The sequence below is a fragment of the Quercus robur genome, chromosome 4, assembly GCF_932294415.1.
Source record: "Quercus robur chromosome 4, dhQueRobu3.1, whole genome shotgun sequence".
Taxonomy (NCBI): Eukaryota; Viridiplantae; Streptophyta; class Magnoliopsida; order Fagales; family Fagaceae; genus Quercus; species Quercus robur.
Window position 1 is genome coordinate 76785579 of NC_065537.1, and position 51468 is coordinate 76837046.

The 51468-nt window shown below is 33.8% G+C and overlaps 1 protein-coding gene and 1 long non-coding RNA gene across 4 annotated transcripts; both read left to right on the forward strand.

Annotated features, from left to right (window-relative positions):
- The first annotated feature begins 21885 nt into the window (after positions 1–21885).
- On the forward strand, positions 21886–24813 carry LOC126724558 (uncharacterized). Of its 3 annotated transcripts, none has more exons than XR_007655036.1 (7): positions 21886–22067; positions 22435–22500; positions 22686–22777; positions 22937–23002; positions 23095–23236; positions 24148–24282; positions 24439–24813. It is a non-coding gene; the product is annotated as an uncharacterized LOC126724558 (long non-coding RNA). The 3 variants fall into 3 exon arrangements; XR_007655037.1 differs by having other exon boundaries at positions 23111–23236; XR_007655035.1 differs by lacking the exon at positions 22937–23002 and having other exon boundaries at positions 22686–22751.
- A 3198-nt stretch (positions 24814–28011) lies between these two features.
- On the forward strand, positions 28012–30191 carry LOC126724559 (putative disease resistance RPP13-like protein 1). Its single transcript, XM_050429047.1, has one exon. It carries the CDS (start codon positions 28027–28029, stop codon positions 30139–30141), a length of 2115 nt encoding a protein of 704 aa, XP_050285004.1. The 5' UTR covers positions 28012–28026; the 3' UTR covers positions 30142–30191.
- Positions 30192–51468: the final 21277 nt, after the last annotated feature.

The following is a 51468-nucleotide window of genomic DNA, read 5'->3' on the forward strand; positions in this document are numbered from 1 at the left end:
TCCTCCAGGATCTCTTCCTGGGCTATCATGTAAGATGGTGGTCCGAGATCCTCTTGTAGGCTACATTCAGGTCCCGCGTGCCTTCATAAGCAATATTCTGCTTTCCCTCCAGGTTTCTTCTTCTTCTGCGATAGGAACCCCCGGGATCCCAAATATGGGAGCTCCCGGGATCCTAACAATGAGATATTCTTCAGCTAGAGCCGATTCATCATAAAGTATATTTTCCACAAAGTTTACTTTGTGCTGGATGAAATGACTAAGATTGGCAGTGACTTTTGTGGGCTTCCCATTCAATCCCTCTTTCACGTACTAGTGATACATTGAGAGGATTAGGCAATAGTTGTGATGTCATGGTTGGCCTTTAGAGCTAGTTGTAGGTGTCTTCCAGTAGTCTCTGTATCTCCTCCAAATCTTGTTATTTCCATACGTGAGCCCAATTATTGAGCTGTAAGAAATGATAGATGTATTGTATAGTTGTTGAGCTTTCAATAATGTTGATTTTGCTACTGACTTGCAATATAGTGTTTCTATTGATTTTCTTCAAAATATATTTAAGGTCCACTGCATAATAGGCTTTAGCCCCCAAGACATGAGGCGGTTATTGAATCATGCTTGATCCACCTTCTCTTGATGCTATTATGGAACTTCTATCCATTTTCCGGATGCCTCCATTTTTTTTTTCACAACCATTTTACTTTGCTGGATTCGTGGAAATACTTCGCCTTTGCTGGAACTAACGATCTTTTAGGCTTTGTTGAAATTGAGGGTGTACTTAGCCTTGCTGGAATTAAGGATCTCCTCAACTTTGTTGGGATCAAGGATCTCCCAGGCTTTACTTTCCTGGAGTTAAGGATGTACTCAGCCTTGCTGGAATAAAGGATCTCCTCAGATTTGTTGGAACCAAGGATTTCTTAGGCTTTGCTGGGATCAAGGATCTCCCAGGCTTTGCTTTCCTGGAGTCAAGGATCTCTTAGACTTTGCTGGAATTAAGAATGTACTCAGCCTTGCTGGAATAAAGGATCTCCTCAGCTTTGTTGGGATCAAGGATCTCCCAGGCTTTGCTTTCCTGGAGTCAAGGATCTCCTAGACTTTGCTAGAATTAAGAATGTACTCAGCCTTGCTGGAAAAAAGGATCTCCTCAGCTTTGTTGGGATCAAGGATCTCCTCCGCTTTGTTGGGATCAAGGATCTCCCAAGCTTTGTTGGGATCAAGGATCTCCCAAGCTTTGCTTTCCTGGAGTCAAGGATCTCCTAGACTTTGCTGGAATTAAGGATGTGCTCAGCCTTGCTGGAATAAAGGATCTCCTCAGATTTGTTGGAACCAAGGATTTCTTAGGCTTTGCTGAGATCAAGGATCTCCCAAGCTTTGCTTTCCTGGAGTCAAGGATCTCTTAGACTTTGCTGGAATTAAGAATGTACTCAACCTTGCTGGAATAAAGGATCTCCTCAGCTTTGTTGGGATCAAGGATCTCCTCAGCTTTGTTGGGATCAAGGATCTCCCAGGCTTTGCTTTCCTGGAGTCAAGGATCTCCTAGACTTTGCTGGAATTAAGGATGTACTTAGCCTTGCTGGAATAAAGGATCTCCTCAGATTTGTTGGGACCAAGGATTTCTTAGGCTTTGCTGGGATCAAGGATCTTCAAGGCTTTGCTGGGATCAAGGATCTTCAAGGCTTTGCTGGGATCATGGAACTACTCCATTTTGCTAAACTCGTGGGTGGAGCCAAGGAACTTGTCCATTTTGTTAACTTCTCTTTCTTCTTTTTCTTTTTAAACAAATGAAACAATATCATGAATTTTTTTTTTTTTAAAAGAAAGAATACATTAGCCCCCAAATGTGGGGCCATTTCTCTATTATGTAGCTCATACAATCTTCATTTCATCAATATATTTTATTTGTTCACTTCTCCATTTTTCTTTAAAGTAATGAGACAATATTATAATTGTTTAAATATTACTAAATGAACCCCTGTTTTTCTTTTAAAAAGCAGGGCAATGATCTATTATGTTCAAATTGTAAAGCAGAGAAAATAATAACGCATAAAACTTATCTTGTGTTGGGAAATTCCCCAAAATTCCATATAGAGTCTCTCGGTAGAACGTTCGTTGAAGGAACCCACACTTTTGGGATCTTGATGTTGAATGCACTAAGAGGAACTTTCCTTCCTCTAGGTGTTTCCTAGCTTTGGAGCCATGCTTGCGAAGGGACTACTTTTTCCCTCTCCTTTTTCCCAGTCCCTAGTGGAGTCGCCAAAATGTGAGAGTGCTTTTTTCTTTAGCACACAGGCCCAAGGTTCCTTGGCCAAATAGTTGTGTTTTGGTGGACTGGGCTTGGTTCACCGCAGCTAAATGGGGGCTGATTACGAACCAAGTTGTGCGCAAGTCACATAAATCTCCTCAAGGTAAAAATGCGATTCCTCCCGGGGCGTCTGTCGTGGGATCCCGGGGCGTATTAGGCCTGTAAGAACCCAGAATCTCTAGTTCTCTGCACTATACAATCTTTCTCCACGCTTGTTATGCAATGGAGTTTTGTCCTTTCCTTTTACCTCTATAGGTCCTACACAAGAACAACTATACAAGGCACATATCTTCAAATAATTGTTAGTTTCTTAGATTATGATATATATATATATATATATATATATATATCAATACATATACATATATGTAAATGAATTTTATGAGAATGATTCAGCCACGAGGATCCTGGCCCCAATTCTCACAGACTTAGTGCTTTTGCACAAGACTTGTGGGATTTGGAACTCAAGTCTGAATGGCTTTACTTGGGCAAAAGACTTTGCTTTACAAGCAATAATATATGTATTGAGCAGCAAGAAGCAGTAAAGGAAGATAATATAATAAAGAAATATGCAAAGTAAATGTTAGAAATTCTCAAATCAATATGAGATATTTCACTATTTTTCTTGATTGTGGATTACAAGTGTGCTCACTAAGACGTGATACAAGGTTCAAATAAGCTCAAAAATTACAGACTTTGATGGCTATTCAAGCCTTTAAGACTTGCAAAGTTTGAATCCTTTTGAATCCAAGTATGTGCTATAGTGGCTGTTTCTGGGATACCGGGAGACATTCCTCTGTTTTTCTTGAATTTTACAGAGTTCTAATGACTCTGTTTTGATATTCTTCCTACTGAAAAATCCTCCTCCCTTTCAACATGGGTTTTCTCTTCCTTTTATAGTGTGTTTTCTAAGGCTCCATGGTACTAGTGATTTCTCTCTTTTGCCCCTCAGAGCTCGTGCTGTGTCATTTTCTTAGGAGCTGGTCTCTTCCCTTTTTTCTCATGGTTTTCATCTTTTAATACTGTTTCTCTAAAAGTCACTTGCTGACTTTCCATTTCGGGGCGTCCTAGCCTTCAATCTCTCTTCCTTCAAGATTTCTCACTTTTCAGACTCAGCTGCGGTTGTATTTCCTTGCTGTCATTATTCCCAAATAGTTGGAATCTTTTACTGCTGGGTTGAAAGTTCTCTTCCAATTGCTTCTACGTATGATTTTCTCATTCTTTGTTCCTTGTGGTACAGCTCCTTTGTTCATGAATGTTTGCTTTATACTTTCTGATTCTTTGCTGCACCATTGGGTACTTGAGAAGGACATCTCTGTTCTTCATTTCTTGTATTTCGTGGTACCTTTCTTGAGTTGTCTCAATCCTACAATAGCTGTCCTGCATTACCTGAGGATCCCGGGCGTCTGGCAACCTCTGGGTATCCCGGCCCTCTGGCAGCCTCTGGGTATCCTGGCCCAGTTCTTTCACTGAATTTTGCTGGACTTTTTAATGACCTTTTTGCTGGAAATCTGAACATAAATAGGGCCTTAATGTTGATTCTTCTTGCTGCTTGAATTGGGCCTTCTTTACTTTTCATGGAATGTGAAATTTTAGCCTTCAACACCTAGATATCCTCACTTAATTCTGTCCAAACCTGGACTTTGCAATATTTAAAACTGAAAGATTGAAGGAAAGAGGAACTTCATTAAAATAAGGTCATCATTTAAGGAACATAGGAAAAATCATTTAATATAGTACGGACCACAGAGTGTCAATCTATCATAGGTTCCTAAACAAAATCATTTAGACAAGAATTCATGACAAAAGCTAAGAAAACGATAAAAGAAAAACACTTAGCGAGTTGTGAAGCCGGCAAAAGGATCTTGGCATGCTGAGATCCCTTCTTCCTTATGCATAGTATTGTTTCAGCCATTTCCCGTTTATAGGTTCTGTCAGGACTGTCCCATCTTCTTTTGTGAGGTGGTAATACCCACTTTCATGGGCTGTCCTGATGATGTAGGGTCCTTCCCATTTTGGGGTGAATTTGGAAGGCCCCGGTAGGTTCCTCCTTACGTGTTCCACCATCCTTAGTACCAATTGCCCTTCAGTGAAAGTTCTTGGACGTACTGCTTGTGCATATGCTCTAGTCATTCTTTGCTGGTACCTCTGGCTTCTCTTCTTGGCTAGTTCTCTTTCTTCTTCTACCCCTTCCAGATCTACCAATCTCCTTTCATTGTTTGCGTCCTCGTTTTCTTCTTGGCTTTCTTCAAGGACCACCCTTGGTGTAGGAATAACTAATTCCACAGGGTTGATAACTTCTGTTCCATAGATTAGGGAAAATGGAAAAAATCTTGTGGCTGTTTTTACAGAGCTCCTACATGCCCAGAGTACATCTGCCAAATGGTCACTCCATTTCCCTCTATATTCATGCTTCATCTTTTTAAGGATCTTCAACATCACCCTATTGGTGGCCTTAGCTTGACCGTTTCCTTGTGGGTAGTATAGGGTAGACCTCCCATGTTTGATGTGATATGCCTCAGTTAACCCTTTCATATCTTTGTTTATGAATGGGGTCCCGTTGTCACTGATTAATCTTCTGGGGATCCCGAACATTGTAATGATGTGGTCTCGAATAAAGTTTGCTATGGTTGCTCCAGTGGCTTTTTTAAAGGGATGGCCTCTACCCATTTTGTAAAGTACTCTGTGGCTGCCAAGATCCATATGTAACTGTTGGATGGAGGGTTTATAGGCCCTATGAGATCGAGCCCCCAAGTGTGAAAAGGCTATAGTGTCGTCATATCTTGCAAAACATTTGGGTGAGTGTGAATCGCATCTCCCAGGACTTGGCAGGCGTGGCAAGTTTTGACTAGCTCCTCAGAGTCCCTTTTCATCGTTGGCCAGTAATATCCCAACAGTAATAATTACTTATAGAGCCTTCTTTTTCCCAGGTGACTCCCACAATCACCGGAATGAACTTCCCTGACTACTTCTCTAGCTTCCTTTGGCCCCAGGCACCTTAGGGGATCCCCATTGTATCCCTTTTTGAATAAGATACCGTTCTGCAAAAAATACCTGTCTACAAGTTTCTTGAGCTGGTGGGCTAGTGTCCTGTCAGTTGGCAGGATCCCTTGATCCAAGTATTCTATGAAGGGAACTCGCCAATCTTCTGCAACAAACACAGCATAGCTTTCTTCCTTATCTATTGCCAGCTGACACTCCTGACATTTTTCTTGTATAGTTGCTGCCTCTTTGTTCATATTTGGCCAGTAGTATCCCATGCATTGCATTCTTCTATATAGGCTGATCTTTTCTGCAATTCAACAGGCTTGGGTATGTAATTCTTCTAACTTCAGCTTTCCTTCCTTCTCATTGATACACCTGGACAAGATTCCCCCTGGCAACCTTCTATACAATTCCCCTTCTATCTGAGTGTAATCTTTTAGTTCTTTGATGTTCCCTACGGGTCTTGTCTTTTTCATTTTTTCTTTGACTTCGCTCCTCTAATCCCACTGTTTGGACTCTCCAGGGTACATCCCTTGGAGGATCCTTACAATAGAATGTTCCTGCTTTCCTATTTTTACCAACATGTCCCTTCCTTTGAATGGTATTTGGGATCCCAGAGTGGCGAGCAGATCAGCAAACCTATTTTCACTTCTTTGAGTGTACTCTATGCTAAAGGTCTGGAATTCCAGCTCTAGCCTTTGTGCCCAAGTTCTGTAGGCTACTACACTTTGTTCCCGTAATGCAAAGTCACATTTCACTTGGGAAACTACAAGATTGGAGTCCCCCAACACTCTCATATTCTTTACTCCTATACTGAGTGCTATAGTCAGCTCGATCAAGTACGCCTCATATTCAGCTGCGTTATTAGAGCATGAGAAACCAAACTTGAAAGACAAGGGTATGGTGTCCCCATTTTCACAGCTTAGTATGATTCCTACCCCATTTGAAGTTGTTGTAGCTGACCCGTAGAATCTCATTGTCCATTTCTTTCCTGGGATCTCCGTTACTGCCACCTCACTAGGGATTTCTTCACTCAGTGGGCTTTCCTCCTTTCCTGGGAACTGAGCCAGTAGATCTGCTATGGCTTGGCTTTTGACAGCTTTGGGGGTTCTGATGCCTATGTCATATTGAGAGAGCAAGACTAGCCATTGTGCTATTCTTCCCGTGAGAAGGGGCTGGTGTAGGAATGCCTTTATGGGGTGGGACTTAGTCACCAAAAGGATTTGGTGAGCTGAGAAGTACCTTTTCAACCTCTGGGACGCGTAGATGATTACTAGACAGGCTTTCTCTATTCTAGGGTACCTGGTCTCGGTGTCCTTAAGTGTCCTGCTTATGTAATAAACAGGTTGCTCATTCCCCTGGTCATCTTCTTGTGCTAGCAAAGCTCTTATTGCCTGGGAGTTTGATGCTAAGTACAATAACAGAGGTCGCCCACGTACTGGTGCCTAGAGGGTGGGCAAATGATTCATGATGTACTGAATTCTTTGAAAAGCCTCCTGTTGTTCCGTTCCCCAAGTAAACTTAGTTCCCTTTTTCAACAGTTTGGATAAACCTGTCGTAACTGAAGCTAACCCAGGCACAAATCTCCTAATATAGGAGACCCTTCCTAGGAAGCTTTTGAGCTCTCTCACAGTAGTCAGTCTTTTCATTGTGGCGATGGCTGTAGCCTTGGCTGGATCTACACTTATGCCTTTGTGATGTACTAGAAACCCAAGGAACTTTCCAGCAGACACCCCGAAGGCGCATTTCATGGGGTTCATGCGTAGTTTGTATTTCCTACATCTTTCAAAAACTTGCTCAAGTACTCGGAGGTGTCTTGTTCTAGTCTTTGATTTGACCACAATGTCATCTACATAATCTTCCATCTCCTCATGTATTATGTCATGAAAGATAGCTGTCATGGTTCGCTGGTATGTAGCCCCCGCATTTTTTAGGCCAAAGGACATTACAGTGTAATAAAAGTTCCCGATTGGAGTTCTAAATGCCGTTTTCTCTGCATCTTTGGCAACCATGCGAATTTGGTTGTACCCACTGTACCCATCCATAAACGAGAACATAGAGTTTTCTGCAGCTAAATCTATAAGGAGGTCGATATTGGGCAGGGGGAACTCATCTTTTGGGCACGCTTTGTTCAGGTTGCGAAAGTCTACACAGCAATGGATCTGGCCATTTTTCTTCTTCACAGGTACAATGTTGGAAAGTCATCTGGGGTGTTGGATGGGTTTAATAAAGCCAGCTGTTAGCAGCTTTTTGACTTCTTGAATTATCTGAGCTTCTACCTCGGTGTGAAAGACCCTAGCCGGTTGAACTACTGGCCTTATTCCTGGGTCCACATTAAGAGAATGAACTACCAATCCCGGGTCTAAACTAGGCATTTCATCATAGGTCCATGCGAACACATCTCTGTATTTTTGGAGTAGGGCTACCAATTGTTCCCTTTCTTGTGCCATCAGCTGACTGCTAATAAAGACAGGCTTCTGGGATCCCGGCTCGGTTCCCAAATTTATTTCCTTTAATTCTTCCTTAGGCTGAACTTGGGCTTCCTTGACTAGTTCTTCTGGGATTTCTTCTTGGGCCATCATGCAACTTGGTGGTCCGGGACCTTTCTACGTGATGCATTCAGGTCCCGCGCACCTTCAAAAACAATAAATCAACCTTCCTCCAGGTTCTCGCACCACCACACATTCTTGGGATCCTGAAGAGCTGAGCTCCCTTTTTTGCCTTTTTCTTTCCAAAAGGTTTCTCAAGTCACGGGTGCCCCTTCCTCCTTCTTCTTCTTCTTCTAGGATAGGTGCCCCTGGAGTACCTGGGGCGGGGCTTTCATCATCTGGCTCTAACTCTTCATAAAACATCGTTTCTGCAAAGTTCACTTCTCCCTGGCTGAAAGGGTTACGGTTGGCAAGGATTCTCACAGGCCTCCCATTCAGTCTCCCTTTAATGCACTGATGGTACGTAGATGGAATGAGGCGGTGTTTATGTAGCCATGGGCGTCCCAACAATACATGGTAAGATACTTCTGCATTAATCACATGAAACCTTGTCAGGGCCACTATCGGCCTTACCCTTAAGGCTAGCTGTACATACCCTTCTGTCGATTCTACCGACCCCCCAAATCCTGTTATCTCCATGGGAGCCCCCAAGATCCTTCTGTCAACTAGGCCCACAGCTTTCAGGGTACTCAAGGCTATGAGATTGAGTGATGCCCCCGTGTCCCCCAGTGCTCTTTTGATTTGGACACCATTTATGGTGGCCATTAGATATAGGGGCCTACGGTGGTCCGAATGCTCAACCTCCATGTCCTCGTCGGTGAAGGTTATTGCATTGGTTGTCTCTAGGAAAGCTCGACTAGCATGTTAAGCATTCCATTCCCGAATTTGCTGCTATACTCATGAGAGACTCTGTGGCCACCCTTCTTGCTTCTGGTCCAAATCCCAGTTGGTTGAATAGTGACCTGAACTTGGGATTCTTCTGGAGGGTCCTGACTATGCTTGGGTGGAAGGATCCTTCGGATTCTCCTGCTTCTGCTGGATTCCCATGGATTACTACTGCTACCATCCATTTCCCTTTGTGGTTAGGCAAGGGGTTTCTCTGCACTTCTAGCTCCTTCTGAGTGAGTTCCAGGGTTCCTTCTCTTAGCTTTTTGTGGAAGAGTCTACGAAGGGTCCAGCAATCCTTAGTGGAATGCTTGACATAATTATGGATCCTGCAAAACAAAGGGTTCTTCCTTTCTTCTTTAGTTGGTGGCCTGGACACAGTAAATGGCCTAACAACTCCATCTCCAATCCATTTGTCCAAGACATGGTTTAACTCCTCAGCTGTACATGGGATCACCGGTGATTCCTCGAACACCTTCCCGTTAGGCCTCTTCCTTTTCTCTCCCACTGATGCTATCATGGCTTGGGATACTGGCATCCTTTTTGTCCTCATAGTCTATGCTGTCCTTCTAGTTCTCTGTATCAAGTCAGCAAACTGCGTGATACATAGATTTTCGAGGTTGAGCCTGTAATCAAAAAGCATGTTGGATATACAAGTTTCTACGAGCTCCTTTTCTTCGTGATCCCCATAGCAATCTAGGGACACATCTTCAAATCTTTTAATGAACTGGACGGGATCCTCTCCAGGTCTCTGCCTTACCATCTGAAGGTTCTGGAAAGTGATCTTGTCCTCACCGAGGTAATACTTGGCACAAAACCTTTCCATCATTTCATCCCGGGTTTTGATGGACCCGAGTCTCAGCGTGGTGTACCAAGTGTATGTTCTATCCACTAAGGATTTAGCAAATTCCCTTAGACATAGTTCTCTGTCTCCTGCATAGGGGCCCATAGTGTGAATGAACCTACTCACATGTTCCACAACACTTCCATTTCTTCCATCGAAAGGATGGAACTTTGGGGGTTCATACCCCTTGGGGTATGGCTTACCAAGAAGTTCTGGAGGGAACAGGGGATCCCGAGAGAATTGCTTAGGGATCCCCGAGAGTTTTTCCCTTTCTTGCTCTAGGAGGGCACTAACATCTGCCAATGTTAAGTATTGGGGGTTGGTTCTCCCTCCCACTGCTGACCCTCCTTCTAGTTGCGTTCTATCTTGGTTACCAGCAGAGGGGACATTAACCTTGATTTCCTGTGTCCTGCCTTCTTTGAGAAGGCGAACTTCTTGCTCCAGATCCTTCAACATTGCTGTCATCCGAGCCATGGGGTCTGGTTCCTGCCTTGTGTGCCTTTGTCCTGACACAACCTCCTGCTCTACCAGGGGTACCTCGCCTCTCTGTCTGGAAGCTACCTCATTTTCTCCCACAGGCTCGGAGGCCGTAGGTGGCACATTAGTTCCTTTGCTGTTCCTTTGTCTTGGAGGCATGCTCTGCGAAGGGATTGCTTCTTCCCTCTTCTTTACCCAGTCCCCAGTGGAGTCACCAAAATGTGAGAGTGCTTCTTCCGTAACACTCAGGCCCAAGGATCCCGGGCCGAATAGTTGTAGTTTGGTGGACCGGGCTTTGATTCACCGCAGCTAACGGGCAATTTAAGAATCAAGTGGTGCACATGGCATGCTTCCTACAATACATATAAACTGACAAACAAGGATATTTGTATTGAACAACAAATCAAAATAGCAAAGTAAATGCAGAGAACAAAATAATGAAAGCACAAAGTAACGTTTAGGGATCCTTAAATCAGTGGAAAGTATTTCATTGAATTTTCTTTATTATGATTACAGTACGCTCACTAAGACGTGATACAAGGTTCAAGCAAGCTCAAAAATTACAGTCTTAAATGGTTATTCTAACCTTTAAGACTTGCAAAGTTTGATTCCTTTTGAATCCGAGTATGTGCTATAATGGCTCTTTCTAGGATACCGGGAAGTAATTTTACTAGTTTTCTCTGAGTTTTCTCCTCTTTACAGAATTTTATCAATGGTTCTCCCCTTTTCAAATTCTTTGCCCTTCTTCGCAATCCCTCCCCCCTTTTTATAGTGATATTCTAGAGTCCTAAGGGAACTATTGGTTCCCCTGTTTTGCCCTCTGGTCACCAGAGCATGTATTGTGCCCATCGCTCAGCAGGTTCCGTTTCCTTGTTCTTCATCCTTTCCTTCTTTTTAGTTTTGTTTCTTTGAAAGTCTATGGCTGACTACCTATTTCGGAACATGTTGAGGTCACGCCTTTCTCGATCCAACTTTTGGCAGTTCTTCTTTTTATCTTTTTTCTCAAATGGGCGGAATCCCATTCTGCCGGTTTGAAAGTCTTCCGCTGCTATTCCTTTTTTTATACTTCTTCATTCTGGTTCCCCGAGGCGCTTCCCACTTGCGCCATGAGAGGTCGCTGATTCTTTCCTCTTTTCTTGCTGGGTCGTTTGGCGCTTGAGAAGGACGTGGCTTCTCCTCTGTTTCTTGTGTTTCTTTTTGCCTTTTTCTTTCGAACTGTCCTAATCTTTTGTTGACTGTGCTTACACGCCTAGGGGGATCCGAGCTTTTTGGTGGTCTCTGAGGATCCCGGCTCAGCTTTCTTCTTCAATCCTCTAACATGGGCTTCTTTTCTTTTTCTTTCTTCTTTTCTCATAAGTTTCTGGGCTTCCCTTTTTCCTTCTTGATGCTTTTTTGGGCTTCAAGCCTCTTGGGCTTACCATTTCTTCTCTTTTTCGTGGCCCCCTTACGCTTATTTCTTTGGGCTTGGGTACTGTGATTTTTAGACCTCAACAATGGGTAAACTAGCTCAAAATCCATTCTGGTGGTAGAGTTCTTGGTCCTTTACTGAGTCTAGAACCCTTATGGCTTGAGAGAGAGAGAGAGAGAGAGAGAGAGAGAGAGAGAGAGAGAGAGCTTTTGGTGTGAAAATTGAAGGGAAAGAGTGAAAAAAAGAAAAACTAAAAAATAAATAATACATTTTAATAGACCGTGAACAAATGGAGTTAGTGTTTAAGGACCAAATTGGTCATTTTAAAAAACCTTTGGATGTACTTGATATTACCCCAAATCTTAGGCTAGGTTATTATAATTTATCCTACAAATAAAGTTTTGAATAAGATTTTGGTGTCTATTGTAATTTGTTGATTAAAATAGAATATTTATATCAATTTATTAGTGAAAATATCTTTTTAGTTCTTATATTTTGGGGTTATAATGAATTTGATCTCTATATTTTAGTAGCATTCATTCCGTCTTATTTTTAATTTATGGTCAATTTGTTCCCTATTGAAAAATGTGAAACATACTCTAGGTGCGGTGGTCGCTCTACAAGTATAAATGTTTGTGGGCTGTGGGCTGTGGGGGATAAGGGTCGGGGTTCAAGTTTTCTCGAGGAAGTTTTACACATATATACACTTAAATTAGACTAGAGTAGAAATTCTATTTTGTATCAAAAAATTGTAAAACATGCATTGTCCAATAAAAAAAAAAAATAAAAAAATTAAATAGGCAATTAAAAAAGTATTCAAATAACAAAAATAAATAAAAACTATTAAAATCTTTTTTTCTTTTTTCTTTTAATGTTTACCTCTTAATCTTTCCAGTACACATTCATAAGTTGCTACGGTGTCAGAGTCACCAATAATTGAGAAAGAGGTTTTGCTTTAATTCATGTGAAATATCACCAGTGATCCGTACAATAGCTTGTGGATTTTGATTTTTGAGCGCTGACCTTTGCCAAGATTACAGTGGTGTATTCTGTAACTCGACTGGATTTGTACAAAGGATTATTTTGTACCCAAAGACCCATAAAATCGCTCGCACTAAACAGAGCTTCACTTACTATTTAGCCCTCCCTTTTTGGGCTTCACTCTAGGCACTGCACAGACGAATCTAAAGAAGAACAACAAAACGACATAGAATAAGATCCAGAAGAAGAAGAAGAATAAGAAGAAGACTCCGACCTGAAGAAGACTGCGATGGTGAGGGTACGACGGCTTGGTGGTTGTGGCTATGTCCGGTCATGGAGGTGGAGTTGGGGTTGTGGGCCTTGTAGCCAGTTGTTCAGATTTCAGATATGGGAAAAAAAAATTTCTAGGTTAGTTGTGGACTTGTGGTGCTGAATTGGGATCGGTAGTGGTGATTTTGGGTTTAGTGTTGGTGCACCTAATTGCGATATACTGTTTGGTTACCAAGAAAATTCAATAAAGTTAAAAAGAAAATTAAATAAATGTTTGGTTGCCAAGAATGATAAGAAAATTAATAAAAAATTAAATAAAAATATAAAATGGGTATAGAAATATAGATATATATATATATATATATATATATTTTAAATGTTAACGTGGCTTACATTTACTATCTAAGTACTTATGCAGTCATTAAAATTTAAACACGTTGACATTGGTAATGCTAACAATGCACACAATTTGGGTGAAAATAGTCAAGTACCACTCTTTTATAAAATTTGTAGCAAAAAATTACTGTTTCGGAACTAAATGGGAATCTAACACTTTTTCTAATACTTGAGTTCACTAAACTCGAGTTCCCTATTTTCTATTCCACCATGGCTAGCTGACATGGCATTTGGGGATTAAAATTTTTTTACTTCGTACTCGAGTTTCTTGGGCTCGAGTATTGTATAGTGTGGTACCCAAGTCCACTAAACTCGAGTATCTATCTGTATTGGCCCCAATTTGTTGAGTGCAAAAACCATGCCCATTGATACTCGAGTCCATGAAACTCGAGTACTGTGTTAGCAATACCCGAGTCCATTAAACTTGGGTATCAATCTGTATTGGTCCCAAGAGTGCAAAATCATGCCCATTAATACTCGACTTTCATGGACTCGAGTACTATGTTAGCAGTACTCGAGTTCATTAAACTCGAGTATCAATCTGTATGTGGCCCTAATTCCTGGAATGTAAAAATCATGCACTTTAAATCTTTACGTCCATTTGATTTTTTACATCCATTTGCATGAAGTTCTTGCTTATTGTTGTACTCTTAAAAATCTTTACGTCCATTTGATTTTTTAGTGAACATTTTTTTTTTTTTTGATAAGTTGATTTCGGTGAATGAAGCCAGAACTTCAAGCAAATGGGTTGAATCTGCTCGATGGACAAGAGTCACAAGACTCTGCCAAAACCCATGAAATAATGCACAAGGTTTCCTCTATAACTAAAGATGGCTTATATTGAAACAATCAAAGTGACCACCATTTTAACAATTGTAGATTTGCAACAAACAATTTCAAAGTTGGTACAACTAACTTCAAATTAATACTAAAAGATATTAAAGTCATTTGTAGCAAAATTCTTTAATCCATTGATTGAACTTGCCATGATACAATTATTTGTGAACAACATTATCAATTTGCAGTCAATTTTAGGGCCTTCTTAGCACCTGTGCTAGACTCTTAATTCTCAGTTACTACTCACTAGTGTTGTGTCTTGAAATATTTAGTAGCCACGGTCCTGAATCCAGCATTCATTTTTCCTTATTTTACAAAACTCAGCTAGTATTTGATAAGTATACACAAAAAACATTTTAAAATACTTTATAAAATTTTAATAAGTAAAATGCCAAATTAATATTCACCAATCACATTCGTTATATAATTATCTATTATGCTATAACTGATGCCTTAAATAGATAAGTTTCAAGCTTAATCAAGAATAAATCACCAAAAGATGCATTGGTGCACAAAAATCTAAAAATGAATAAAAAATTATTTGATTGGAAGCATGAAACTCCAAATGAAGTGCAAGAAGACAAAATGATCCTACTATATTTTCTTTTCTCAAGTAATTAATCCCTCAAAACTAGCAAAGCCAGTGTAAGCAGAGCTAACCTCCCCTGATCAATCCCAATTCGCAATATATATAAGAGATATTCAAAGCAATCAAGTTCAACAAGTCTACCACACAACTACCAATTTAACAAATAAAGAAACATAATTGAACACCCCCTTCACAACCCCACCACCACCATTAAAACGAGCCCTACCAGTTTGGTTCAATAAGGATCCCATCAACCACAAGAACCACTAAACTCACTTCAGCATCAATAAAGTTTAGAATTTTTAATGTTAGTGGATGTATCAATCATGTATTCTATGCAATTTATTTTCAAAAGAAAATAATAGGAGAGAGAGTTTCACTGATGAATTTCAAAACAATGTATAATTCTTACCTGATATAAAAGAAAAAAAATGGGGAGTTGTAATTTTTTTTTTTTTTGAGAAACAGTTGTAATTGCTTTTAAGAAACAAACAAAGTTTCTATGATAGCCTCAGATTAGCATTTTGGGACATTTTTCATTGCAATAAACAACACTTATTATAGTAATTTTTACATGGTGAGCAAATAATATGTTGTTGTTGTGCATACCATAATGTTTGTTATCATCAGCAATAACGTACACAAACTTATCAACATGATTCAGCAATAGACCAATTACATTTTCCACCCAAAAATAAAATAAAAGGAAAAATAAAAATCAAATTCAACTATCCCAAAAAATAAAAAATAAAAACAGATAATTTAAACTCCAAGCAACCATATCAATTCTAGCTCTATTTGTAGGAAAAGGAAAAGGGAAAAGTACTTTTGAGTCTTACATTTACCTTTCTTCCAAATTTGAAATAACCCAAATATATTAAGCTAAGATATATAAGAATCTTGTTTCTCAGGCCCCAAAATAATTAAAAATAAGAAAAAAGGAAAAGTACTTTTGAGTCTTACTTTTTTGCACTACTATTGATAGAAACACAATATTAGCTCTGGTTTTTTTTTTTTTTTTTTTTTTTTTTTTTTCAATATTTCTAATTTTGAATCCATTAAAGTTCCAAATGAAAGGTGTAACCCTAAAACTAAAAAACTAACCTTAGTACGAGACAGTGAGAGAGCTAAGTGAGAGGTTGTCGACGAGAGTCTTATGTTGCCGATGGGTTTTCTGCCGCCGATGGAGTGAGGGTTTGGGGTTTGTATGTTTGGGTGTGAAGGAGAGTGAGAGTGTGTTCACAATAAGAGAGTTGAGTGAGAGGTTGCTGACGAGTCTTTTGTCGCTGACAGGTTTTCTGCCGCCGATGCTGTGAGGGTTTGGGGTTTGTATGTTTAGGTGTGAAGGAGAGTGAGAGTGTGTTCTAGTAAGTGAGAGTGAGAAGTGGGAGTTAGAAGTGAAAGTGAGAAATAAATTTGAATCTTGTGTGTTTTTATTGCTGTGTAACCCGAGCCATACTGAAGTTTAGTGGACTCAGGTACCACACTATACAGTACCCAAGCCCAGGAAACTCGAGTATAAAGAAAATTTTTTTTAATCCCCAAATGCCATGTCAGCCAGCCATGGTGGAATAGAAAATAGGGAACTCGAGTTTAGTGAACTCGAGTATTAGAAAAAGTGGTAGATCCCCATTTAGTTCCGAAACAGTGATTTTTTGCTACAAATTTTATAAAAGGGTGGTATTTAGCTATTTTCACCCACAATTTGTCACGTAGTTATTTTTAGGAAGACGTGTATAGAATTATGCTTCCTTTTGTAAAATTAGCCCAATTCAATGCTTTTTAGGTAATGGACTATTTGAGGTCCATTTTGAGAGCACAACAAGAAAATGAGGAAGATGAAATGTTGGAAAAAATGTAACAGAAAACTTTAAGAGGTCATGAATGAGAGAATTGAAAAAGGTATCTAGGGAATAAATTTGAAATGTTGGACGTTGATGAAAGAAAAAAAAAAAAAGAAGGAAAACTGACTACTTTTATTTTTTGAGAAAGTTTCAACTCATGTCATCTACTTTTGATTATAGTTATTTATCATATTTATCATCAAATTAAGACACCGATTAGTTTTGGTATAACCAAAACATCAATCGATTTTTGGTGTAGGTAGAGAATAAATCTCATATCTCTTATTCAACCATTAAAGACTTTACCAATTGAGTTAACCGAAACACACAAGAAAGATTAAGAAGTTTTGGGAGCACAAATTGAAAAATTACACTAAACTCAAAAAAAAAAAAAAAAAGAGCCACATCACACATGCGAAGTGCATGTGACGAGGCTAATACTAATATATTCTTTTAAAATAGATTTAGTTTAAAATTTTCTTTTTTGACCACCTAAAATTGAAAACCAATCTCCTAAAAACCCAAACGTTAAACAATAATGCTAAGGACACACTTTTTTCATAATAAGTCACAATTGCTAAAATGGTTGATGTGAGTGGTGAAGAAAAGTGATAGATATATAAGTATCGATTATGTTTACCACTTACAGTTAATTACTTATAAATTCTGAAATTTATTGTGGAAAACCTTAAGAATGGCTTCATTTTTTTTTTTTTTCCCATCATCTGTGAGATGACTTCATAATTGCGTGCCATCATTGACTTGATATTTTTTATATTACAATAAATTCTCAAATCATATTATATATAATAAAAGTTGGGCTTAGACGCCGTGGTTGCGCCAAGTGGCGGCACCAAATTGCAGAAATTTTGTTAAATTTTTAGATTTTAAGAATAGATATATACATATTTTTTGGATAAATATGACAAATCAAGTAATAAAAGAAAGTAGTATTTGATTTACGACTATAATAGTTATGTCCATTTAAAATGTTATCAACAAACCCTAAAATCAAAAAATAGATTTTTTTTTTTTTTTTTTTGTCCTTATCTTTTTCTCCTATAATTTCTAAGATGATAAAAATTTTAACTTTTATGAATTATCAATAATTTTTACTCTCCTTTGCGTCTCCAAGTTTATCAACAACTTTAGATTAGATAATAAAGAATTATTGATGGAGGCTTATCAATTTGAAATGCTAAAATCATATTTATCTCCAAGAACAATTCAATGAAGGCTAATCAATCTGAAATGTTAAAATCATAAATATCTCCAAATATATCTAGAACTCTTCTATTGCTAGAATAATTCTGAAACTAGAAAACCAAGTTATTTGTTTCTATTTAGAAAACGAACAGAGGCTTTTGCACTAGAAGTAGAAATCTATTTCGCCCAAGAGGAGCAAGGAGCACATTGCTTTTTCAAGCGGTCAAACCAACGAATCAATTGGGCCTCTTGGACACATGATACAGAATATCTTTCATGGCTTGCCATGGTTTCAATCTTAGAAAACAATCAGGTGGCACATGAACTTGTTTAGCTTCAGTCATCTATTATATGTATTGTTGCAGTTTTTTCAAAGCCTTTTGTACTCTGCCTAATCTTTTGAAGTTTCTGCATATATTGTTGATTTTTTTTCCCTTGGTCACTTCTTTTATACTCTTTATATGGATCCCATGCAAGCATGCATAAAATTAAAGTTTAATTTTGTGGTTAAAAGCTTTAGATTTATTTTCTTTATGTGGTGCTCATTACAAGGAATTTTTTTTTTTTTTTAATTCCAGCTATTAAATCAATTCTAAAAGTTTACCCTAATGCTTTGACAATGTTTTAGATAGACACAAATTTTAATTGTTATTATCAACTTTTTTATATATGCACTGTGAGGTCCTAGAAAACATATCATAGATGGGGCACATCAATGAAGATGCAAAGATGGTTGTAACAAGTTTGATAGATTGGAGTTTTCAGCACACATTCTTACATAGTATTCACAACACTTGGATTGTTTTAGAGCTTAATTAAAAGATATAATAGATTGTATTGCCCATATTGTTAACTAGGAAGCTACTGCATTTGTTTTAATGGTCTACTCTTTGTAGTTTAAGTTTTATTCTCTATTGTTTAGCATATTGTATCTCTTTGTAGTTAAAGCTTTATCATCCCTTTGAAAAAACTTATTTAGGTGAACTAGATAGCAAATATCATACTAAGCAGGTTTTTTTTTTTTTTGGTTGGTGCTACTTATTTTGTTTTGTTAATAATTACACAAAGAGGTTGAGATCAAATAATAGAGATTATTGTTCACAGGCCAAAAATGTGCTACTATTGAAAGGTATAACTTCTCAATTCTCATCATATCTCAATGCTATATTTTCAATTGTGGATGAAAACTTATTACCAATGTCTTAACTCTTAGTTTCTCTCAACCAAAAAAAAAAAAACTTGAAGTTTATATCTATATATATATATATATATATATATATATACACATCCTCTTTGTTTATTATAATTTTTTGGTAGGGGGAAAATCACTCAAGTTTTGGTGTCTTCTCCATGCTTTCAAGGACAAAAATTAAATTTTCATGTAAGTCTCTCTACTTCAAATTCTTAAATGTTTATTAATTTAAATTGTTCTTAATTATTGAATTAATGTTTCCAATTAAATATGCTTTCAATCATTTTTTGGATAGTTTTTAATTACTAAATTTAAGGTTTTTCCATTTAAATATTACTTGAGCCTTAAATTTTAGGTATCTCCTTTCATATTAGTTGCAAGCTATCTACCATCTTCCATTCAATTATTATATATGTATATATATATATATATATGCCTTTTATAATACATTAGTCTTACACAATATTCATTCATTATATAACTTAAAAGTAAAATAATCATTTATTTTTATTATCTATTTTATAGTTTACATATGAATTTTGATTAAACCGTTTAGATTTTAAGAATAGATATATACATAGTTTTTGGATAAATATGACAAATCAAGTAATGAAAGAAAGTAATATTTCATTTACAACTATGACAGTTGTGTCTATCTAAAAGAATTACCTAAGGATAGAATTTAAACCAAAAAAAGAGAGGAAAATAAAAAAGTACTAATATAATAATCTCATGTAATGAATCGCGATTATGCTAATGGCTAAGTGCTTATCTTTGATTTGCTACAATCTTCTTCATCACTCTAATTTATTCTTATGATTAAATAAAATTAGATTAACATTATTCTTTATTTGTTAGGATATATTTCTTAAATTAAGGAATAATATTTAACATACAAAAATTTAATTTAGATAATATTTATCATCTAATTAACATTATTTTATTTAATTATCAGAATATCAAGCTACAAAACTTGATTATAAGCACAATCCAAATTATTCAAGAGGTGATTAATATAAATCTATCTCAAAAAACAATATATATCTCTAACAATTTGATAATCTCTATCTATCCAAAAAAAATTGTATATATCTCTATTAATTTGATAATTTCTACGTTGGTGACATTAAAAAAAAAAAATATATATATATATATATATATATATTTTTAAATTCCTTATAGTTATCAACCACGTTCTCTTTCTCTCTCTTTTTAATTTTTTTTTTAAATTTTTTATATGTTATTTTATGTTGAATCAACTTTTTTTTTTTTCATTCTATTCATATGACCTTTTTTTAATTCCAATTTTTATGGGATAAAAACAAAAACATTGATTAGATACAAAAATTTAATTAGATGATAATATTTATCATCTAATTAACATTATTTTATTTAATTATCAGAATATCAAGCTACAAAACTTGATTATAAGCACAATCCAAATTATTCAAGAGGTGATTAATATAAATCTATCTCAAAAAACAATATATATCTCTAACAATTTGATAATCTCTATCTATCCAAAAAAAACTGTATATATCTCTATTAATTTGATAATTTCTACGTTGGTGACATTAAAAAAAAAAAATATATATATATATATATATATTTAAATTCCTTATAGTTATCAACCACATTCTCTTTCTCTCTCTTTTTAATTTTTTTTTAATTTTTTATATGTTATTTTATGTTGAATCAACTTTTTTTTTTTTTTTTTTCATTCTATTCATATGACCTTTTTTTAATTCCAATTTTTATGGGATAAAAACAAAAACATTGATTAGATATCTTTAATTTCAATAAGATTTAAATGAATTATATTTCAAATGGAACTCTACCAATATATATAACCCTATATATCTTTTTTGGAGTGAAGCTTATTTCAATATGTGAATGTCTAAATCTCATGACAATGCAAGTATGCATTTTTTCTTCTTTTATTATTATTATTTTCATTTTGTTTATTTTCTTTAGTGTTATTATTGGTTTTTTTTTTCTTCATGTGATTTTAATTAATGAATTCAAAACATTGTCAAGTTTCTAAAGGCTCCTTCTTTGTTTTTGTAATTTGTTTTTATTAAATTGACTAGGTTTTGTGTATCGATTTCCTTTTTTTAAAACTAATTTTCTTAGCTTTGATCTAATTTATATGCTTAGGGTTAGGGTCTAAGAATTAATGATTAAATATGGTTAGAATTAATAGATTAATTTTAACAATTTTCTTATTTGATTTTTATGTTACATCAAATTATCAAGATGTTCTACACGTATATTCTTGAATTATCAACTTTAATTTTAATTTATAATATTATCGAGATTATATTAATTTTAGATTTATCAATTGTTTATTAAGTTTTTTTTAAATAATTATCAATTTAAAATTCAATTTGGAATTATCAATTTAATTTAGTTTTAGGAAGAAATCTTACCCCTTATTTTAGTGAGATAATTACTTACATTTGATAATTTTTTCTTTTATCTTTATTGAATCTATTAAAATATGTAATTATTTATACATTTATTTTATAAGCTTTTTCATAAAACCGTGCAACGCACGGGCCTATAACTAGTACAAGAATAAAATTATCAGTTTAGTGAACATATAATAGAATTTTCTAATCTTAACTTAGCTCTAGATCTTTGAGAGACACGTGGATTTTTTTGGAATTAAGGATATTTATTTGGTAGTAGGTAAGTTTTATTTGCGAAAATTCACAAATCATGAGAAAAATTATGTTGAAAATGAAACTTTACCACATTTGAACTTCAAAAATTATTAAAATTTTATTAATTTTGTCAATGTCTTGTGAAGATTAGAAGATTAATAGCCTACCTATTTATTTTATAGTAATTGTATTTCTACTTATTATTTTAATTTTTATTGTAACTATAGAAGGAACATTTCTAATCTATATATATATATATATATATATATATATATATATAAACGAAACCTTTAAAGTTCCTACAATTTTCCACATCATCATTATTTTCTTTTTCTTTTTTTATTTAAGTTCAATTTTTTTAAGAGAATAACCCAACTATTCTTTTTCTCTCCCGACTCCCCTCCTAATGCAGAAGAACTCCTCTCTCTTTAAATCTCTAACCTTCCCCAAAATCCTCAACCTCACGCACGCAGTCTCTTTCATTTAAAAAAAAAAAAAAAAAAAAATCCTAATGCTAATGCAGAAGCACTCCCTCTCTCACTCTAAATCTCTAACCTCTATGGGCTATGGCGTTCCTGCTACAACATTTTCAAAGATATTGATTGGACTGGCTCAATATATTCAGATAATGGTCAGGATCGATAGCCCTCATGGACTGGCTGGAATCCCCTAATGCCCACATCTTCAAGATCAATGTCCCAGGTAACACCTGACTCTCTAATTTCATTTGGGTATTAAGCAAAATTGAATAATTTTTGCTTTCTGATTTATAGATAGTTTGACTAAATTACACCCTTACGTTTTGTAATTTTTAATAGAGAATAGTTGATTGGCTTGCTGAAAACTTTAAGATAGATGAAGGAGCGAGACGATAATGCAATTATGTAAGCCTCAATTGAAAAAATTAGTGGTAATTTTTTTTTTTCATTTTCATTTATATGCTTATTTTTGTATGTTCTCAAACTTATATAATTTCATTTGGGTATTAAGCAAAATTGAATAATTTTTGCTTTCTGATTTATAGATAGTTTGACTAAATTACACCCTTACGTTTTGTAATTTTTAATAGAGAATAGTTGATTGGCTTGCTGAAAACTTTAAGATAGATGAAGGAGCGAGTCGATAATGCAATTATGTAAGCCTCAATTGAAAAAATTAGTGGTAATTTTTTTTTTTCATTTTCATTTATATGCTTATTTTTGTATGTTCTCAAACTTATATAATTTCATTTGGGTATTAAGCAAAATTGAATAATTTTTGCTTTCTGATTTATAGATAGTTTGACTAAATTACACCCTTACGTTTTGTAATTTTTAATAGAGAATAGTTGATTGGCTTGCTGAAAACTTTAAGATAGATGAAGGAGCGAGTCGATAATGCAATTATGTAAGCCTCTATTGAAAAAATTAGTGGTAAATTTTTTTTTTCATTTTCATTTATATGCTTATTTTTGTATGTTCTCAAACTTATATAATTTCATTTGGGTATTAAGCAAAATTGAATAATTTTTGCTTTCTGATTTATAGATAGTTTGACTAAATTACACCCTTACGTTTTGTAATTTTTAATAGAGAATAGTTGATTGGCTTGCTGAGAACTTTAAGATAGATGAAGGAGCGAGTCGATAATGCAATTATGTAAGCCTCTATTGAAAAAATTAGTGGTAAATTTTTTTTTCCCTTTCATTTATATGCTTATTTTTGTATGTTCTCAAACTTATATCTGATAGTTTGGCATGGATAAAGATCACAACAAGGCGTTAGCAGAAGAGTTGCTCCTTTTCAAGAATGGCTTCATTATGGGCACAGTTGATTCCTTTGATATTTGACGATTTTTTAGTGAAGTTATTGAAAATTTTCAAACCTAAACCGGTAATTATTTTAATTCACTATATTTATTTCTTTATTAAAATAGGTTGGCCATGATTCTCAGTTTGTGGCTTTAGTTTCTGTAACCATATGAATCGTAAAATGAGTAATAAAAATCATGTTGTTCTAACTTTGGTTAAATAAAGAATAAAATTCAACTGCATTAGCTTTCCATCCTACTTAATATAGTATATTTATGTATAGAATGTGAACTGTGATACTAGCAAGTAACATGATTTAAAGGCATTAAAACCAAAGATTATAGCGACATGACCAAGCATCCTTTTTCCTGTCTATTCTTTTTAGTTGAATCTTGGGAAACATCATAGAAGATCAAATTCTACATGGGCTTTAAAGAATAGTTAGAGATTTTTTACTTTAATTTTAGGATTTTCCCCTTACTAGATATCTTTATTTGTTAGTGGGAGTGAAATTGTGGTTTTTAGGTCAAATTTGGCACTTTGGTTTACTAATATTTTTAAATTGTATTCTTTTAATTCAAAACTTTTGAATAAGGTTCTAGATACATAATAGATTTTTGGGTGTCAATGTCAGTTAGTTACTGTTTTGTTATATTAGATGTTACCCATAAGATAATTATACACAAGCTATGAGTTTTCCATCTTTGAAAGACTGAATCTTCATCAAAACATATAGAGGCTTAACAAGTAAAATTTTATTTTAAATTTGGGGGTTTAATAGGATTTAGTTTTTGGTATTTTGATCAGTTGGATTTGTTTTAGGTGATTGGGTTAGATTTTGTTTTAATTAAGGTTTTGATTTAGAACTATTCCTCTTCATCTGCTATGATTTTAAAAGGTTGTTTATTCATTTGAATGAAATTGTTGCCTCTTTTTGGTTGTTTAATTGTTTTGATAATGATTGAGTTTGTTTCTTTGTTTGGTGTTTTCAAGTTCACAAAGCAGTTTTTTTAGGCTATTATTAGATTGACCTCAACCTTGGACTCATGATTTGAGCTTTTTCACAAAGATAATGCTCGGTGAAGGTGTTACACGCTAAGTCGAAACATAATGATTTGATGGCCCCTGGTGAGTGCAAAAGTTTGAGTTTTTTAAATGTTTGATTTTTTTATCACAAAGTCATTATCTTTTTCAATAATTTTTTTATTATTTTAATGATTTAATTTAAAAGATATTTCATTAAACAACTTCATTTTAATAAGTTGGGTATTTTTGGTGTTTTAGAAGGTTCAGAAGTGGTGGAGAAAGTAGAGCAGCCTTAAGTTGCACATTGTTATGGTGGATATTAGACTATTGTCCTTATTAGTTTATGTAGTTCGATATTTGGTTCCTTATGATTTGAAGAGTGAAGGAGGTTGTGTATGGCCTTGCAAAAGATGGGTATGTGCAGAGTGATTTCTTAGCTTAAGGTTTCTGTCGATAACTTGATATGAGAATAATTTGTGCTTGACATATTGTTCTTTGTAACTTTTGTTACTTTTACTGTAAGTGAATGGACAGGTACCTAGGGTCGTATTTTAAAGTTTTATTTGAAGTCTTCTGTATATGTGTTGTTGTAGTTTAAACTTGGTATTTGAATTGTTAAATTGTTAATTCACAGTTTCATTGTTCATCTCTTAATCATGAATAATAATATTGTTATTTGCAACCATCATAATTTGGTATCAATGATGTGATCATTTCAAATGCTTTTCTTTAGAGTTTAGATAGAGTCTATTTTATGATTAAAAAAATTTATAATTAAAAGACTTGAAATTAAATTTTTTTTAAAACAAATTATTGGATATGTTGGATCTTAAATTACTTCTATTAGACTCCATCCTTTATGGCATCATTAAAAAGAAAACTCATATAGATAGGTATTAGGATATTATTTGGAACTATCATAATGAACTAACGTATTATACATGATATGAAGCTAACTATAACATCCTATGCTATAAAATAAAAATTCGGCCTATGGTTATCTTCACTTTTAGTTAAAATAGAAACTCTATTAACTAAGTTTTAAGAAATTTAAAATTCTATTTCAAAAAATTTCCCGAACATTAGATTTTATTTTAATTATTTTTTGATAGGTTATTTTAATTATTTTAATCATCTATCATAATAATTTTATATTGTAAAATAATATTGAGACAAACAAATTTAATTTTGTGTAGCACTTAAAGAAATGAAATCATTTTGAGTTCAAGCCTAAGGTAGACTTGGCTGTGTATGAAAATGGAGGAGTGTCTTGATTTGGTTGGATGAAAGTTTTTGATTTAGTTGAGTGAATTTTTTTTGTATTGCTGATATATATATATATATATATATATATATTTTTTTTGTTTAAATAGTAATATTGCTACAATAATTTGATGATTTAGGGACGATCTTATATTGGGGACTTTTTAGCTCTCAATAATTGAAATTAAAGAAATGTTTAAACCTAAACATGTTAACATTTAATTTAAAACAATCCCGTGCATCGCACGAGTTAGCGACTAGTAATAACTATTACCAAATCTAGGTTTTATAACAAAAAAAAAAAAAAAAAAAGGATATTCTAACGAACTCTTTTGATTTTGTACATTAAAAAGGAAAATTATTGTGAAATTCAGAACACAATTAATCATATATAAATATATATTTAGAATAAATCATATATAAATTTAATGGAACAAAAGAAGGCCGATTAAAGATAGATACTAATTATATTTTTTATGTATTAATTTAATTTTAAAATTACGTATATAATTCTTATTCTTAAATGAAAGAAAGAAAAAAACAAATTTATATGTTAACACCCTATGTTAAATGTTTTATTCTGTTCAAGTACGAAACGATATACAATTATTGACAAACTTTGCGAGGGTGGTTGATGCAAAGAAGACATATAGAAGCAAAATCTATAATATGCAATTACTAAATCTCTTCCAAAAAAAACCTAAGTTTTACAAAAATGCTAGGCTTGTAGGCAAAATAATAAAGTAAATCTCTCAAATAAACTTTTATTTATAACCACAAAATAATAATAGGACAAAATTTAGCTAAAAAATTGGTTGTAATTTAAATTTACAACCTTATTCAATATCTTTTTATTGAATGTGAATTTTGACAAATCCACCTTTGAATTACATTTACTTATTATACCCATAATGTTTACAAAATTTCTAGAAAATTTAAGAACAATAGCTTCATCAATAATGTTGGGTTATAGACTAACCCCGGTTTCAATTGCACAAGTTGATTAATTAGATCAAATTATATGCAAATTGTGGAGGAACCAACAAATCACCAAATAAACTAAGTGTAGTAGAAAAATAAATTGACACTGTGATTTGTTAACAAATAAGGAAAATTAACCTCTCGCAATAAAAAAAACTCCACTAAATAAATTTTAGGTCATCACTCTCAAGAATCCACTAATCAAGAACAAGCGATTACAAGTATAAGAAATTTTACCACTACCCTAGACTATCCCAAAATACCAACATATAGTTGAACCTTTATTCCAATCCCTAATTAGACTTGATCTTGTAGAAGACTTCTTCGTATGTATGGATCTTAATATGTGACTAACTCTAAGCAATTGATTAATTGTTGTTAGCTACAAAGTTCTTCACTTTAAAGTACGTTGAAAATTTGGAAGCACTTGGTTACAAAACCCTAAGGCGCACAAACACAATAGTTTCTCACAGAGTGTATGAGTTCTCTAATTGAGTCTTTGTGTCTTTGATGACTTTAAAATAAGCCTTTTATATGGTCTAGGGTCATAGAGAAAGGAACTCCAATCATCCAAGTCATCATGGGACGAAATTTAGATCTGAGAATTCTGAAATTATAAGTCTCGATAGATGGAACTTGTGTCGATCTTTTTCATTAAATCTCAATAGATGCGCTAGTGTTGAGACTAGTATCAAGAATCAATGAAACTACTTTTCTTCACTTGTTTCTTGGATCAATCTTCATGTCTTTAATGATACTTTTGTGCAATATACTTTTTTATACATTAAACTCAACTTAGATCTACCAAATTACAAGTAAAATGCGTTTTGTCAAAGGATAAGCCAATACATAGAAAATATGACCCTAACAAATAAATTGCTTAAATTGCAAGTTTTTATAGTTTAAAATTATGCATAAATTATAAATTTATAGATTATATAGTTAATAATATCCGATTGGTAGAAAATATGACAGGTGTATTAAGAACGTAAAAAACATGCAATCTAGCAGTTAGATTTTCAAAAAATGTAGTAATGTTAAGTTATTTCAAAGGAAGTTGTAGCCTTGAATTTTATAGCTAAACTTTGTCCATAATAATAATCCACCTCTCTATAAAGAATATTTATAAAATAAATTTTCCTACTCCTTTTAAGAAAAGAAATAGTAAATAACTAAAAATAGTTTTATTTAAAAAAAAAAAAAGGAAAAACACTTTAACTAAAAAAAAAAATTAAAATCTTAATTCAACTAAAATAATAAAAACCCAATTTCACTAAAAAGAGAAAAAAAAAACTTAAAATATTAAAAATATTTTCTTCTTTCTTAATCAATCTACATTGCCTATCTCTTCTCACAAAAAAAAAAAAAAAAAAAAAAAAAGTCTCATAGCCTATCAACCTACCACACCATAAGGTAGGGAATAAAATAATTTATTTTTATTTTTATTATTATAAATATACTAGACTCAAATATCAAGCAGTCAAGCTAGCAAACTAGCAAGATCCAATTTGCAAAGTGCAGAGACTTTCACACATACTTTTCACAATCCGGTCTCTTCTTGTCAAATTTTCTCTTGAATCCCTCCTTTGCAAGGCAGAGAAAATGGCTTCCGGTATGGTGGTGTCGGCATTGCTCTCTGGCGTATGTCAAGTGCTGTTTGACAGGCTGGCTTCTCCCCAGCTCATGAGCTTCTTCCGACGCGATCAGACACTCCCGGACAAGCTGAGGATAGTTCTGCTGACTGTTCATGCAGTGCTCATAGATGCAGAGGAGCAGCAGATCACGAATCTGAGGGTGAAAGAGTGGGTCAAGATGCTCGAAGATGCTGTCTACCGAGCTGAAGATCTGTTGGACAAGATCGATACTTGGCAACGCAAATCAGAAGCTGACGCGAAGGTCAAGGGAAAATCGAAGGTCAACGGAAATGAGGTAAGAAACAAAAAAATAGAATCTAAGCTCACAGAAATAGTTGAAGAACTAGATCTTTTAGCAAAGCAGAGAGATCTCCTCAATCTTAAGAAAAGTGTAAGTGTGAAACCACCACCCATGTCGCCCACAACTTCTTTGGTTGATGAATCTGAGGTGTTTGGTAGAAATAATGATAAAGAGAAGCTAAAAAGAAAATTGCTTACTGATGATGCACCAGAAAATAGAATCCCTGTGATTGCAATAGTAGGGATTGGTGGGGTTGGCAAGACAACCCTCTCTCAGCTTTTGTATAATGATTCTGAGGTGAAGGGTAGATTTCACTTGAGGGCATGGGCTTATGTTTCAGAAGAATTTGATGTTTTTAAGGTAACTAGAACCATTTACGAGTCAGTCACTCAAATGAGTTGTAATGTCAGAGATCTGAATCTTCTTCAAATTAAACTACAGAAGAGACTAAAGGAAAATAGATTCTTGCTAATATTAGATAATATTTGGAATGAGAAATTTATTGATTGGGATTTGCTGTCAAGACCCTTAAAAAATGGAGCTTCTGGAAGTAGAATTGTTGTGACAACTCGTAATCAACGTGTTGCAACACTGATGGGTGCATTTTTCACTCATCCTTTGTCACATTTGTCTGATGATGATTGCTGGTTATTATTTGCAAAACATGCATTTTGGACTAGCAATTATGAAGAAGCCTTCAAAGAAATCGGTGAAGAAATTGCAAAAAAGTGCAAGGGTCTGCCTTTAGCTGCAAAAACGTTAGGTGGTCTCTTGCTGTCAAAAGAGAAAGAAGAATGGAATAGAATATTGAAGAGCAAGCTATGGGATCTACCTGAAGATAATAGCATACTTCCAGCTTTAAGATTGAGTTATAATTATCTCCCTTGGCATCTCAAACGATGCTTTAATTACTGTTCGATGTTTCCTAAGAATTATGAGTTTAGAAAAGACAAATTGATTCTTTTGTGGATGGCGGAAGGTTTTTTGCAGTCACCAACTGATAAGGAAACAATGGAACAACTTGGTAGAGAGTATTTTCATCAGCTATTTTCATGGTCATTTTTTCAAAAATCAAGTCACAATGAATTGTGCTTTGTGATGCATGACCTTATCAATGATTTAGCTCTGTTAACATCTGGAGAATTTTATTGCAAGTTTGAGGATGGCAAGCCTTCTGACTTCTTGAGAAAGGAGCGGCATTTTGCATGCTTGGCGGACCAACTTGATGGCCCTGAAAAGTTTAGGGACTCTATTAGCAAGTTTAAGGATCTGCGAACCTTCCTTCCACTAAGAACGGTTTCGAACATGAGTCGAACTACTGGCATAAGTAGAGTATTTTGTGATGAATGGTTGCCAAAACTGAAAAACTTGCGGGTGCTCTCTTTTTCTTGTTATGCTATCTCTAAGTTACCTGACTCTTTGAGCGAGATGATACATCTACGCTACTTGGACCTTTCTCAAACTTTGATTGCGGAGTTACCCAGTTCGACGTGTTTATTGTTTAATTTGCAGACGTTGTTGTTGTCTGGGTGCCGTCAGCTCACTATGTTACCAGCAAAATCTTTGGGGCTATTGATAAATTTACGCTACTTTGACCTTTCTCAAACTGCAATCACAGAGTTACCCAGCTCGACTTGTTGTTTAACAAATTTGCAGACATTGTTGTTGTCCGACTGTCATCGTCTCACTATGTCACCAGAGCAGATTAGACGATTCAGTAATTTACGCCTTCTTGATGCGAGTCATAAAACGAGCTTGCAGCCTAGGTTGATTCGACATTGAAATATGCTTGGTAGCTTTCACTGTTAAGAAGTCCGCTTATATGAGTTGAGACTTGAGAGTCTGTTCATATAAAATTTGTGAGTTGAGATTCATAGTTTGTGTTCGATATAATGAGATTTTATTTTGGTTTGTATTTGAAAATATTGAGAGTTTGTGAGTCTTATTTATAAAAGTTGTCTGAGTGTTGTAATCAATATTATAAATAAAGCATTTTAGTTGGTATTAGTATTATTCATCCATTAATTGAAACATCAGATTTTAGGCTTTATTTATTTATTAATTTATTTTATTTTTCAAAAGATTAGAAAACCAATACCTTCAAATCTAGATCTCATTTCTTTTTAGTATGTTGTAGAGTAAATTCACATGCAAGATATTTATTAAATACTCGCATGCTAAATATGTAAAATATTTCTTACAACGTTGCTTTTCACATGATGTTTCTAATTACTTTCACATGTTTGTTTGTACATATTCTCTTCCAAATAATATCACATGCTATTTACATGTAAAAATTATATTAACATGTTATGTATATATGTTGTTGTACAAATGTTTTTTTTATAAAAATAAATAAAAACAAATGCCAAGTATTTATGTTTTATTTCAAAATGTGAATTGTTGAGGTTAAATTAAAATAAGGTAATATATTTTAGATAAAACGGTATGAAGTGCCTAACACATTCACTACATGTAATTGACTTTCCGAATCCAAGAATCGTTAATTAAAGACTTTTACTATCTTAATTAGCTTAGGAGCCCCTAGAAATGACTTTTAGTTAATTGGGTAATTAAATTGGATTATAAAATAGGTGACAAATTACATAGGCTAGAATACACCAATGGTTGGTGGCGACTTTCATAAAATTAAATAAATGGGTAAATTAAATATTTTGTCCATAAAATCTAGGCTACTTGTCAATTTAGTATTTATCTTTTCAAATGTGTCAATTTGGTCTTTAACTTTTTGGTATTGGATTAAAATGGTTCATTTTTATTAAGTAATGGATGAAAAATGCTAACATGGCTAACTACTAAAATAAAATATGACAAAGTTTAACTATAAACCTTACTCAATATCTTTTTATTAGAGGTGAATTTTGACAAAACCAACATTAGGTTACATCTTGTTTTTATATCCTCTATTCTTTCAAAATGTCTAGAAATTATAGATCAATAAATTGTTTAAATGACAAGTTTTTGTAATTTAAAATTATGCATATAATATAAGCTTATAAATCATATAATAAATAATATCTGATTGAGACAAAATTTGACATGTATATTAAAAGCGTAAAAAACATTCAATCTAATAGTTAGATTTTTAAAATATGTTGTAATGTTTATTAAACTGTATTAATTTTATAGCTAAATTTTATCCAATAAAATATTTGTCTTAGGTTGAGGGCAAGATTAAAGGTAAAATTAATCTAAAATATATTAATCGATACTAAATACACACAATTTAAATATGTAATTTGAATCTTTAAAATAAATTGAAAAAATAAAGCAATGTAAAAATATTAAAAATATAGCAATATACTAATGAGGTTCTATGTAGCTATACGCGACTCAATGTCATGAATACTTCTAAAATTTTATATAGACATTTTTACTTTTGTAAGTCGTTAAAATTCTAGTTTATAGCAAAAACTCAAGTTTGATATTAAAAAAGTTGATAACTAGAGAAAAAATTGTAAGCAAGAAACCAACTGGTGAGACGCTACAGTAGGCACATTACACATAAACATAGGTTTTTTCTTTCAGAGTCCAATTCAGTATAATTTTTTTTTTCTAGTCATATTTGGCAAAGTAGTGTGCAAAAAAATGTACTATTAGGTGGGACCCATTATGTAATAAAAGTGTTGCCGTGTGAATGTAAAATTGTCTTCTTGTTGACAAGCTTTTTTTTTTTTTTTTTTTTTGGGATACACTTGTTGACAAGCTAATAAATATAAATAACAAGAAAAAGTAGATTTTTGTTTGTGTCAATTGTCAAGGGGGACTTTTATAGCACTACTGCTTGAGAATTTTTGAGAAGGTAGGGGGCAAGTGCACCCCCTCGTCCCCCCTCCCTCTGCCCCTATTTCCCTCCCAAAGATCACTGGAGTGGTGCCAATGAAGGGGCCTCCGATGATAAAGTCAGACGTCGATAGAGGGAAATAATAAGAACTGAGAGTGTATTTTAGTGTGTATGACTATACCTATCCATATGAATGTATCTCAACCTACCTTTGCTTAGGTTCTGAGGTGGTTTATATAGATCTCTAACTTCTCCAGCCATTGGAGGCTTTTAATAGTGGTCTTAATGGCTCTTGTAATGCCTCTGATGGCTTTATGAGCTGATTGATTACCTTGCCAATGGTCATATATACGCGTGCGTCTGTTGGTAATGGCTCATGCATTAAATGCGTATTTATGCACTTCGTTCATCCAACGACACCCGCTTTGATCGTCAAACCTGCTTGGGTTGTCCAAAGAATTTTCTGGACAAAGGTAATTTCTTGGTTAATTATTTTTCTCTAGCCGTTGGAGGCCTTTAATGGTGGTCTTAATAGCTCTTGTAACACCTCTGATGGCTTTATGAGGTGACTGATTACCTTGCCAACAGTCATGTACACGCGTGCATCTGTTGGTAACAGCTCATGCATTAAATGCGTATTTATGGCACTTTGTTTGTCCAACGACACTCGCTTTGATCATCAAACCTACTTGGGTCGTCCAAAGGATTCTTTGGACGAAGGTAATTTCTTGGTTCATCGATCATTATTAGTTATGTATACATACATAAAAATATCTATAATATGGTATGTAGAAAGCTATTTATCACGGGTTAGGTTCAAGTTACACTTGATGTAACTTTAAGTAATGTTAAACCACCCAATATTTTTTAATTAGATGTGAATTTTGATTAATCCATCGCTGAATTACATTATTTTCGTATATTCTCCATATTTACAAAATTTAAAGATGATCAAAGATCAATAACCATGTCATCAATCAATTTTCTAAATTCAATTTTTTGTAGTTTAAAATAATGCATAAAAGATGGGTTTATGGATCGAATAGTAAATTATATTCAGTTGCATGAAAATTAGCATGCATGTTAAGGACATATAAAACATGTAATTCAATGGTTGGATTTTCAAAATATGAGTTCAATAACAAGTTATTGGGTGGTGTAACATTGCTTAGAGTTACACCAGATGTAACTTGAATCCAATCCATTTATCATATTTAACAAGAAATAAAGTCACATCAAGCAAGTCTTTACACCTTAAATTTTTAGAGAGAGAGAGAGAGAGAGAGAGAGAGAGAGAGAGAGAATCCTTTGCGTAGTATGGTCATTTGATTGATGATGCTAAGCTTCTCTCAAATTCCATTTTTATATTAGTTTTTCTCATACTAAGGGGCAAGGGAAAGGTTAGTGGCTAAAAAAAACGCTGCCATAGACCCGCGTGTTTCTCAACTCTATTGCTATATATGCGGACTCAATGAGATCTAGGTTTAATGTGATCCTTTTTTTTGTTGGGGCTTTTATTTTGTGTGCATTTTTGTATTTAAATGTTGGCTTTCTTCCTACCCTATATTTATGGATTGGTTTGCTGTACTTAATTTGTAGAATACACTGTCCATTTAGAACTTTTACCTGTTCTTTGTGGATCTACTTCTAGGTAAATGTTAGGTTCATATTTTTATGTAATTGGTATATCCTATGACAAAACGCACTTCACTTGTATTTAAGTAAATCTAAGTAGGTTCAAGATGATCATTACAAGTGGTTACATCGAAAACATGAAGATTACTCAAGAACTGCTTAAGAAAAGTTGAATCTGTAGGTCTGATACCTCCTCAATACCTGGCGATCTATCGAGATTTACTAAAACTCGATACCTGTCTCGATACCTCTCAATCTATCTAGCTTACAAGATTTATGATATAGCCTGCAACATTTTATTCTGAGAGGCTATTTGTTTATGGGTTTGTATAATCCTTATAGGACTAGGAAAACCCAAGGTTTGTGTAAACCTAATTGGAATAGGAGAGCTCATTAAATGGCCCATTAAGCTTCTAATTAATAAGGAGGTGGAGAAAGAAAACCCTAACCCTAGAAAGCTTCATAAGGTTTTTTTTTAAAACCCTAGCCTCTTCCTACAGAAGAAATAGATGTTACTCTGTTTCTTATATGCCTTTGGGTTCTATAACCAAGCAAAGTCTCTAGCACTAACATTGGAGATCTTATTGGTGTTTCTATGTGAAGCTATTGTAAATCAACTACAACAATCAAAGGGTTGCTTTGGAGTTAGTCACATAGTGGGATTCGTGCAAAAGAGTTAGTCACAGATTGGAGATTTGTGCAAAAAGAGAGGAAAATCAAGTCCAATTGGAGATTGGAGCAAAGGTTCAACTATAAGTTAGTATTTTCAAGATAGGCTTGGTAGTGGTAAGATTTTTTATACTTGTAACTGCTTGTTTTTGATTAGTGGATTCTTGGGAGTGGTGACCTTAAATTCACCCGGTGGGATTTTTGCCTTATGAGAGGTTTTCTCTATTCATCAACAAACCATTGTGTTATTTATTTTTCGTTGCATATTAGTTATTTAGTGATTTGTTGGTGCCTCCACAATTTGCATGTAATTTAACTAAATTAATCAACTTGGATAATTGAATTAATTAACCGGGGTCAATTTATTTTAATCCAATAGTAAAGACAAAATTATTTTGTTTAAAAGATTTTAAAGGGCATGTTGTTTGTTTTGGATAATATTAGTTAATTGAGCTTAATTGTTTTTTGTTTTGCCATTGGTAGTTTTTATTGTTGGGATAATTTTATTTTATATTTTAGATGTACAAATATTTTTATGGCCTTTTAAAAAAAGGAAAATGCTAGAGCTACATACTTTTTTTTTTTTTTTTTTTACAAATTGCTATTGGTAAGTAAAAAATGGATATAAGTAGTGGGCCCAATGCAAACCAGTACGAATATGTACCTTAACCATTTGTAAAAATGTTATAAATAAGTTTGTGGTTATAGCATTATTCTTTAAAGATTTAATGATATTATTAAAAGAGCTAAAGTTTAATTTTATAGAACAAGATTGTTAAAGTTACATATATACATACACTACTATTTTTTTTATAAACATTGTTGGGTGGGGGGGGGGGGGGGGGGAATTGCCCCTAGAAAGTCAATGTATTGCTTCGTCCCTGCTAAGAGGTTAGGTAATTCCAGTGGTCATCACATTGCTAGACATGCTAGGTAGTTTAGTGGTGTGAATGAAGGAAGTTCCTCCACACTTCAACATTGTAATATTAGCCAACTTGGCTATTTTATCTTAATAAAACAAAGGAACCGAGACTTAAAAAGCATAAAGAGGAACCAAATAGAGGCATATCATATAAAGGGAACAAAGAAACAGAATCAGAAAAACTCGGATTTGGATATCTGGGCTTGAGTACGCGTACGCATACATAGGCCTGCGTACACAGGCCAGTTGTATGTGTATGCATGCTTCAAGCCTACGTATGCATGTAGGAAGCATGCGCACACAGACACACCCTGGAAAACCCTAACCTAGAAAATAAGAACATAGAATAGATCAAAAACAAAACTAAAGAAACTAACAACCTAATATGCTTTAAAACGTAGAAACTACTAAAACCTAGGCTAAACAAACATATTAAGATATAAACAAAGCAAGAAAACAGATTAAGTCCGAATTAAAATGAAGAAAAGAAAAGAAAAGCTTAAAACTCAATACCTCAAAACAAAAGCTCCTAGGCTTGATTTTGTCCGTTTCCCTCAGTTAATCTATTCACAATCAAATACAAAAATGATTAGTAATCTTAAACTTGAAAGATCAATACCAGAAAAGGTCATAATCAAAATGGAAATTGACTTGAGGATATTTTGTGAAAAACTCCCTCTTTGATCTACTATTTATAGTAATCTTAGGTTTTCCTTTAGGATTTTCTCAGTGTTTTGAAATATACCATGTAAGACTTTATATAGTTGAAAAATGGGGGTTTGGAACGACTTCTAGACAATATGGGATTCATTCCAAACCTCAGCTTTAATGCTAAAAACTTGCATTTCATAGCTCTCTGGAACCCTAGTTGTATATGCAGGTCTGTGGCTGCATACACATACGTGTGTATGCGTACGCAAGCCAAGGGTTTCCTTTGCCTATATTTTCCAAAAACAGATTTATTTACTCATAAAAAGTTATATTTTCTATTTTAACATTTTTCAAGTCAATTTAGAATCTAATTGGGTCCTAAACTAACTTTGGGCCTTAGAATTTCAGTATCATTGGGGAATGGGGGCCCGAGTCATAAGGGGTACAAACTATAGTGTCTACACCCCACCTCTCTCATCATTAGTTCTCTCTCTCTCTCTCTCTCTCTCTCTCACCCCCTTACTGTGCCACCACTGCCTTCCTCAACCTCCACCGACCTCCAATCTCCTCCCCTCTCTCAGCCACCTCACACCTTCTAACCTTCTTCTCCAAGTTTCGATGGTATTCTCTCTCTCTCTCTCTCTCTCTCTCTCTCTCTCTCTCTATTTTCTTAACTTTATTTTTTTATTTTTTATATGACTTTAGCTTCGATCTGTGAGGGGATTTCGTGTTTGTAGAATAAGGTTTAGGTTTTGATTGGTTTGTGATGATTGGGTATATTTTTGGGTAGTTATATACAAAATGGTTCTATTGTTTCATGTTTGTATTTGATGGATATGTGTTATTTGTTGTGTTTTGTATTATGTGTGCAAACTTATATGCTCTTTTTTATGAAACTGTTCAGTGTTGGAAAAATAAATGTACATTTCAAGTTTAAAATGCGGCTATAGGTCAAAAAAATGTGGCTATAGGACGATTTGGCCTATAGCCGCGGTTTTTTTAGGCCGCGTTTTCAAATGTGCCCTAAACCTCGTGACTATAGGCCTGAGGGGGTCTATGGCCGCACTTTTCAAACGCGGCCTAAAACCAGGACCTATGGCCGCGCTTAAAACGTGGCCTAAGACTAGGACCTATAGCCGCGTTTTAAACGTGGCTATAAGTTCAGACCAATGGCTGCGTTTAAAACGTGGCTATAGGTCCTCAATCCACAGCCGCATTTAAAAAACATGGCAATATACCCTTAAATTAAAAAAAAAAATTAAAAAAAAAAACTTTGATTACCAAAATTTAATTTTCGGTAATCAAAAGTTTTTTTTTTTTTTTAAATTAACATTTTAATTTTTAAAATTAATACTTTCAAACTTTAAAATTTCAATTTTAAATAAATTAAGAAATTCAAAACAAAAATACAAACCCAGCAAATTCAAATTCAAACAAAAACCCAGAAAATTTCAAAACTAATCAACCACAACATGCTCACAATACAAACACAACATGCTCTAAAATACAAGAAAATAGTACAAGAACACAAACAGTACATCTCCTTCAACGAAATCAACCCACGGTGTACACTGAACACACAAACTATTCAAGGAAAACAAAAGCACAAGCTCAAAAATACAAAAATCCCCATAACAAAAACACAACCAAAAAGAGTCCATATGCTCAAACCAAAAATTAATCAAAACACAATCAAACAAAAGAAAATAATTTTCGGCCTTGGGTCAAAGAAAAATAAAGCAAAGAGAGATAATTTTTTGAGGCACTTTAGCTTCATTGATTCAAAATCTTCAAATCTAAAGCAAAGAGAGACTCAATCTTCAGATCTACTGCAAAGAGAGACAGAAAGTTAAAGGGAAAAAAATGAACAAAACTCAAACAACAATGAACAAAAGTCCATATTTTCACAAACCCATTCATATAGCATCAGCAAGAAAGAGAGAGATTGTGAGAGTTTTGAGATTAATACGAGTGGTTAAGTCTGTGAGAGAGTTAAAGAGAGAGACTGTGAGTGAGCTTTTTTTTTTTCCTTTTGCTAGGACCATACGAGTGAAGTCTGAGATTTCATATTTTGAAATCTCAGATTTTTCATATTCTATGGCATATTCCACATTCTCCTTTACGTTGAAGTGCTGAACCCATTCGGTGGGTTTTTTTTTTTAATGTAAGTCTATAGCCACATTTAAAATGCGGCTATAGACTTAAACTATAGCCGCGTTTTAAACATGGCTATAGGTCCTTCATAAACACACACAAAAAAAAAAAAAAAAAAAAAAAAAAAAATTTGTGTTTACAAGTGCTGAACCCATTCGGTGGGTGTTTTTTTCTTTTATTTTTTTTATTTTTTTATTTTTTATTTTTTAAAGGAGGACCTATAGCCACGTTTAAAACGCGGCTATAGGTTAAGTCTATTGCCACATTTTAAACGTGGCTATAGACTTAGGTAAAAAAAAAAAAACCCACCGAATGGGTTCAGCACTTGTAAACAAATTTTTATTTTTTTTTAGGAGGACCTATAGCCATGTTTTAAACGTGGCTATAGGTCCTCTTTTAAAATATATATATATATATATATATATATATAGCCACGTTTATGAATGCAGCTATAGACTAAAACGCGGCTAAAACCACTTATAAACGTGGCTATAGGTTTACTTATAGCCGTATTTTGAAAACGCGTTTTTGAAAAACGTGGCTAAAAAAAACGCGGCCATAGACTCGCGTGTTTCTCAACTCTATTGCTATATATGCGAACTCATTGAGATCTAGGTTTAATGTGATCCTTTTTTTGTTGGGGCTTTTTTTTTTGTGTGTGCATTTTTGTATTTAAATGTTGGCTTTCTTCCTACCCTATATTTATGGATTGGTTTGCTGTACTTAATTTGTAGAATACACTGTCCATTTAGAACTTTTACCTGTTCTTTGTGGATCTTTTTTCCTTGTCTCTTTGTGGGTTTTGAGTGGTATGACATTAGTTTCTTCTTCTTGATCTAATTTTTTATCTTTTACTCTCTTTTTTTCACATATTGCCCCCAATTTGATTTGTATCATGGGTTTGGGTTTTTGAATATTTTGTAGTTTGTGAATACCCATCTTAGCACATCCTGAATCAAATTGCCTTGTAAAGCTCAGTATTTCAACAAAGGTATATAATAAATGTTGGATTCGTCTTATTTTTCTACAAATAAAATAAGATGCAGTGATTTTTACTTCTTGTTTTTATGGCACCATTTATTAATTTTAGAAATTTTGTTGAGTTATATTTGTTTTGATTTTTTAATAAAAAAATTCAATACTAGTAAGCATACTATATTGTTATGTGGATAATTGATATTGTGGTGGGTTGTTGAATTGGAGCAAGTAGGTGGTTTACATGGTGTTATAAGGTGATTTAAATTGATATTGGGAGTGTTTATTATATTTAGAAATTTTGGATAAATATTGTTGAGTAATATTTGTTTGATTATTATTTTTTTCAATATTTGTAAGCATTTTATATTGTAACCATTCTATATTGTTATGTTGATAATTGGTATTGTGGTAAGTTGTTGAGTTGGAGCAAGCGGGTGGCTTGCATGGTGTTATACGTAGGGGCAGCGTTACCTTAAGGCCGGGGGGTTCAAATGAACCCCTTGACCTGGCCAATTTATATATATATATATATATATATATATGTGTGTGTGTGTGTGTGTGTGTATATAATTTTTAATAAAAAGCCCTTAAAATAAAATTTTGAACCCTTTGACTCTAAATTTTGTTTAAACCCAACTAATATAAGTTTGAATATGATCATCTTAATGCTACTTTCACAATATTTTTGAAATAATTTAACAATAAAGATTAAGTGACAAGTTGTAACTAGTTTTTATTAGAACCCACAACTAACATCACTTTGTTCCTACCTTTGACAACTTGTTACCTAGGTTTTATTGTGAAAGTGTTGTGTCAATAGCACTACTCTTAAAATAATTAATTTTATAAGAAAGAAAAAAAATTGTTTCAAATTTTTACTCATTCATTAAAAAAAAAAAAAAAAATTCCAAGACTTTGGCTTACTTTTCCATTGACAGCAGAATAAAGTTGTTTTTCCCTACACTTTTCTACTTCATCAACAAAAAAGTACACCACTGTTATAACCAACAGATCTTTATCTATATCTATGATTATTTCCTTGTTCTCTTTATCTTTCTTTTTCCCTTCTATGTTTTCTTAGTTTTTCTCTCTTTTTGATCAAGTAGTTTGATAAATGCTCTATAGATTTCCAAATCCAAGAAGTCTTTTGGTGCTTGCTCCAATTCCAAGAGACTGACCATGTGTATGGTTAGGAAGTCATACACTTTAAAAGTAAAAACTTATATTAGTTACTTTTTTTTTTCTTAATTTCACATTTACCATTAGTCCAACTCCAAGAGATTGATCACGTGTATGATTAGTTATTTAATTATATTTATTTATGTATTCAATGGTTGTTGTCTTACCAATATTTATACTAAATTATATTTAGAATACTATTTTAGATTAATGTATATAATATGGAAGTTGTACATATATAAAAAAATTAATTATTTAATTTTTTTTACTTGTACCCATGACAAATTCCTAACTTCACCACTGCTAACCCCCCTAAGAAAAAATCTTGGAGCCGCCACTAGTTATACGATGGTTTAAATTGATATTGAGAGTGTTTATTATATAAAGAAAATTTGGATAAATATTGTTGATTAATATTTGTTTGATTATTTAATTTTTTAAAATATTTTAAGAATATTATGTTGTAAGCATTCTATATTGTTACGATGATAATTGGTATTATGATGGATTATTGAGTTGGAGCAAGCGTGTGGCTTACATGGTGTTATAAGGTGGTTTAAATTGATATTGGGAGTGCTTATATTTATTTTTATTTTTTAAATTTACAAATATTTTGATATATATATATATATATATATTTAAATTTTTTCTACACTTATAAGCATTATATATTGTGATGTTGATAATTAGTTTTGTAGTGGGTTGCTGAGTTGGAGCAAGCGGGTGACTTGTATGGTGTTATGAGGTAGTTTAAATTAATATTAGGAGTTCTTATTATTTTTAAAATTTTATATTAATATCGTTGAGTTATATTTTTGTTTGATTATTTTTTTTCTATACTTGTAAACATTCTATATTGTGATGTTGATAATTAATTTTGTGGCAGGTTGTTGAGTTGGATCAAATGGGTGGCTTGTATGATATTATAAGATGATTTAAATTGATATTGGAAGTGCTGATTGTTTTGTGTATATTTGTTTAAATATTAAAGTATATATAGATTTGAGTACGAAAAATATTAACCAATTTTTAAACTTAATTGTCTTGATCTTGATCTTGATATAAATATTGGTGTGGATTATGATATGCAAAGTTAGTAACAATTGTCTTGAAGTTTTATAATTGTCTTCATATATAGATATTGATGTGATGAATTATAATAAGTAGAGTTAGTAATAATTATCTTAAAGTTTTATACTTGTCTTGATCTTGATACGGATATTGGTGTGGATTATGACACGTAGAGTTAGCAACAAAACACATTATAAAGAGACTTGGCATGATATGACATAGCATATGCTGAATGGATCAAAATTAATTCCTGGCTTCCTATTTAAGAACTAGTCACGGACTGACGGCCTCAGAGGGCACACGTTATAATGACTTGAAAAATATTTCTCCTTTGCATAATTTTTCAAGAACTGATATTCATCGTGTCCATTGAATGAGAGTTGCAAGACTCATAGTTGAACACTACACAAGTGTTCTCTTGTTAATATATATATATATATATATATATATATATATATCTTTGCATAATTTTTCAAGAACTGATATTCATCGTGTCCATTGAATGAGAGTTGCAAGACTCGTAGTTGAACACTACACAAGTGTTCTCTTGTTAATATATATATATATATATATATACACACACACGTGTGTGTATTCAAATTAGTAATAAACTAAAGACTGCAGAGACTAGAACATACATATGCCCAAGAGAGCGACTTAAGCAATCTAAAAGCACTGGCTGCTGAGCCAAGCTTTTTGGGTGATGTTCATTACCCTCTCCTAAATGATGGTGGGCACCATAAAGAGGAGAGCATTAATTGTAATATAGGAAAAAGGATAGTGCAAGAATGAAGTTTATCTTGTGAATTTAGTGTGCAACATAAATTCCAGAAAAAGAGCAAATGATCTACAATTCCAACTATTTGATTACTCAGACAAAGGTTGCCAAACACCTCGTACATCTAACACCTTCTAGTATTTTCAACAAGGACGTCTAGAGGTTGTTTGGTTAATGGAAAAAAGTTCAGTTTTCTGTTGGACCCCCACAAAAAAAATTGGTTTGCTTTGCAAATTTGTACTCACTTTTCATTTTCAATATCCTAAAAAGTGAATTCAGTACTGAAAGTGAAAACAAATTTTGGGCGTTTTCAGATTCACTGAAGACAGATACAATGGCATTTTTGTAAAAGGACTTAGCATGAGACATTCCTCATCTCTCAGGGCCACCGCCTCATCTAGTTCCTCAATCCAATATATCCAACATTTAGAGAATCAGATAGTTGAGCTCAAGGGGCAAAAGCAAAGTAAGCCGAAGTGCAAAATAATATCTTAAAATTTTTTTGGAGCAATGGCTATGATAACACTCTTAACAATATGGGCGAAACTCGTCTTCGAGCTAAAAGGCTTATTGGTTAGTATTTTATTTTAGCAATTGTGCATTACATAGTTTGACTACTTTTAATGCATTGTTAGAAAATATTTGTATTATATTACACTTGTAAATGTATCTTGGCTTCTACAACTTATTGTGTGACTAGTTTTAACACATTGTTAGAAATGTTTCCTATAACATAGTTAATGTTTTTGCTTTTCATGTAGTTTTGTTTTTATATTTGTGCAAATATCATATTGGTGGTGGCTTTTTGGGCATTTTATTTTGGCACTGTTTGAAGACATTTTAAGACATCTTCTTTTGGCTATTACTTTAATGTTTTTGTATTGTTATAAGATATCTTGTGTTATTTTACGTGGCGTACTGCAACTTTTGCGTTTGGGCGCTGCAAATTAGTATTTGTGTTTGGTAATTCTCTTTTTGGCTTGTGTTTCTAGATTTGTTTGGGTCTTGCTGGTACCAAATCTTGGGGTACTATTATGACTAGAATAATTACTACGACCTATTATTTATATTACTAATAAGCCTTATGAATTTTGTAATTCTTATGTTGTTGTCGTTATTAATATTGTTTTGATGTCATCCCTTTTATTTATTTATCATCCTCAACTAATGTTTTTGATTTTCAAGTTACAATATAATAATAATAACAACAACAACTAGTTTCATCACACATACTTTACACATACAATGAGGCTTTTTTTTGGTTTAATATCATAATTTTCCATTCATTTCAATTTTTGGATTATGACACTAACCCCCCTCCCTCCCCAAAAAATAGCCTTAGAGTTGTCATTTAACAATGCCATCTTTTTTCTTTTTCTTTTTTTTCATTCTTGTTGTTAGTGAAAAATGAGCAAGATGTTTGAAACTCTTGGCCCTCTAGGCCTAGAATGGTGGTAAAAGCTAATATACCAATTAAAAAAGAAAAAAAATAAAGAGAAAGTAACAAAAAAATGGACCTACCAAAAATAATTACGAACCAACCATGGAACCCTTAAGAAAAATGACAATTCAAAAATACAAAAACTTGAGATTAGGAATTCAAAAAAAAAAAAAAACTGGAAATTCAAATAATAATAATAAATAAATAAAAGAAACTGATAAGTTTTGATAAAGTAAAACAATAAGAAGAAGAAAAAAATGGAACATGGTCTTAAAGGAAATATACAAAGTGGACTAGGATGTTTATTTTTTATTTTTTTTTGTATAAGTTTGTTTTGAAGACATGATTTAATTGGAGAGTGTCCTATTTTGTAGGTAGTATTTTACGTAAAGTTGGAAATATATTTTTACCAGTTTGTCCCTGTTAAACCTAGGGTTTATAAATATTTTTGAGCCACATAAAAGTCTAATCCACATATGGGAATCCTATTATAGATAATATAGATATATAACATTTATACTACTATTTAGGAGGTTTTCCTTGTTTAGGATGGACTTTTCGATTATTCAAAAACACCCCTATACTCTAAGTTTAAGTAGAGACAAAATTGGAGGATAACATTGGAAAAATACATCTTTAACTCCTATTAAAACACTACCTATAAAAGATGACAACTCTTCTGTTGGTTTCAAATTGCATTATCCACTTATTAATTATCATGTACGAGTTATTCTCAAAACTTTCCACAATCATTTGCTATAAAAGTTTTTTTTTTAAATTAAGGTAATTTTTAACTTTAACACCACATACTTCTGACAAAGAGAAGAAACGTACTCTACGAGAAGAAAGTGGTAGATTATGTCAAAAGAGAAAAAAAAAAATAAAAGCAATGGGATCCAAGATTTTTTGTGGATAGCTGCCTCAAATTTTATGATTATTTTATTGTGTAAGTTTCAATAATAATAATAGTAATAATATTATTATTGTAACTTGAAAAAAAAAAGATTTATTTTGTTAGATTGTATCAACTATCAAGGACCAAAAGCTTGTACTTTTTTTTTAAAAGATTATATCTAGAACTAGGCCTGTTCAGGTACCGACCGGCACCGACGAAACCGGTCGGCGCCGAACTGATCCGACCGCTTCACAAGCCCACCGTAGGTGTCCGACGTGGTGGTTGGCAGTGATCTGGACAAACCGAAGACGTTCGGTGCAGTGAGCGGTGGTTGTTTTGCACTCCGACAAGAAACCGCATCGCACCAGTATCTATATAAATACACACACTATAATTTAACATATATGTATCAATGTTTACAGTTTTTTTATTTTTATGTTTCAGTAGATTGAAGGAAATCCAGAGAAGCCATGAAAGCAAATGCAAAGAATAGGAAGAAGAAGAAGAAGAAAATGGCGTTGGACTTAACTTAAAGTTAAGGATAGGTTTTTATTTTTATTTTTTTATATATATATAAATTGATAAAAATTGTTGTTGTTAAAAATTGATAAAAATCTTAATAAATCTGATAATGAACAAGATGAGCACAAAGATGGAGATGAATCAAGTCAACAGGCTCTTTTTTCTGATAAAGGTATTGTTGATAATTCTTAACTTAATCTTGTTAATAAAGTTCTTCCTCCAAAATGGTTTACAAAAGTTAAATTTGTTGTTTCCCATGATTACCATTTCACTGTTATTGTTATAATTGATTCTGGTGCAGATATGAACTGTATCCAAGAAGGATTGATTCCTTCAAAATATTTTGAAAAATCAACTGAAAGATTGGTTTCTGCTAACGGTAGTCAAATGAAGATTAAATATGAATTGAATAATGCTCATGTTTGTCATGATAATGCTTGTTTCAAGATTTCTTCTGTCCTTGTTAAAAACATAACTGACAAAGTAATTCTTGGTCTACCATGTATAAATGCTTTATATCCTTTTCTTGTTGAACATGATGAAATTACTACTGATCCTTTTGGACAGAAAGTAAAATTCAAATTTGCTTCAAAGTTTGAAATTGATGTTGATGCTTTAAATCTGATTCATGCTAAAACCAAACATCTGAACTTCCTTCAGCAAGAAGTAAGATACAAGAAAATTGCTGAACAACTTTCTGATAAATTATTGCAATCAAAAATTGATAATTTTCAGAAAATTCTGATTGATGATGTTTGCTCTGATGCTCCTAATGCTTTTTTGCATGAGAAAATACACATTGATAATCACATTGATAATCTATCTTATGTTGAAGACTTCCCTATTAATGTGCTTATTCAAGACCTACTGATAGGTCCTTGCCAATGTTTCACCGATATTGCTAAAGGTAATATTCATAGCACCAAAATGTTAACCATTACTGATTGTCCTAACGTTATTAATGTTTCTTTGCAGGAATCGAAGCATGATACATGGATAAGTACCACTAATAAGTGGAATAATACTAATACTTATACCACTAGTAAGTGGATTATTATGACTTCCTCGGCAGAGAGGAGGAACAAGGGAAAAGCACCAGCACAAGGCTATTCTCAAGACAAAAGGCTCCCAGCGGGAAAACCTTTTGTAATGCATGAAGGCGCATCTTCTGGAGTAAAATCTAGTGGATTAACATCCCTTCAGGAATTTGTCCCGGTGGAGGTGACATGTTCCAGTGGTGATATGATAATTGCTTTGCAAGAAGTTTTGTCTAGAAGGTTACAATTCCACAATGGAACCTATTCAGAACGACCAGATTCTATTAAATTTATTCTTGATAACCTTCAAGTTGCTTTTACTAGAAACCACCGCAACCTTTTCCAGAGAACACTTAGAGCCCTCGAAATCCACCTTGTTAACCTTACTACTCAAATGAGGCTTATATGAGCCACTATGCTGACCTTGTTTCAAAAATAACCCTATTTCAAAAAATGATCTTGCTTCAGAAAATAACCCTATTTCAGAAAATGATCTTGTTTCAAAAAATAACCTTTTTTTTTTTTTTTTTTTTTTTTTTTTTTTTCTAGAAAATGAGGCTCTTAGAAGCCACCTTGAAGCCTACATTAGTCAACTCTTTGGCAAAGAGGAAATCCATTCAATGGATAAAAAGACTATAATGGGCACTGATTATGCTAGATAGAGTCTTAAGACCCAATCTCTGCTAAGAAGTGCTATTGCCAACTTGCCAATAGATATACAATCTTGTATTCTGGGAAGCAAGGCTATGTCTAGGTCTTCTGACCTATGGTTCAAATACTTCAAGAAACTTGTTACAGCCACTATTCCTAATCCTGATGATTTAGACGAAAATGAAAATGTCTTTATTCAGCTTGATTGGGAAGAATACTTTGGGAGTAGTCTCAGAGTATATGAAAAGAAACATCTGTTTCTAGGCCTCTTAGTTAATTATGAGGAGGGAACAGATGATGATGACAGGGACCCTGACTGGCTATCCCAAATGTTTGAATATGGCTTTATCAGATTTATCAAGTTAACAAGCCATGATCAGATTAGTCAGTTCCCACAAATTATTCAAAGGGTCGTTTCGTAGATTAATAGTCATTTTGTTTCCATAAGATGCTGGAGCACTTTGCAAAAATGGGAAAGAGATAATTGGATGAATGTTCAACCTTCCAGACATCTCGTACTCATTAATGGGTTCACCCATCAAGGTCAATGGTATGAAGGAAATTCCCACCTATCATTTAGGGACCCTTATGCTCTTGCAGAATGTTGGAGAAATTATTTCAATAATCAAATTCTTGATGTTATCCAAGACCTATGAAAAGACTACCATTTCATAGGAAACACTGATAGAATTCATGTTTTTGGTATTAAACTGTACATCTCTACAGTCTGCCATTTAGAAAGAACTGGCCATGATGATCCAAGAAGGTTCCTTACACCAGGAAAAAATCCTGTTTATGAGCCACTTCTATATTGTGGATTTTGCAACTAGTATGCTGTTTATCATGAACATGCATGTAATGATGATTCTCCATGGGATCCTTATGATGGTTATCTATCCAATGCTCCTTCAACTGATTGATGAGTGGCCTCTTTAGGCTATGACTACTTTCCCCTATTTGTCTAGCCTGCACAACGGCCAAATTACTACAATGTTTACTCCCTGGTAAAATTCCCACTATTGTTTCACACCACTTCCCCATGCGTAAATAATGATGTTCAAAGAGGTTCTTTTAGCTTTCAGTCATCTCAAAGTCTATTGCTTCACTGATGGCCTTTTCATAGTCTACTGTTGCTGCTCCATGCATAATGTTTTGGTTCAAAAGATTCCTTTGGCTTTAGTCTTTCATGCTCTTTGGAAAATCAGACAAGTTGAAGGATTTAAGTCAAAAAATGGAAAAAGCACTGTTCACAGATTGCTGTTCACGGATTACTGTTCGCAGTTAATGTTCACTTTTACTGTTCATGGCACTATTTACTCCGAATTTTTGCCTATTTAAGGGGGGCTGTCCCTTAAGTTTAAGGCAGAATTCTTTCTTCAGAACTTCTTCCTTTTAGAAGCCTTTCTCTAAAGAGAGTTCCTTGTTTCCTACTACCTTTCCCTACAATCTTGTAACTAGAACTAGTTCCAAGCTTTATAACTGTTAACATGTATTGTTGAGATCTTGTAACTACTACTACTGCTGTAAGTGTTTTGTGCTATTTTCAATAACAAGTATTTTCAGTTTTTAGTTTATTATACTAGTTGTTGCTACCGCCATCTTGGACGGTTCTACATTTTTATTGATTTCATATATATACTGCTTGACTGGTTCTACCACCTTACTACTGCTTTTAAATAACTTTGATTATAACTGCAATACCGCCTTCTTGGCTGGTTCTACTTTGCTTTTATATCATTTTCAATATAATTACTGTGCTTCTGCCTTCAGCTTGGTGTCCCTTCCCCCCATTTTGGTATCAGAGCCAATCTTTTATGGCCGGTGATAGTGTTGTGTTCTCTATCTCTCCATTTATGTCTACTCGAAACTTTGATACTCCTTTGTTGTGTTCCCTTTTTACCATCGTTAGCGCCACCCGTGTCGGAAAGTGAATTCCTAGAACCGAATAGTAAGGCCTGTTTGAGCCAAGAGAGGGCATGTAGGGCATGAGAGGTATAGGGTTGACTAGGGTATGTGTTACGAAATGCAACGGTGTTAAGAAAAACATGATAATTGAGTGCTAAACCTAGGATAGTATGGATAGGTTGTGGAGATCCAACTCTTCTGTCAGCTTCAGGACTGGTAGTCCTCCTAATATTGTAAATGAAGAAGATCACAATGTTGAAGATAATGAGTTGTTTCCTGATTTCTAGAAATGGAATATTCCTAAAGTTGATACTAAAACTATTTATAAAACTAGTTTTGTTGAAACTGCTTTTCATTCTACTTACAAAACTAGAACTGTTGAACAAATATTCTCTATTTCAAAAACTCATGAAAAATGTTGCTTGTTTTCTAAAAGAAATATTAGTGAATTTATTGCTGCTAAAAAATTCAGTTATTTGCCTATTGGAATGGTTCAAGTTGCTATTAAACCACTCACCTAAAAGGGTATTAATACTTTTGTTCTCACGTGTTTACGAGATGGTAGATTTAAGAACTTTAAAGATAGCATTCTTGGTATGATTACTGCTTCTTTGTATGATGGTCCTGTATATTTCAACTATTATCCTGATCTTACTCTTGCTTTGGATGATCCTAATATTTTTAAAGCTTTAACTTTGAATATTGCTTCATCTAGTTATCACATGGAAGAAGGTAGTAAACCTTTTGCTTTGATTTATCGTATTTATTATAGACTTTTGGGTACTCAATTGAACCCCGGTGCTAAGATTAATAGAGAACCTTCTGGTAAAACCATGTTAATCCAATGTTCCTTAGGTTACCCGGGGCTCCCATCTCCAAGTTGCTTATGCTTGGAAAATGCCCTAAACCCCACGGTGCTTGGCCCTGCTTTCAACGACAAGGCATTGGGCAGGACACACGTAGTTCCTGTGGTCCCGACTTCGGCAACACCCTGCCGTTGGAGAGCCTCTCTTTACCGTGTATCTATTACAGAGTGAGAGGATCGGCAATCTAATTAGGCTCTAATACTAAAATGGGGGCGGTTACCCGGGGCTCCCATCTCCAAGTTGCTTATGCTTGGAAAACGCCCTAAACCCCACGAATTTATATATTTATATAAAATCTGGCACTAAAACTATGTCGTTTTGGAGCTGATATTAAATTTTAATATTAGCTCCAAAACGACGTAGTTTTATCATCAGATTTAAAAAGAAAAAAAGAAAAAAAAAAAGGTTTTTGGCCTTTTAATTTAAAACCCTAAGTTTATTTAGCCACCCTCTCTACATCTCTCACTCTTATCCGCCTACCTCTTCCAGTCCCAACAAGTTAGCAACAAAAGTCTTCATCTCTCCTCTTTCTCTCTCTCCCCTCAACCTCTGTCGCTTGTTGCCGTCGCAATCTAGTGCTTGATGTTGCATTTTTTGGAGTTTCACCCTCTCCTCTCTCCTCTTTGTCACAATATTCTCAAGAGTTTCTAGTGATGATTCTGACTTCAGATGCTCTTCCTTGCAAATGTAATGCTTTCTACCAGGTTTGTTTATGTAATTTATTTTCAATGGTTTTGTTTGATCTTTTATAGGTTTGGTTTAGTTTTTTTATTTGGGTTTTTGTGATTTGAAATGGGTATGTTTGAGAGAAAGATTGTGATTTTTTTTTTCTTTTGATTTTTTTGTTTTTGGAATATTTGGGTTTTCTTTTTTTTTTTTTTTTTTTTTCATGAGTATGATGTGGTTTGGGTTGTTAATTGCATTGTGTTTGGTTCCTAAGAAAGTGAGGAATTAATCGAACTAACTGCACCGAACCGTTATTTTGCACCGCACCTTCTGTAGATCAGTTCCCACCCCTCCACAGGTGAGGTGCGGTTAGGGGATGAGGGAAAACCACTCCTATAGGTGCGGTGCAAAAATGCTCCAAAAAACCGGCTGCACCGCACCATGTATAGCCCTATCTAGAACTAATGCCATGTAATTTTTCTCTTTATTATTCATTGATATGTTTATTCAAGTTATTCAATAAAAAGGTATTTCATGAAGATTTTTTTCATATAATAAAATAAGTGGCAACTTCATATACATACATAACCAATACGTCATTTCCTTTGGTGATCTCCAATTAGGTACTGAAAAAATGGGATGGGATCCTCACAACAATACACAGGCACACATGTAACCTCTACATTTATTTTCCCCATCTATCTACCTCACCTTGTTAGTTGGAATTGGTTTTACAATTACATGTTTCGTCCCATTAAAACCCAAATAGCAGCAGATAGAGTAACTTTTGTGCTTGAGAGCCTGAGCCTGAGACCTCAAAAAAACAACTTTTTATCTTAATCATTGAATAAATAGAAGTAAAAAAAAAAAAAAGTGATGAAAAAAGTTTGAGTGGAAAGGGAGTAATTGCACCCGATCTTGATCTTGATCCTCAAAACCCAACGACACCCCTAGTCACGCTCTATCTCCCCGTTCTGACTCTCGTGGTGCACTCTTTAAGGAAGATATTATTATATTTTTAGTAACCATTTTATCATTAACTCACTCCTTTAGTGACTTGGTCTTTTTTTTTTTTTTTTTTTTTTTTTTTTTTTTTTTTTTTTGTGACTTGGTCATTTGGAGCTTTGTTGTGCTTGTGCAACAAGAACCCTTATGGCCTCTTGGCGCAAGTTGGAGGCAAAGGAATTTTGGGTAGACCCCCTTACATTGAACACAAATGTTGTATGAGTTTTAGTAGCCGGCTCAACAAAATAGTATTTAATAAAAAATTATTGCTAAATCTAT

Excerpts from the sequence above, each read along its gene's own strand:
- LOC126724559 (XM_050429047.1), top strand. The coding sequence starts at position 28,027 with ATGGCTTCCGGTATGGTGGTGTCGGCATTGCTCTCTGGCGTATGTCAA.